This window comes from Eriocheir sinensis, unplaced genomic scaffold, assembly GCF_024679095.1.
Source record: "Eriocheir sinensis breed Jianghai 21 unplaced genomic scaffold, ASM2467909v1 Scaffold244, whole genome shotgun sequence".
NCBI classification, from domain to species: Eukaryota; Metazoa; Arthropoda; class Malacostraca; order Decapoda; family Varunidae; genus Eriocheir; species Eriocheir sinensis.
This window is the reverse complement of record NW_026111548.1, coordinates 222,501-285,000: the sequence shown is the minus strand read 5'-3', so window position 1 is coordinate 285,000 and position 62,500 is coordinate 222,501. Positions and strand designations below refer to the sequence as shown.

Here is a 62,500-nt window from a genome sequence, read left to right as displayed (position 1 = left end):
ACACACACACACACACCCAAACACACTCATTTCTCGTTTTTTTTTTATAGGAGCCGTGATCATCAGGGTTTTTTTTCTGTTGCCTTAGAGCTGCTTTCTTTCCTGTAAAACACACACACACACACACACACACACACACACACACACACACACACACACACACACACACACACACACACACACACACACACACACACACACACACACACACACACACACACACACACACACACACACACACACACACACACACACACACACACACACACACACACACACACAAAAAAATACATATTAATACACACAGAGTACATCGGAGAACTAGTCAAAATCGTAGTTCCTGATGGAATAATTTCATAAGTGTTAATTTAGGACTTTTGACAGCTTACATTTTTCCTTCTAAGTTCAGCAGCGGTCCATTAGTTCGTTAAGGGACAAGAGGATTATAAGAATAGTTTATAAGAATAGTTTGGTCTGCTGGTGATGATTTACAGCGGCAGTTCTGAATGCATATTGATTTCAGGTGATCGAGTGTCGTCTATTTACTCCTGATGTCTATTTCAGGTGATCGAGTGTCGTCCATTTTACTCCTGATGTCTATTTCAGGTGATCGAGTGTCGTCTATTTACTCCTGATGTCTATTTCAGGTGATCGAGTGTCGTCTATTTACTCCTGATGTCTATTTCAGGTGATCGAGTGTCGTCCATTTTACTCCTGATGTCTATTTCAGGTGATCGAGTGTCGTCCATTTTACTCCTGATGTCTATTTCAGGTGATCGAGTGTCGTCCATTTTACTCCTGATGTCTATTTCAGGTGATCGAGTGTCGTCCATTTTACTCCTGATGTCTATTTCAGGTGATCGAGTGTCGTCCATTTTACTCCTGATGTCTATTTCAGGTGATCGAGTGTCGTCCATTTACTCCTGATGTCTATTTCAGGTGATCGAGTGTCGTCCATTTTACTCCTGATGTCTATTTCAGGTGATCGAGTGTCGTCCATTTTACTCCTGATGTCTATTTCAGGTGATCGAGTGTCGTCCATTTTACTCCTGATGTCTATTTCAGGTGATCGAGTGTCGTCCATTTTACTCCTGATGTCTATTTCAGGTGATCGAGTGTCGTCCATTTTACTCCTGATGTCTATTTCAGGTGATCGAGTGTCGTCCATTTTACTCCTGATGTCTATTTCAGGTGATCGAGTGTCGTCCATTTTACTCCTGATGTCTATTTCAGGTGATCGAGTGTCGTCCATTTTACTCCTGATGTCTATTTCAGGTGATCGAGTGCACATGTCGTCCATTTTACTCCTTATGTCTGTTTTACGTGACTGGGTCGGAGGAATCTGTTCGCATTTGTGTCCTTCATAAATTATTCGCATGATACTTTGTTTACTTCACACTACATAACCCGCTGGCCAGTATTAGGAGTCACTATGTTAGACTTGATTTATGTTTTGTTTTGTTTGCTAGTTTTCGTCGATTTCTGTGTGCCGTGTTTCGTACCAGATTACACGTGTATGGTCAACTTGAATGACTTTGCGAGGGTTTTAGATGTATTCGACTTGAACTCTTTCAAGAGGAGAGTATCAAGGCACCTCCACCCGAAATTGACCTCTCTTTTGGCCACTCCTTATTTTTCTCTTTTATAGGAGCATCGATTAGCGGGCTTTTCTTTCTTCACTTTCTTTTTGTTGCGCTTGAGCTGCTTCCTTTACTGTAAAAATTCCTTTAATGTAAAAAAAAAAATAGTGAAGCTTTTAGCATATACGTATTTTAAATTTTATGGAAACTGTGGTCAATGAACTCTGTCTGTCTCTGTAGTGTGACTGTGTCCAGGAATCTGCTCACATTTATATCCTTCATAAATTAGGTACTTTAATACTTTACTTTGTTAATATGACACTACATAAGACCAGCGGACCAGTATTAAGAGTCACTTTGATACTATTTTCCAGTTGATGTCTGTGCAGCGTGACTGTGTTGGGAATCTGGTCGGATTGTGTACTTCATATATTAGGTATTTTGATACTTTATATACTTTGTTTATTTGGCACGACTCTAGACCAGTGAAACAGTATTAATAGTCACATTGATGCTTCTTAACTTGACATTATATAACACAAGATAAATCAGTGTGGGGATGGTGTGTGTGTGTGTGTGTGTGTGTGTGTGTGTGTGTGTGTGTGTGTGTGGGCATTCCTTCACCTCTATTCACACACCACCAAATCGTTCATCACATCGACAGCCTTAATTTCTGTCCGCCATTCAAAGCCATCGCGATACCTGAGCCGTCCAGTCGTCACGCGGACACCTGTAGCCCGGCTCCCACGCGACGCTGTTTACCAAGTCAACACTCCCCGGTCCTTCATCAACGGAACTGCGAAAGGTCAGGAACCCTCGCGATCCGTCCCTTGCCCGGCCAGAGCGAGGCTGTGAACGGATTGGATGAACGTTCCTGCCCATGAAAATACGCCTCTATACTACACTTGCTGCTGGGTATTTGCACTGTTTATAGATACGTTTTTTTAATAGCGTAGAACCAGACTGACAGACAGATAGTAAAAAGTGGGAAAGTATTAAGGAAAGGTCATGTCAGGTGAGTTAATGATAGGCTAGATTGGGTCAGGTCATGCTAGTTTAGGTTAGATTGATTTGGTTAGGATAGGTTTGGAGAAAGAGAGCCGGAGAAAGACAGAAGCAGAGAAGATAGACGGAGAAAAGACGTGATGGAAAAAAGACAGACGGAGAGAAGATACAATAAGAAGAGACAGACTAAGTAACGATGGACAGAAAACAAAAGTATCAAAGAAGAGGACGTTGCCATAGATATAGGCGGAGAAAGAGGCCGGAAGAAAGAGAGTTGAATTAGTTAGAAGATGGTGGTTAGGAGAAGCTGGTCGGCCGTGTGTTCTTCAGAAGGAAGGAGAACAAGGGGAAAGTATCAAAGACTCCCGCAAGACACCGCCCCCATAAAGAGAGACGGAGAGAGAGGCCGGAAAAAGAATGATCGAATTAGTTAGGAGAAGATGTTAAGTTTGTCGGCCGTGTATTATCGAAGAGTGTTTACTTTTAGGGCAAAGGAGACAAAACAAAAGAAGTAGTATCAAAGACGCCCGCAAGACGCTATTCCCATAAAGAGAGACGGAGAGAGAGGCCGGAAACAGAATGATCGAATTAGTTAGAAGTTCGTGGTTAGGGGAAGCTTGTCGGCCGTGTGTTTACTTTCCCCGAGTGTTTACTTTTAAGGGCAAAGGAGACAGAACATAGAGAAAGGAAAGTACCATAGACGCTCACATGACACTGCCCCATAATTATAGATAGAGGAAGAAAATAATAAGAAATAGACGGAGAGGAATCAGACGGAGAAGCGGACAAAAGAAAGTGAAAGGTAGGTGAAAGGAAATTATGAAGGACTCCCGCAAGACTCTGTTCCCATAAGGATAGACGGAGAAAGAGCGATCGAGTTAGAAGATCCTTGTGGTTAGAAGCTGATCGACCGCCTACGAGGAGACAGCTCAATTGAAACAAGCGTCAAAGACTCCCGCACGACGCCGCTACCATAAGTTGACGGAGAAAGAGGCCGAAAAAAGAGCGATCGAGCTAGCTGAATGGAAGTAAGTAAACTGAGATCAGAGTACCGTGAACTATAGGAGAATACCAAAGACTCCTACAAGACGCTGTTTTCATAAAGAGGCCGGAAAAAGATCGACTGAATTAGTTAAAAGAAGGTGATGGTTAGAAGCAGGTCAGCCGTGTATTCTTCAGAAGGAAACAGAAAAAGGGAACAGAAGTATATATCAGACTCCAACAAGACTCATACCCATACTAATAGTCGGAGAAGGAGGCGAGAAAAGAGCGACCGAGTTAGCTAAAGGGAAGGATGCAAACTGAGACCAGAGTACCGTGACGCGCAACCCTCAAGAAGTCCCGCTCTTTGATGTGACTTTCCCGGCTTCTGTAAAGACTCGCACAACAAAGTGAGAGAACAATTACACCTCGGAGTGAGCGTTGACTTCTCTTGGCAGCAGACGAGACAAAAAAGGAGAGGGAACGGGGAGGTTTCTGGGAAGGTTGAGGCATGGAGCAGGAAGGGCCAAGTGTAGCCTCCGATGGTGTATACTCAGGTCGGTGTTCTCAGACGCTGCCACTCCTCACGTCAACTGTTTCCAAAGGCCGAAAAGGAGGCTGATTGGGCTTTCATGAGTGGAAAAGAAGATTAGTCGGGTTTTCATGAGTGCTTTTCCACGGTCATGGTACAGAAGAAGGATCAAACTACCACCAGGGTCATAAAAGTACCCCAGGAAATGCCACACACACCTACGAAAGCCTTGTCAAATATGAGTGCTTAGGGACCGGAATGTTTAAGAATATGACCCTCAGACGCTTCCACCTCACATGTCAACTATTTCCAAAGGCCGAAGAGGAGATTAATCGGGCTTTCATGAGTGCTTTTCCACGGTCATGGTACAGAAGAAGGGTCAAACTACCACCAGGGTCATAAAAGTACCCCTGGAATGCCCCAAACTCCTAAGAAAGCCTTGTCAAGTATGTGTTCTTGGGGCCCGAATTGTTTAAGAACATGACCCTTACCCTCACTTTTCTTCCCTTGCTTGTGTGGGGTGGCGCTTCCTCCTCCTCCTCCTCCTCTTCTTCTTTTTCCTCCTCCTCCTTGCAAGACCGTGGAAGTTGCGAGGAGGATGGAGAAGGGAAGCATTATATTGGCGGAAGATTTCAAGGGATCGCTGAAGGAGGCTGTGCGGCTCTAAAGTTTACAGATGAGCTCCTGAGCTCGACACAGTGATGAGGGGCGGGAAGTGGCGAGCAGCAAGTGGCGGGCAGGGAGGCGGCGGGGAGGGAGGCATAGTCCTGAACTGTAGTAGTGTTGAAAGTCCGGCCCGGTGTAGGTCAGGTTAGGTTAGGTTATAGTTTGGTTAGGTTAAGTTTGATTGGGATAAGTTTGATTGGGTTACGTCAGGTTAGGTTAGACTGGGTAAGGTCTGGTTAGGTTAATCTACGATAGGTTTGATTGGAGTTAGGTTAGGTTAGTTAAAGTTAGGTTAGGTTACATGTTGGGTTAGGTCAAGTTAGGTTTGGTTGTAGTTAGGTTAGTTAAGGTTAGGATAAACTGGGTCAGTTGAGGTTGGGGTAGATTGGGTTAGTTTAGGTTAGGTTAGAATAAGTTAGGACAAGCTAGGTTAGATTAGTTAAGGTTAGGTTAGGTTAGCTGAGGTCAGCTTAGCTGGTTCAGGGTAGGGTAGATTGGGCTAGGTCAGGTTAGGTTAAATAAGGGTAGAACAGGACTTTTTGCCGGGAAATACAATGAAAATAATTCAGAGAGCATCATGTGATTAGGTCAGATTAGAGTGGGCCAAGTTAGGTCTTTACCTGTACATACTGCCGATAAATACATGATAATAGAATAAAATAAAATAGAATAAAATGGAATGGAATAATAGAATAAAATAGAATAGAATAAAATAATAAAATGAGAATAAGTAGAATAGAATTACGTTATTAGTCACCCAGGGCTCAGGGGCTCGAGGTGGTGCCAATCTTGCATACTCTTCGGAAATATGCGGCCGAGAGAGAGAGAGAGAGAGAGAGATGCCCAGCGGCATAGTAAAAAATACGAAACCAATTGTTCAAATTGTTCTAAAAGCACCAAAATTGGCACACATGTGGATTAATACATTCTGAACAATTTTGGATATGGAGGCATTCAAGATTCTCCCCGTAGCACATTTGGCGGCCATTTTTCAAAATGGCCGCTATTTACCATTAGCGTCATTGAATATGTACCATAATTTGTCTTTTTGTGGATGCTAAAGGTGATAAGTGTGGTAGAGGTGATAAGTATTGTACAATTACACATACTTCTGTGCTTACCAAATAAAATGGCGACCATTTTACAAGAAAATGAATTTTACTTTGCAGCGGCAGCGTTGGTGGCAGTGACGGCGGCTGCAGTAATAGTATAGTGTTGATAGTCATGGTGCTTGTAGTAGTAGCTTGTGGTAACATGGTGGTGTTTTGTGTCTTTGCAGGTGAGGCAGCAGCAGCACCACCTGACATCAGAGACGCGTTGTTCCAGACTGCAGGCATGGCAAAGAAGTTCCAACTGGTCGATACTTTTGAGCAACGTACTCCCACAACACCTCCTGAGACAAACTGGAAGCTGTGTCTTGTATGTCAAGAGGAGACAACAGAGTCACTTGTCTGCCCAGTACTGTCTAAACCAACCAAGTCCATTGAGGTGGCAATCAACCGGAACAAGCTACCACTGTTTGCGACCAAGAGAGGACCCAATATACCCAAAGGAAAAGAACAGGTCAAATCTCTGAAGAATGATGTTGCGCTCTTCGCACGATTATATATCGGCTGCCAGACCCGTGATGGGAATCTAGAAGAGTTCTTCAGGCATGAAAATCAGCAATGCCCTCCAGCTTTATCTGACGGAGGAAGACTGTACCTAGGGAGCAAGAGTGACTTGCTGGTGTGCCTTGAAGGCCATGCTGAGCCTCAGTCTGAAGCTCCTACTGTCACTGCTGTTGTCCTCGATGGAGCAGTAATCGTACAGATGTTGAAGCCGGGTACTGCCAACACGTTCGAGGAATATGCACAGCAAGTGTTCATCCCATACGTTGTACAACATTTCCAACATGTATCACGTCTTGACCTTGTGTGGGACAGCTACAGAGCAGATTACCTGAAGGCATCAACCAGAGAACAGCGTGGAAAGGGAGTACGTCGGCGTGTTGTCGACTCGGCAGTCATACCAGGAAATTGGCAAAGTTTCCTGCGAGTTGATAGCAACAAAGTGGAGCTCTTCAGCTACCTCTCCACCATGCTTGCAGAGTCCTTTCAAGAAGAAGGCAAGGAACTGGTGGTCACTGATGGGGAGCAGGTGATCTGTGTTCCACAGCAAGAGGACGTCAACTCACTCGCACCATGCAACCAAGAAGAGGCAGACACCCGCATGATGCTACATGTAGCACATGCTGCACAACATGGTCACCACCAGATACAGGTTCGAACAGTAGACAGTGACGTCGTGGTCCTAGCAGTGATGGTAGTCCAGAAACTACCAGCTGGAGACGAACTCTGGGTAGCCTTTGGGACAGGCAAGAACTACCGCTACATTGCAGCCCATGAAATAGCTTCCTCCCTTGGTCCAGAGAAGGCATGTGCTCTTCCAATGTTTCATGCCATCACAGGGTGTGATACTGTGTCAGCCTTTGTCGGACATGGGAAGAAATCTGCTTGGGCAACATGGAACACGCTGCCAGAACTCACTGATGCCCTGCTGAGTCTGGCAAATGCACCCACAAGCATCCAAGAGGATACAATGCATGTCATCGAGAGGTTTGTCATACTCCTGTATGACCGCACAAGCAAATGCAAGGACGTCAACAAGGCGAGAAAGCAGCTCTTTGCAAAGACGAACTCTATTCAGAACATCCCGCCAACCTACGCTTCTCTGGAGCAGCATGTGAAGAGATCTGCCCTTCAGGGTGGTCATGTCTGGGGCCAGGCATTGGTACCAACGCCCGTGCTCCCTCCACCAACAGACTGGGGCTGGCATCGGAGTGATGATGGGCCCTACACACCACTCTGGACCACACTCCCTGAGGCATCCAAGGCCTGCTATGAGCTGGTGTCTTGCGGATGCAAGAAAGGCTGCAGAAACCGCTGCAAGTGCAAGAACGCTTCACTGCAATGCACTGGTCTATGTTTCTGTGAAGGCGAATGCCAGTAGTTTGGGACAGAAAACTTGCTAGCCAACATTATGATCTGTAGACATTCATAATTCTGGTGACCAGATTTGAAAAGTTCGGAATCATAATCATAGTGTGGCAAAATCTACGTTATTGTATTACATGTATGTACTGCAGGATTACACAATAATGAAAGTTATTGTATAGGCAACTGTTTATTGTGTCCTCTTCTTGAAGCCACTTAGATTTGTTCATTTGTATTAGATCTATCCATAAATGTATAACTGTAAGTACTGTGCCCAGAGACTGGGCTTTTGGTCGACTATATAACTACAATCTGACCATACTGTAAACTCCCCGTACTCTGTGTATTATTTTGACTAGCATTCCATTGCAATTTTGCCAGCAATTTGAAATAAAAAAGCAACTTCAGCAATTAAAGTGTGTTCCTGAAATCAGGTACTGGTTATTAGAGGTATTATGTCATTGAGTATTGAAATCTTCATCAAATGTCCACTTTTTCCACAAAATGGCGGCCAGTTTGGGGGCCATTTTTGAGAAGATTCATCTAAATATCTGTTAAACACTTATTGATGTTAATTCTGATGTAAAAAAAGGAATTTTGGCCCATCTAGCACCATACTAACGACACATAATGAAGTCTATGTAATGACGCTAATGTTAAATGGCGGCCATTTTGAACAATGGCCGCCATATCTTCCAAAGGGCTAATCTTGAATGCCTCCATATCCAAAATTGTTTAGAATATATTAATCTACATGTGTGCCAATTTTGGTGCTTTTAGACCAATTTGAACAATTGGTCTGCTATGCCGCGTGACTGGACGGGATGATAGAGAGTGGACTAGCGCTGGCTTATACAAGATTTATGGACAGAATGGGAGAGTTTCCGTGTTAATAATAGTTCAGTGTGAAATAAAAGTTAAGAATATTTAGATGTATAGATGAAGATGGAATAGAGTGGATGAGTGCAATTTACAGACGGAATTGGATTGTTTCTGGGTGGAGAGTTCAATGTGGAAAAAAAAGGTAAGAATATGATGGTTGTGCATTACTGGAGTATTAAGACAGAGTAGGATAGTTTGCGTGATTATAAGTCGAAAACAGTTAAAAATAGGCAGGTGAAGATGAAATAGGCTGATCAAATTATGCGGTACTATTCTATTTACAAGCAGAATAGGATAGTGTGTGTAATTATTGAAAGAATGGGATATTTTCTGTAATTATTGCAAGTGGATAAAGAGGTAAAATTACTGAAGATGAAATACTGAGCGAGTTCTACCTGACGAGAGTTTACAGACAGAATGCTATAGTGTCCGTGTGTTGAGGTATTTGTGGAAGAAAAGTAAGAATATGAAAGTAAAGTGAGATAGAGGAGAGGATCTTCACATCAGTACAATTCATAGACGTAATGGGATAGTTTGTGTATTTAATAGGATGAAATAATGGGCGAAATTTGCATGATTATTAGAACTTACAGACGGAGTGGGAGAGTACCAAGACTGACCTTTCCACCCGAAGCTGACCTCTCCTCTGACCTCTCGTACATTTTTTTTAGCGGACTTTTTTGTTGCTGTTATTGTTTTTTCTTTTTTACCTTGAGCTGCCTCCCTTGCTGTATAAAAATAGAGATTGCGTATTTACAAGAAGAAAATAGATAAAATGCGTAGATAGATGTTGAAATAGAGTAAACGAGTTAGCATTACTAGAATTAAAAGACAAAATATGGTAGTGTATGTAATTGTAAAAAAAAAAGTAGAATATATTGGTGGAGACGGTATAGAGAGGATGAATTCTGCGGTATATCAGAGTAAACAGGTTAGCAGTACTAGAATTTAAAGACAAAATATGATAGTGTGTATAATTGTAAACGAAAATAGTAGAAATATATTGGTGGAGACAATGTAGAGAGGATGAATTTTTCACAATAGTCATTAGAGTAGACAAGTTAGCATTACTAGAATTTAAAGACAGAATAGGATAGCTTATGTCATTGTAAGTGAAAAGAAAGTTGAAATACATGGATGGAGATGTTACAGAAAAGATGAATTATTCTGCGTTCGTATAATTTTTAAAAGACCAACAGAATATGAAGTTTCCTCCATTCGTTCATTTTTCAGTTTTCACAGCGGGAGTAAAAGCTAAATGCCACGATAAGGTTGCGCATAAAGCAGTATATAAATGTGTATAGAGTTCGTATATGTTATAGAGGGCGATCAACTCTTCATTACTACACTATACACAGACAAACAATACATTTTTTCCTCCCCCCCGCCCGTTGTTTGTTGTTTTCGCCGCGGGGCCAAGCGATAAACGCCACAATAAGCCTCGTGGAATTACTGCTGTTCGATGCTTGCTAAACTTTTTTCGCTTTACGTCCTTCCTTCCTTCCGCTTGTTCAGTGTTGTGTGTGTGTGTGTGTGGAATAGGAAGGGCGGCATGTGCGTGGCTGGATAGATAGATAGATGGACTGATAGATAGACCGGTAGGTAGATAGATACATAGATAGATAGATAGATAGATAGATAGATGGATAGATAGACACATAGATAAATAGGAAGATAGAGAAATAGACAGACAGATAGATAGATTGGTAGGTAAAAAGATAGATAGATAGATGGATAGATAGATAAATTGATAGATAGATACACAGATACATAGATAGATATGAAGATAGATAAATAGACAGACAGATAGACTGATAGATAGGAAGGCAAAGAGATAGATAGATAGATAGATAGATAGATAGATAGATTGATTGATAGGTAAACATTGAAAATAGATAATTGATTGATTGACTCAGATCGATAGATCGATAGACACATTGACATATAAGTAGACAGATATTTAGTGAGCTAACCGTACATTTGGCATTCGGTTCACAGACACTGATCATCAAAAGAAATACAAGACAAAAAAAAAATAGAAAATTGATCAAAAAGAAAAAAAGGGAAGAGAAAAGAGAGACAAAAGGAAAATATGAAAAGAGAAACAAAAAGATGAGAAAAGTAGATGTGAGAAAAGGTGCCTGAAAACAGTAGAAAAGAGTATAGAGGTGAGCATGTAAAAACAGCAGGTGACTAGAACAGCAGCGAATGAAGGAAGGGAAGTAGTTGTTATCCCTTTGGATGCAGACCGCCTACCAGAAGACATCACCAAGCTGCAGGAGTGGAGCAATGAGTGGCTGCTACAATTCAATGAAGAAAAATGTAAAGCCATATACCTTGGGAGGGGAAACCCAGCATACCAATACCACATGGGAAACACTCCACTATCCACCACAGAGGTAGAGAAGGACCTTGGAGTGTATGTTACCAGGCTACCAGTGAAGGGATATCCAGCATACCAATACCACTTGGGAAACACTCCACTATCCACCACAGAGGTAGAGAAGGACCTTGGAGTGTATGTTACCAGGCTACCAGTGAAGGGATATCCAGCACACCAATACCACATGGGAAACACTCCACTATCCACCACAGAGACAGAGAAGGACATTGGAGTGTATGTTACCAGGCTACCAGTGAAGGGATATCCAGCACACCAATACCACATGGGAAACACTCCACTATCCACCACAGAGGCAGAGAAGGACCTTGGAGTGTATGTTACCAGGCTACCAGTGAAGGGATATCCAGCACACCAATACCACATGGGAAACACTCCACTATCCACCACAGAGGTAGAGAAAGACCTTGGAGTGTATGTTACCAGGCTACCAGTGAAGGGATATCCAGCACACCAATACCACATGGGAAACACTCCACTATCCACCACAGAGGCAGAGAAGGACCTTGGAGTGTATGTTACCAGGCTACCAGTGAAGGGATATCCAGCACACTAATACCACATGGAAACACTCCACTATCCACCACAGAGGTAGAGAAGGACCTTGTGTATGTTACCAGGCTACCAGTGAAGGGATATCCAGCACACCAATACCACATGGGAAACACTCCACTATCCACCACAGAGGCAGAGAAAGACCTTGGGTGTATGTTACCAGGCTACCAGTGAAGGGATATCCAGCACACCAATACCACATGGGAAACACTCCACTATCCACCACAGAGGCAGAGAAAGACCTTGGAGTGTATGTTACCAGGCTACCAGTGAAGGGATATCCAGCACACCAATACCACATGGGAAACACTCCACTATCCACCACAGAGGCAGAGAAAGACCTTGGAGTGTATGTTACCAGGCTACCAGTGAAGGGATATCCAGCACACCAATACCACATGAGAAACACTCCACTATCCACCACAGAGGCAGAGAAGGACCTTGGAGTGTATGTTACTAGGCTACTAGTGAAGGCCAAATCTGTGCCAATCGCAGCTGTCGGTTAAAATATAAAATATTCAAACAAATTCAAAAAACATTCGATTAAAACATAAAACCGGGAGAGGAAAAAAAAAACAAAAAAAAATGAAACAAATAAGATGTACTGAAAAAATACAGGCCTATAAAATAATAATGAAAATATACCACCAATAGAATACAAACAATAAAAACTAGGGTACGAAAATAATATTAGGGAAGGAATAGTCACCCTGAGAAGTCGTCACGTATTCCAGGAACGTTGGCGTGTAGGTGACCGCTTGCGTGCGTAGCTTATGAGTCTGAGGAGTGCGTAGGGCAGGCAACACACGGCTTGAGACTTTGGGCGCAGCATCTGGTTAGTCTCTGTGTGTTGTAGGCTGTACTGGCCATCGGCTCAAGGGTCAATGGATCGGAGATGAGCATTGAGGCCACGCCCAGCTAGTCTTTGTTTATTTTTTATCCACCATTAGCTTCAAAGTCAATGGATCGGAGATGAGCACTGAAGCCACGCCCAGCTAGTCTTTGTTTATTTTTTATCCACCATTAGCTTCAAAGTCAATGGATCGGAGATGAGCACTGAAGCCACGCGCAGCTAGTCTTTGTTTATTTTTTATCCACCATTAGCTTCAAAGTCAATGGATCGGAGATGAGCACTGAAGCCACGCCCAGCTAGTCTTTGTTTATTTTTTATCCACCATTAGCTTCAAAGTCAATGGATCGGAGATGAGCACTGAAGCCACGCCCAGCTAGTCTTTGTTTATTTTTTATCCACCATTAGCTTCAAAGTCAATGGATCGGAGATGAGCACTGAAGCCACGCGCAGCTAGTCTTTGTTTATTTTTTATCCACCATTAGCTTCAAAGTCAATGGATCGGAGATGAGCACTGAAGCCACGCGCAGCTAGTCTTTGTTTATTTTTTATCCACCATTAGCTTCAAAGTCAATGGATCGGAGATGAGCACTGAAGCCACGCCCAGCTAGTCTTTGTTTATTTTTTATCCACCATTAGCTTCAAAGTCAATGGATCGGAGATGAGCACTGAAGCCACGCGCAGCTAGTCTTTGTTTATTTTTTATCCACCATTAGCTTCAAAGTCAATGGATCGGAGATGAGCACTGAAGCCACGCGCAGCTAGTCTTTGTTTATTTTTTATCCACCATTAGCTTCAAAGTCAATGGATCGGAGATGAGCACTGAAGCCACGCGCAGCTAGTCTTTGCTTATTGTATTCCCACCATATGCTAAAGAGTCAATGGATCGGAGATGAGCACTGAGGCCACGCGCAGCTAGTCTTTGCTTATTGTATTCCCACCATATGCTAAAGAGTCAATGGATCGGAGATAAGCACTGAAGCCACGCGCAGCTAGTCTATGCATATTGTATTCCCATTAAGAGCTTAAGAGTCAATGGAACGGAGATGAGCACTAAGGCCAGGCGTAGCTATATCGTTGGCCTTCCTTTCGATCATAAACTCACTCTGTACACATTTATAAACATTGCTTTATGCCCTGTTATAGTTTTCCCCGCTATGAAAAAAAAAGGAGTAATGGAGGAAACTATATTATGTTCGTCTGTAAATTTTAGTGAAGCATAACTACGAGTATTATCTGTTCTACCTGAATACAAAGTGCTTTCATTTGCTCTACGGGCTTTCTGTTCCCTGTATTTCCATGTTTCCATGTTTGCCATGTGATCTTCAGGACGCCGGCACACCTCACGCTCTGATATTAATTAACAGGTGAAGGGTCTGTCATGCACGCTATATTAAACAGGTAACTACTCTTTATATAATGTTAGCTGTATTGCATGGTGTTACTCCTCGCTACGCCCCTTAATCCTCACCCTCTCTGATGAGTATTACAACATTAACCCAAATCCTCCCCTTCCTTATAACAACATATTGCTAGAGGGATAAATTCAGCTACGCTGTAGTGCGTGGTGTTACTCATCGCCATAACCCTTAATCCTTACCCTTCCTGATGAGTATTACAGCGTTTGCCTCTATTTTCGCCTTCCTTGTAGAGTATTAGTATTAACATCTACGTAAATACGCTTTATATGTTAGCTATAGGGCATGATGTTATTCCTCGCCACAGCCTTTAATCCTTATACCTTTCCTGATCATATTACAACATTAACCTATATTCTCCCCTTCCTCATAATTGCAGAACATCGGAATTAATATATCTCGTTGCTAGTCACGTACTATTACGTTTGCTGGTAGTGGCGCCTGCAGGGATAAACTCAAGCTCTCCATTTCCAAGTTACAGAAAACTGAAAGGAGTAATCCATTAACCTCTATCTTCCCCTCCCTCATAATTGCAGAACATCGGAATTAATATATCTCGTTGCTAGTCACGTACTATTACGTTTGCTGGTAGTGGCGCCTGCAGGGATAAACTCAAGCTCTCCGTTTCCATGATACAGAAAGTTGAAAGGATCCATCTGTGAGGTTTGCCATCAGCGCGAGGAACCAGGGACCATATTCTCAAACATTTCGGGGATCACACACCCACATTTCATAGGGCTTTCGTTACGGGTTTGGGCCATTTCCAGAGGTAGTTTAATGAACCTGGCAGTAGTTTGACCCTTCTTCTGTATTTTGAACATAACGAAACACTCATGAGAATCCGATTATCTCCTTTTTGGCCTTTGGAAATAGCTGACGTGAGAGGTGGAATACTGACCCTGGAGCACCGTGTTAAGCTGGCGTCGTTGCGGGCGCAGAGAGCGGTGCTGCGGCGCGACACACGGCGGTTCTCAGTTTTACTTCCAGCACCATTTTAAGGCGATCGTTGAGCGGAATACGCCATCATGAAACTCAGCGTATGCGGGTATAAAAGGAAGGAACGCGAGGGTCTCCGGTAGCGCTGCGAACAGTGTGGTGTGGAGAAACGGGCGGACTCAGGGCGTGTATGTGTGTGAGTGAGAGAGAGAGAGAGAGAGAGAGAGAAAGAGGAGGAAGGGAAAGGTGTAAGAATTTATTAAACGTGTAGACTCGTAGAGGAAGAAAGAAATGGTGTCTTAGAGGGACCACATCGCCTATAGTGTTTCTAAAAACCACGAACTACAGGGTACCTATGTATGAGTGTTTGAGAGAGAGGAGGAAGGAAAACCGAAAGATCTGTTTTAGTAGAGGAAGGAAGGAGTGGAGTCATGCATTGGCCACATAACCTATAACATGGTGTCTAAGAACCAAGGTGTTTATGTGTGTTTAAGAGAGAGAGGAATGAAGAGGCGTTAGATATGGTATGCATGTAGAGGAAGAAGTGAAGGGCATTGCAGGGGTCACATTACCTACAGTGTGGCGTCTAGAAACCAGGGACTCAAAGATATGTGAGAGAAAGAGAGGAAGACAGACAGACAGACAGACAGACAGACAGACAGACAGATAGGGAATTAGTTTATAAAGAGGAAAAAAACGGAAAAAAGGAGACGGGAGAAATTAGAGTAAAGAAAAAGGAGAGAGAGAGAGAGAGAGAGAGAGAGAGAGAGAGAGAGAGAGAGAGAGAGAGAGAGAGAGAGAGAGAGAGAGAGAGAGAGAGAGAGAGAGAGAGAGAGAGAGAGAGAGAGAGAGAGAGAGAGAGAGAGAGAGAGAGAGAGAGAGAGAGAGAGAGAGAGAGAGAGAGACTGTCTCTGTCTGTGTCTGTGTGTGTGTGTGTCAGCCCCGAAATGGTAGATAAATGGACCCGACCGAGTCTTCTTTCACCCTTCCTTTTTTTCTTTTGATTTCGTTCCTTCCTTCCCTCCTTCCCTTCCTCCTCCTCCTTCCCTTCCTCCTTCCCTTCCTCCTTCCCTTCTGCTTGTTCCTTTTCTTCCTCCTCCCTTCCCATCTTCCTTCTTCCTCCTCTTTCTCCTTTCTTCTCTTCATCTTTCCTTTCTCCTTCCTCCTCCTTCCCTTCCCTCTATTAAATTTATGTGTTGGTGTCTTTCTCGTTTTCTTGTAACTCCTCTTTCACACGCCCTCTCCCCTCCTTCCATGTTCCTCTCCTCTTTTATCGCCTTTTTCTTGCTCCTCCTCTTCGTTTCACTGTTTCTGGTCATCACCTCTCTCTGTTTTCCATCTTACGTCTCTCTCTTCTCCTCCTCCTCCGACTCCTCCTTCTCTTCTTTATTTATTTGTTTCTTTATCTCCTTCCTCTTTCTTACCTTACTCTGATTCTTCCTTCCCTTCCTTTCCTTTCCTTCTCTCTTTTTTTACTACTTCTTCTCTTTACTTTTATTCCTCCTTCCCTTGTTCTTGTTCTTTATCTTCATCATTCCTTACCATTCTAATTTCTTCGCTTACTCTTCCTCCTCCTTCCCTTCCTCCTTCCTATCTTCTCTGGTTGCTCTTTTTTCTCTTCCTTATCCTTCATCGCAGTCTGGCGAACCACTACATGTTGTGCAAGAGGAAAGAGACCTCGGGGTCACCATCAGCAGTGACTTGAAACAAACAAAACACTGCAAGTCCGCCTGTAAGAAAGCCAATACAATGCTTGGGTTCATATCGAGGAACTTCGAATACAAGACGCCGGGAGTTATGTTATCCTTGTATAATTCGCTGGTAAGGCCCCACCTGGAATACGCCGTGCAATTCTGGTCTCCTAATTACAGGAAAGACATTGAATTACTTGAGAGTACAGCGCCGCGCCACGAAGATGATACCATCACTGAGGACGAAGCCCTATGAAGAGCGACTCGAGCGACTCAACCTCTTCACGTTGGAAAAGAGACGACTGCGGGGAGACATGATACAAGTCTTTAAGTACCTGAACAAGCTCAGCAACGTTGATCACTCCAAACTCTTCACGCTACAAATTAACCTGAGAACAAGAAACAACGGAAAAACAATTCAAGCAAAGCGATGCAATACCGACATCGGCAGGAGTTATTTCTCGAATAGAGTTGTTCGCCACTGGAACAGCCTTCCTGCAGAAGTGGTTAGCGCAGAGACCATCAACTCCTTCAAGAAACGCATTGATCGCCACTTTGCTGCAACGGGAGTGAACTGAACGTTCCCAAGAGTAGGTACACAAGTGCTTTAAACCTACACTGCAAGCCACTCCTGTGGCAAACGGATTGATTAAATCACTGAAAGCAGGCAGCCTAGTAATTAGCCAACAGGCTTTCTGCTGCCTGCTAGTCCATGTTTCCATGTTTATCTCCCTCTTCCTTTCCTCTCCTTCTCTCACATTTCTTCCTCTTCCTCTCCTCCCTCTTCTTTTCCTCTCTTCCTCCTACCACAAGCCCACCATGGATGACTACCCAGGTTCAACGGGCGATTAATTTAAAGAAGAGAAAATACAACTTGCTCAAGGAAAACGGCACTGACGAGGCACGCGAACAGTATCATCAAAGCCTCAGAGCTTGCAGAACACTCATTCGCCAGCGTAAACGCGACTATGAAAAGCAAATTGCACGCGAAGCCAAGTCCAACCGAAAAAGTTCTTCAAGTTTATAAGAACAAAAAAGAAGAAAAAATGCAATATGGGTCCCTTATAAGATGAAATTTACGTGCTAACAAAGGACAGAAGACCAATTGTCGAAATCCTAAACATAAACTTCGCGTCTGTGTTCACGGTCGAGAATACCCAGTCCGTACCTGAGAGCCCTACCCCACCGATGGGAATCACTCCCTAGAAATTGGCACAATCGACGAACGGGATGTGAAGAAGTACCTAGACAAACTCGAGACAAACAAGTCCACCGGACCCGACGACTTGTCACCCAGGCTGCTCAAGGAACTCAAGCAGCAAATCCTCAAGCCACTCACCACCATCTACAATCTGTCACTACAACAAAACAAAGTCCCAAAAGACTGGAAACAAGCGAATGTAACTCCGATCAACAAAAAGGGAGACAAAAGTGTAGCCCTAAACTACAGACCAATCAGCCTGACCTCTGTGGCGGGAAAAATCCTCGAGAAGATCATCAGAGACAAACTCGTTAGGTTCCTTGAAGACAACAACATCATTTCCGATGCTCAGCACGGTTTCAGGAACAAGCGCTCTTGCTTAACCAATTTATTGGACTTCTTCCAAGGTATCTATGAAAACTGGGATAATCATATCCCCAGCGATGTTATATATCTAGACTTTCAGAAAGCCTTTGACAAAGTGCCACACGAAAGACTCCTCAAGAAACTTAAGTCGGCGGGATTAGGCGGCAATCTGGCAACGTGGATCAAGGACTGGCTCACTGGAAGAAAACAACGAGTTGTACTCAACGGACAGGCCTCCGAGTGGCTCCCGGTCACAAGTGGAGTGCCACAGGGGTCAGTGCTGGGACCCATACTTTTCATCATATATATCAACGACCTAGAACTAGGATTGAAATCCAATCTTTCAAAATTTGCCGACGACACAAAGGTGGGTGGGAAGGCCCTCACAACGGCAGACTGCGAAATTATCCAGAGAGACCTGGACCAGATCACTCGTTGGTCAGAAAAATGGCAGATGTCCTTCAACACTACCAAATGTAAAGTAATGCATATCGGATCCAGAAACAGCAACCACACATACCACATGGGTGGCGAACCACTACATGTTGTGCAAGAGGAAAGAGACCTCGGGGTCACCATCAGCAGTGACTTGAAACAAACAAAACACTGCAAGTCCGCCTGTAAGAAAGCCAATACAATGCTTGGGTTCATATCGAGGAACTTCGAATACAAGACGCCGGGAGTTATGTTATCCTTGTACAATTCGCTGGTAAGGCCCCACTTGGAATACGCCGTGCAATTCGGGTCTCATAATTACAGGAAAGACATTGAATTACTTGAGAGAGTACAGCGCCGCACCACGAAGACGATACCATCACAGAGGACGAAGCCCTATGAAGAGCGACTCGAGCGACTCAACCTTTTCACGTTGGAAAAGAGACGACTGCGGGGAGACATGATACAAGTCTTTAAGTACCTGAACAAGCTCAGCAACGTTGATCACTCCAAACTCTTCACGCTACAAACCAACCTGAGAACAAGAAACAACGGAAAAATAATTCAAGCAAAGCGATGCAATACCGACATCGGCAGGAGTTATTTCTCGAATAGAGTTGTTCGCCACTGGAACAGCCTTCCTGCAGAAGTGGTTAGCGCAGAGACCATCAACTCCTTCAAGAAACGCATTGATCGCCACTTTGCTGCATCGGGAGTGACCTGAACGTTCCCAAGAGTAGATACACAAGTGCTTTAATCCTTCCCTGCAAGCCACTCCTATGGCAAACGGATTGATTAAATCACTGAGCGCAGGCAGCCTAGTAATGAGCCAACAGGCTTTCTGCTGCCTGCTAGTCCATGTTTTCATGTTTCCATGTTTTACTCCTCTTCCATCTTCTTCCATCTGTCCACTTCACTCGTTCGGAAAAGTCTACAGTGTCTTTTCTCGTCTCGTTATGGATAAGTTTGCTTCTCTCTCGCTTGTCTATCTCTTATCTATCTCTATTTATCTATTTATCCTGCATTATTTCTTAGGTATTTGCACGTACTATTTTACCATCATATTAATCATCTGTATTCAATTTTATGTATTTGGTTTTATGTTGTATTGAGATTGTTATGTATTATGTATTTACTGCTGTGTGTGTTATCTTCATCTATTGGAAATTTATGTACGGTAAGGAAGGTCAGCAACGCACTAAGACCTTAACAAATATACAACACGGTAAGTATCCTATGCAGTGTAGACGAATGAGAAATAGATTCGTCCTCCAAGAAGCTCCACAGCTACATCCATTGTTATAGAAGGCGGCTGCTCGGGGGAAAGGAGGTTGGATTTAGATGTCAATGTGTAGGGAAACGTTAGAAGAGCGGCGATATTTTTCTTAGTTAATTTGGGATACGAAGACAAGTTTATTTTCTTTTTTTAGGTTAGGATAATTTGTTATACAGAGTTATCGGATTATTTAGCAGACTTCACTAATGAGGCTGTCGCGCCTAATTGCCGAACCCCAAGTAACAGACCCCCCGAGGTGCAGCAGGACTGCGTTAAGCCGGGAGGTGATTGCCGCGAGTGCTAGCCGTGACGACGTTGTTCGTTTCCTTTTCTCAGCGCCCGGAGACCTTTCAATCGCGCGCATTTCGCCACCCGGTGCAGACTGACTGCTTTAAGCCACGGGGCGTACCATATTATGAGTATGATTAGAAGCAAACATGCAGTACTCTGCCGCTGCCTTTATGGCAGGCCAGGGTCGAAAAGCTCATACTCGATTCTCTGTGGTGCGGATGCCGGTGGGTATCGTGATTCCGGCCCCGCACCCCTGCGTGGAGCTGTTGAGACCCGTGCCCTTCTGACTAAACATCGGCTATTCGGCGCGAGAAAGTCGTTCAGTTTGATACCTGATGCCCTCAGTACTCACCTGTCCGATGCGTCGTACCGCACTAAAGCCATGGCAAAATACCTTCCAAATGGAGATGTACGATTCCCTGTGTTAGGCGGCTCCACGCTCCCTGCCCCCTACTGGCTCAGTCTTTTTGTGTATGGGACATTGGGTGGAGGACAAGTGGCGCGTTTTAAAGGGGAGGTGGAGACCGCAGTAACTATAATTGTTGTGAGATTCTGATGGTGAACTAGGGGTCAAGGGACAGGGTCCAGCCTTATGAGACTAAATTGTGTCACTCGTAACACTTAGAGCTTACTTTAATTACTTATAAACCAGCGCAAACACACTGGATAAACTATCAGTTTAAACTAACATATAAACACGAAAATAAGTAGCACCGACACACCAAGAAAACATAGCAAGTGTTCCCACTAACATGGGGTAACATGTTACCTGCTCACTCGGTTTTAACAGCACGGAGCCTTGACTACAACTAGTGAGTATTTGCATTCCACCGTTGTTACCCCAGAGAATGACACACATACCATTTGTCCTTTTCCCTCTCTCCTCCTCCCGCACACTGCTGCACACAACATGCTGGCTTGGGTCCCGACGGCGGCCAGCCAGCCTACTATCAGACAGACTTGCTTTTACGCCTCTGTATGGGGCGATACCTCGTATAAGAGTCCTCATATATAATATTATAGTCAAAGTATATTGAACACTGAGAGCGGCTCTGCCCTCACCTGCATGGGCGATACCTCGTACAAGAGTGAGCTCGCTCCCTCGGCCTAGGGCGAGGGAGGACTGGCGCCACCATAAACACTTGCCTGCGCCCTGACGGGCTGGGGCCGACTACCATCCAAGCCCTTCAAGCAAGCCTACCAGCGCTAAAGGCGTAGACGTAAAAAAAAAAATCTCTTCCCAAAACGCTTTTGGTGTGTTGTCACGGAGTGCCAAACGTATTCTCAGGTTAGGCCTTCTTGAGACCTGAGATCTCCTTCATAGGCTTCCAATATCAATGCGTATAAAGTTACTGCTATTATAATTCCATTATAAATATTTGCCGATATATATATATATATATATATATATATATATATATATATATATATATATATATATATATATATATATATCTATATATATATATATATATATATATATATAATTACTGCAGAGCGGGGCTATGTGGGACACTTTTTCATGTTTTGGGGGTTACTAGGGTCTGAAATGAAAATCTTGTAACATTTGAAATGCTTTGTTTCATATGAAAAGACGTACAAAACTATGTACTTTCATATACATCTATTGAAAAATAATGCTTTTTCCATAATTCAACATAATTAAAAACATTTTCTACCACAGGCATTGGGGCAATGTGGGACATGCTAAATTAGGGCAATGTTTTTTGTTTTGTTTTAATGTATGTACCTATTGCGCCAGTAGGCTTGCTTGAGGGGCCTGGATGGTATTCGATCCCAGCCCGTCATGGCGCAGGCAAGTGTTTACAGTGGCGCCATCTTCTCTTGGCTCATGCTGCCCCCCGGAACTCGTTCTGGATTCTTGGACTGCTTCCTCTAGAGTCCGGGGTGGTGGGTGGTCTTCAGGACAGCATGTGGGTAGTTTTAAACCACTCGGAGGTGACTGAAAATTCCGAGGTGGTAGCGTGAGGATTCGAACTCTTGTCGTCCATCACGCGGTGAATGTGGGCCCAGCACGGTACCACTTGAGCCACCGCCTACCCAATGTTGATCAATCTTAAAGTGGTAGAGACACCTGCATTAAAAATGTCATCACCTATACTGCTAATAAATTTGACCTGTGGTGCCCTTCTTGACTTTGAGTGTTTCTTTACAACGGATTTACTTAATCCCCAGTTAGTAGCAGAGGGGTAGGGGTGTCCTGCCCGAGACAGTCGCTTGCCCCGGACGGTCCCTCCCCTACCTTCTCTGCTACTACCTGGGGATTAAGGAACTCCTTTGTAAGGAAACACTTAAAGTGAAAAAAAATGGTACCACAGGTCACATATACTAGCAGTATAGGGGATGACATTGTGGGATGCCAGATCAGTGGTAGTCCTGAGATATGCCTTTGCAGCAATGTGAAACGGTGAGTGCTTAAATAGGAAAGTTATTATTTTTTTTTATTAACCTTAGTTATGTGGAACACCCGCTGGGGCAATGTGGAACACCCTCTGGGGGTAATGCGGAGCGGCCATCTACACAACGCAAATGAACCTCATTCTAATTTTCCAGGGAAGGTAACAAACAAAACATAGCACAATCTTCAGCCGAGCGTTGTGGGTTGCCAGGTGTCTCAGAGCTACACTGTTGCCAACACAGTGAAACAACTCTCTCTCTCTCTCTCTCTCTCTCTCTCTCTCTCTCTCTCTCTCTCTAATGAGAGAGAGAGAGAGTTGTTTCGCTGGAATGGCAACAGTGTAGCTCTGTGACTACTGGTAACCCACAACGCTCGGCTGCAGACTGGGATCTGTTTGTTTGGTGCCTATCGCTGTAAAATTTGAAGGAGGTTCATTTGCATTGTGTAGATGGCCGTTCCACATTACCCCCAGAGGGTGTTCCACTTTGCCCCAGCGGGTGTTCCACATAGCCCCGGTTGATAAAAAAAAATAATAAATTTCCTATTTAAGCACTCACCGTGTCACACTGCTGCAAGTACATAAACTGGACTCACATTGGTATGTAGTTCAAAGCTGGATATTATAGAAATAAACTAAAGGATGTCATTAACCTTAGCAGTTTACTTTAAAAATAACTCCCTTAAAACATCAGAATTGGAAAAAAGTAAATAAATTTTAATGCATGTCACATTACCTATATTCTTTTCCACAATTGACATTAATGTTTAAGGATCCAATTGAACACTTATAAGGCATTCTAACCTGTCTTACCAACATATAGGACTATTTGGTCCGCATTACCCCCTAATGCCCCACATTGCCCCTGGCGTCCCACATAGCTCCGCTTTACGGTATATATATATATATATATATATATATATATATATATATATATATATATATATATATATATATATATATATATATATATATATATATATATATATATATATATATATATATATATATATATATATATATATATATATATATATATATATATATATATATATATATATATATATATATATATATATATATATATATATATATATATATATATATATATATATATACAGTCATCCCCCGCCGTTCACGGGTATTTCGTTCCCGGACTTCGGCGCGATGCGCGAAACCGCGAACGGCGGGACTATAACCCTATGGGAAAATATGCATTTGGGGAAGTCACCTCTGACGTCATATAAAACATGTAGTCCAAAAAGCAGCAAGTCGCAAACGTCAAAATTTAGTAGCACAGAAGACCCAAAAGTAGCCCAATTTGCGATAAGTAGCCCAATCTGGCAACACTGCAGTGTGGCGGCGCGTGAATTTTTTTTTTTAGGATAATGTTGCTATGAGAAAATCTCGACCAATAGCAGTCGTCCCTGAGTGAGCTGCTGGCCAATAGGAAAGCATGACGTCACAGTCTAACCGTGACGTCACTCAGGAGCAACCTAACGTCCATTGCCCCGCCTCCCTCCTCTCTCCCTTCCCCCCTCCTCTCTGCCTCCCTCCCTCCCTCCTCTCTGCCTTCCTCCCTCCCTCCTCTCTGCCTCCCTCCCTCCTCTCTGCCTTCCTATTTAGCGTCAATGCATCCGCGTATACGCGAAACTGGGGCCGCGTATAAGCGGGGGGGGTCACAATTAGTTGACCGCGAATACGCGAAACCGCGATGGGTGAGACCGCGAACGGCGGGGGGTGACTGTATATATATATATATATATATATATATATATATATATATATATATATATATATATATATATATATATAGATAGATAGATAGATAGATATATATATATATATATATATTTTACATGGGGGAAAATACCATTACGATTGTAGTACATTTCGGGCCATTACATTGAGAGTGTGAGTGATATTTCAGGTGGCTATTTTACTAAGTAACGTATAGAAGTGGGTGGGCTGGGAAGACAGTGTGTTACTGACTGACTGTAACTGTTTGTGTGTGGGAAGTGTAAGTGATATATCAAGGTGCCTGTTGTATGCACCGTTCATAGGTACAGAGACAAAATTAGCGTGTAAATAGCGACTGTTGGTTATATATAGTGTTAGGAAGAGAATAGATAAACAAAGGCGGAGAGTTTAGTACATAGAAACAAAATTAATGTTTAAATAGCGTCTGCTTGAAGAAAAGGTAAGTCCTGCACCATGGGAGGGGATATCCAGCACACCAATACCACATGGGAAACACTCCACTATCCACCATAGAGGCAGAGAAAGACCAGGGACTGTATGTTATCAGGCTACCAGTGAAGAGATATCCAGCACACCAATACCACATGGGAAACACTCCATTATCCACCACAGAGGCAGAGAAAGACCAGGAACTGTATGTTATCAGGCTACCAGTGAAGAGATATCCAGCACACCAATACCACATGGGAAACACTCCATTATCCACCACAGAGGCAGAGAAAGACCAGGGACTGTATGTTATCAGGCTACCAGTGAATGTGAAATCTGTGCCAATCGCAGCAGACGGGTTAAACCTTTATGGAGTATGTGGTGCTTTTCTTGAGGGCAAAGAGTCGTCTGTTTCCGTCTGTGGCTTTGGTCTTGGAGGAACCTGACTCGCCGCGCTCTTTGTAGCGGATCTTGCAGCTGGTGATGATCCCATTCTGGTGCTCGGCCAGCGGAGGCTCCCAGCAGATGATGAGGCTCTGAAGGGAAAGGTCGTGTGAGGGAAAAAAGTTATACGATAAATTATCAAAATACAATCTTAAAAAGTTTGAACACTGTGTGAGGCCATGAATGCTTCAACTTAGCCCCCTGACTGTGGATTTCCTACCAGAAGACCTCACCAAGCTACAGGAATGGAACACAAACCGGCTGCTACAATTCAGTGGAGAAAATGTAAAGTCCTGCAGCTTGGGAGGGATATCCTGCACCAATGCCACATTGATACACTACACTATCCACCACAGAGCCAGGGAAAGACATGGGAGTAAATGTTTTCAGGCTACCAGTGAAGGCCAAATCCGTGCCAATCGCAGCAGACGGGTCAAATATAATGAATGTGCAAGGGTTAAAAATACTGAAACAATGAATGTGCAACTTGTAGAGATGATGTGAAGGAAACGAACAGAGCAGAAAGCTATTTAAAAGCGAGTTTCACAATGTATCTTTGCCTTGGAAGCCTTCCACAACTCACCCTTGAGCTGGCAGCCTCAACGCTCACATTCTGAGGCTCCTTTGAGGGCACGTCTGAGAAGGTTCTGGCAGTGAACACCTGGGTGGCGTCTCCCCCGCCATTACTGTTGACGGCGGTGAGCCACACGCTGTGCTCAGTGAACTGGTCCAGGCCTTGGAGGTCATGTGACGTACCAGTGACCTTTACTTCGTGTTCTTCTGCTGACCCAACCTGAGGAGAAAACTACAAGGGAGACAATGGTTAAGATACACACTGGGACTTGTACAAACACACAGCTATGGTCACCCTCTACTCAAAGGAAGGTCACTAATGACACACAAGGATATGGGGAGACTTTTGTTAGGCAACAGAGACTCCACATTTAGCACACAGTTCTATAAGGCCGTCCACACCTGCGTATAGAACATGGTGTATCCCGTGATGGGCGTTTTGGCCAGTACGGGCGGCGACCAAGTGGCCTCCAGACTGGTGGGTGAGGTGGAGACAACTTTCAGACTCTGAGGCGGAGGGCAGGTCCAGGTCCGGCTTGGTGAACACCCGCACCTCGTATGGAGGCGCCCACCAGGCCGCCGGAGGTGTGGCCGCCACCCGCACCATGTAGTTACTCCTGGACTTAGGTCGCTGATCTGGGTCTTGTATTCATCCTGTCCCTCGCTGGAGGAGCTGCACTCACGTTCTGGACGCGTTCTCTGCAGTGAAGGGAGGAAAGTGATGTGAATTACTTACTTTTGATGAAATGTTGTATATGTACTCACTAAAATGTTATTATTTCTTTATAATCACTGGAATGGCAGTTGGATAACTCTGTATTTGCTAAATACATCTTAACAGTAGTAGTATTGTGTTGAATTTTTTATGCAATAAATATTCCCAGGTTGTGTCCTTTGGTTCTGACCTGAGTGATCCTTCCTGCTTGTAGAGGACTGAGTATCCCAGGAATAATTATTGTGAACAGCATAAAGACTAGTAGGCACAGTGACTGTCAAGGCCCACACCAAGAGAAGGCAAATGATGTAAACAAGCTGTGTCAACAATGAGCAGACATTCTAAGTATTGAAAACAAGGAGTAGTAGTAGTAGTGGTGTGCCTGAGCTGCCCCACTTACTGTGTCTGTGACCTGCCTTGTGCGTGGGTGGTGGCATGCTGCTCCTCCCTGAAGGTGAGCCCAGACAACTTATTATCAAAATACCACAACAAAATAGTCATTCTCGGGTAAATCACATTTTAGTGAGTCAGTAACTCTCAGCACCGGCTTTGATATCTCCAAACTTCAGGACAATCAAATATGAACACATTACTGGAGACGTGTGCTTTGCCCACAGTGTAATCTATGCATTTTATTCAGTCTTCAAGGAATAATAAACACAACAAAGGGTTATGCTTACAGCCATGCTAAGAAAATCACATGCATCAACATCAATAACTTGGGTAATGTACACTTTTTAAAACTGCAGCGTCTGTACCAGCGGCTGCAGCTGCCCGCCAGAAACATTGGAATACATTCAGTAACCTTGTAAATGTTTGCGTCTGGGCTTATTAGCAACCTGGAATTATCTGGACTAGTCACTGCCTGTGTCCAATGCAGACAACACTACATCAGTACTCATGAATGCAAACAAAGGGCTACAGTGTGAACAGTGTCTGCCCCGCACGGCACCGCTGCTTACTTGACTCAAGGACACACAGCTGGGCGTCCCCGGCGAGCTGCGCCACACACTGGTACATCCCGGAGTACTCCTGGCGCACCAGGCCAAGGATCTGCAGGTTGTTGCCGCTCACACTCTACAGGGAGGCTTGGCATTACACACACCTAACACAACACAGCTGTGTTTTGTGTAGCTATTGACAGCATTATATTTATCTCCCTGCATAGAGCCTTATATCCCTTATCTACTGAAATCCCTTATGTATCTACTTAGAACCTTGTATCCCTTTTCCTTTACTTATCTCTTTAGAACCTTATGCATGGAACCTTATGGATTCTAATGTATCTCTTTACATACCTTATGCATCCATTTAGAGCAGTGGTTCTTAACCTTTTTACTTCCCCGCCCCTTCCAGGAAGTAGTCCTTCCCTCCACGCCCCCTTGCATCTAGCAATAAAATTTCCTTACAGATGTTAAAGAAACTGGCAAGCCCTAAGTAGACTACAGGAAACTGAAGTAATGGCGATACTTTTGCATTTGTTCATAAACTTCTCAATATTAGCCCACGCTCTTGGTAAGAGAATAGCAAATATAATTAGAGAAATTCCTAGTTTTCCCCTAGGGCTCGCACCCCCCCTGGAAATTACTGTGCTCCCCCTCAGAGGGGTGCACCCCCCAGGTTAAGAACCACTGATTTAGGGCCTTACATTCCTTTCCCCTTATGTATGTATGTATGTATGTATGTATCCACCAATCTATCTATCTTATGAATCTACATATCTCTGTCCTTTTAAACCTGTAACAGCGATAAATTTCCACACCGCCACAGAAGTCCGGCTCACCTGAAGGTATTCCGTCTCCACCAGCAGCTCGCCGTTCTTGAGCCAGTGGAGCGAGGGCTCTGGCTGGCCGTACACGCTGCACTCCAGCTCCACGTTCTCCTTCTCATAGGCGAGAGCGTTGGCCGGCTGCCTCAGAAACCTCGGAGCAACTGTCACACAATTTTCAAGCTTTAGTAACTGAGAGAAACATGATGACTGAAGAACACTAAGATTTTTACTATGCCAAACTTTATACTCAAACCGCAAAAATATTGCTAGTCTTTGTTATTCCATTTTCAACATTTTACCACTCTAGTAACTGAGAGGAACTTAATGATTGAAAAACACTTTAGATTTTTACAATGGCAAAATTTATCCACACAAATCACAAAAAATATGCAGTCTTTGTTATATCACTGAAAACACTTTAGTACTGAGACAAACATCTAACCTAACCTAACTTAACGATAACTGGCAAATGCTAACCTTTCACAATGCCAAACTTTATATACTCAAACCACAAAGATATGAATAGTCTTTCTTATACCATTTTCAATACTAGTAACGGAGACAAACATATGATCATCATTTCCTGGATGCCTGCTCCTAGGAGCTCCCAGCAGGGGATGGCCATGGCAGAAGAGCTTCCATCTTTCTCTATCCAGACACTCCCTCCTTGCCTGCTCAAAGTTTCTCAAAGATTTTCCCCCCCTCTCCCCAACATACTCTTGCACCCTATCCCTCCATTTCACTGGAGGTCGTCCTCTAGAATTCCCTCCCTCTATCTCACTCACATATACCCTTCTGGTCATCATACTCTCCTCCATTCGCTCCATGTGGCCAAACCACTTTAAAGTCTGTCGCTTCACTTCTTCCACCACTCCACACTTCTTCCCTTCACCCCTGTGACACATTCCAAAACGCTCGTACACACTTTCATTACTCATTCCATCCATTCTACTCACACCACAAGCACTCCTCAAATAACTCATTTCCACTGCCTGCACTCTAGACCTCTGACTTTCATTCCAGGCCCACGTTTCACTTGCATATGTGAGGGTTGGTACTATTATTGTATTTCTCAAATCCCTCTTTACCTCCATGCTCACACTTCTGCCATTCATGATTCGTCCCAAAGACCCTACCACCCTTCTTCCCTGCAATGCCCTTATTCTTGTCTCTCCCTCCGTACCACCATGCTTACACATAACTGATCCAAGGTACTTAAACTCATTGACCTCCTCCATTTCTTCACCATTCAAAATTATTTTGCATTCTTTTTCACATTAAATTCTCACTCTATATGGGCATACAAAATCTACAACCTCACTTCTATTTCGCTCACAAACCATCACTTCACTTCTGTTGACATTTACTTTCAGCTTTCTCCTGTTACAGACACTATCAAAAACACTGACCAAATTTTGTAGGTCACTTTCATTTTCTGCAATGAGCACCGTGTCATCAGCAAACAGTATCGAATTCAGTACCCACTTCCTTCCCTCATCGAACAGTCTTACTCCATCTTCTCCAACTTTGCCCTTCATTTCTCTAATGACACCATCCATATAAATATTGAATAACCCTGGTGACATGACGCACCCTTGTCTTAAGCCCACTTTTATCTCAAAATGTTCACTTGTTTCTCCAGTAATTTTGACACATGCAGATGCATCATCATATAGAGAGACTGTATTAGCTCTAGCTTTTTCCATATTCATGAAGGCAGCGTATAGTTTCTTTCCTTTTACTATTATTTTTTCTACTTCCATCCTGAAGGCAAATATCTGATCCACACATCCCCTTCCCTTCCTGAAGCCTCCTTGTTCTTCACTGATTTTCTCTTCTGTAAGTCTTTGCACCCTCTCTATTATGATTTTTCCATATACCTTTCCGGGTATACTCAGGAGACTTATACCTCTATAGCTCCCACATTCCCCTCTCCTGCCCTTCCCCTTGTAAACTGGGACAGTGATGGCTTTCGTCCAGTCTGCTGCCCCCCCCCATGCTACTTCACATATCTTGACCATCCATTTCACGACTTCATCTCCTATGACAAACATATAATTCACAATCACTAAGATTTTTACCATGCCAAACTTTATTCACAAAGCACAAGAGTTAACCAGCATCTTCATTCTTTCATCCCTTTCACTGGTAAACTCTGGAACAGCCATCATGTGTCTGTATTTCCTCCTGCCTATGACCTCTACACCCAATATTAACCTCTCATTTTTTTCTTTATAGGAGCAGTGCTTTATTGTTTTCATTGTTTTTTTGCCTTTGAACGCTTTCATTGCTGTAAAAAAATATATATGTCATAGTTTTGTCTCACCTTGGACCTGTATGTGGGCCACGGCGTCGAGCGAGTCCTCCCTGTTCTCCGCCCGGCACCTGTACGTCCCCTCGTCCTCCTCCTGCAGGCCATGGATGTGCAGGCTGCTGCTGCTGGTGCCGCGGAACAGTGTGTCCAGGTCCCTGAGGAAAGGCAGAAAGGTACGGTAAGCAAGTGAGTTTTGTATCTAATTGCTGTTTGTCACAATTTTTCTTTTTTTACAGTAGAGGAAGCAGCTCAAGGGAAAAAATAAATACCAACAAAAACAGTCCATTACAATAAGCCTGCTGCAACACTTACCTTATATACAGCAATAACTGCAACACACACACACACACACACACACTAAAAAAAAAAGTAATGGGTATATATTTATTTGATTCTGAAATCTCTCCCTCAGTCACTGTTATCCAAGCTCTCAAGACACATCAAAATACCCCTCTCAGTCATCATCATCATTTCATCGACGCCTGCTCCTAGGAGCTCCCAGCAGGGGATGGCGACGGCAGAAGAGCTTCCACCTTTCTCTATCCAGACACTCCCTCCTTGCCTGCTCAAAGTTTCTCAAAGATCTTTCCCCCCTCTTCCTAACGTACTCTTGCACCCTATCCCTCCATTTCACAGGAGGTCGTCCTCCAGCATTCCCTCCCTCTATCTCACTCACATACACCCTTCTGGTCATCTTACTCTCCTCCATTCGCTCCATGTGGCCAAACCACTTTAAGGTCTGTCGCTTCACTTCTTCCACCACTCCACACTTCTTCCCTTCACCCCTGTGACACATTCCAAAACGCTCGTACACACTTTCATTACTCATTCCATCCAATCTACTCATACCACAAGCACTCCTCAAATAACTCATTTCCACTGCCTGCACTCTAGATCTCTGACTTTCATTCCAGGCCCACGTTTCATATGTGAGGGTTGGTACTATTATTGTATCTCTCAAATCCCTCTTTACCTCCATGCTCACACTTCTGCCATTCATGATTCGTCCCAAAGACCCTACCACCCTTCTTCCTTGCAATGCCCTTTCTCTTATCTCTCCCTCCGTACCACCATGCTTGCACATAACTGATCCAAGGTACTTAAACTCATTGACCTTCACCATTTAATGCGGAAGATTACTTTACAGTTGATCGATCAAAATAGAACAAGAAGAAATCACAATTTGAAGATAAGTGGTAAAAGATTCTCGTCACACGAAGCTAAACACTTCTTCTTCAATCGAGTTGTTAAGGTTGGAACTCTCTACCCTGTGATGTCGTTGATAGTACAACAGTTATGGCCTTCAATAATAGATTAGACAAGTGTTTTGAATCCAACCAGCAACTAAGATATTACTCATTGTCGTAATAACGTTAAGTTATTTCGAATACTGGTGTCCTTGTCCGCTTTTATCGCCCGGTTAGTGGTAGCAGTAATGGTAGTTCTTTCCTCTTTCCTACATAATTTCCATGCAGTTTTTCCATGCTGCATGGTTCTTTTTCCTTTCCTGCCAGGTTTGGCTGGAGGGATGGGGGGGGAAGAGCCTTCGCCTTTGCTGTCCTTCATCTTCCACCTTTGATTAGATAGTTAGTGTAGCTTGTCACAAACAGCCTCGTCAGGACCAGCAGGTCTGCTGTTGTTTGTTCTTCCTTTGTGTCTTTGTGTTCTTCAAAATTCAAAATTATTTTGCATTCTTTTTCACATTCAATTCCACTCTATATGGGCATACAAAATCTACAACCTCACTTTTCAGAAACCATCACTTTACTTTTGTTGACATTTACTTTCAGCTTTCTCTTGCTCTTGTTACAGACACTGTCAAAAACAGTGACCAAGTTTTGTAGGTCACTTTCATTTTCTGCAATGAGCACCGTGTCAACAGCAAACAGTACTGAATTCAGTACCCACTTCCTTCCCTCAATCAGTCAGCCTCTGAAATGATGAAGGCTGAGCACCAGGCAGGGAAGAGAACATTCCAGCAAACTATAATGTAAAAAATGTAAAGCCAATAAAATATTCCTGTGGATTGATGAACAACTCATGATTGTATAGAGCCTGTGGCAGCCAGCAACATAAAACATTTTCTTGTCATGAAAGTGAGCATAAATACTCACTTTAAGGCAGTTCACACAGCTACAAAGAATAAAATACAAAATGAACAACATACATCACAAGACAAAGCCCTGCTGAGAGTGTTGGCCACACAGTGTTAGGCCTTGGCACAAGTATGAGAGAGTATTAACATGCACAAGGTGTCTTAACCATCCTCTTCCCCGCCGCCTGTGAGGAGAGAAACCAAGCATGAGTCTTGTCAGCCGGGCAGGGAATTGGTCAATGCTATTTGTCATGCCATACATTGCTTGTGGGAATATTTACAGGTTCATCACATGCAGCAAAACCATTCTTCCTTGTTGTTACTAAGGCAAACAGCTGATGTTGAGTTTTATTGTAATGCCTTGAAAACTAAGGACACCTTCCCTGTACAAGATACTACAGAGATACTTAGTAGCATAACCACTTTTTAATGTATATGAAACTAGTCCAGAATTCTCCATTTCCTGCCTCTTGAGCCACGAGGCTGGGGGAGTAAGGCTCAGCACTGCCCACAGACTGGCTGACCAGCTCCAGGGCTCTCTCCAGGGCCAAGTCCTGGCCAGAGTGGGCACCATGGGCAGCCTCCCCTAACCTGAGTCTCCTCTACACCCACCACTGAATGGGTATCACGTATCAACGGGGGCTGTGCCCTTCCTCCCCAGGGGGGGCTCTAAACTCTATGCAGAGATCTGTCACTTATGAGCTTCATGCCTTCTCGGGGAAGGTAGTGACGGACAATCCTGAGTCTATTGTGTGATGAGATCATGGTGAATTACACACACACACACACACACACACACACACATTTCTAACTAACAGGGAAATGAGGACAATAATCAAGGACAAGGTTTCCAACTGGTGCCCAGTGAGGAGTGGGGTCCCACAAGGTTCAGTGCTGGCGCCAATAATGTTTGCTGTTTATATAAATGATATGGTGGAGGGAGTGACCAGCTATGTGAGTTTGTTTGCAGATGATGCAAAGCTGTTGAGACGAGTCAATGATGTGAAGGACTGTGAGGCATTGCAGAGGGACCTGGACAAAATATGGGAGTGGAGTGGTACATGGCAGATGGAATTCAACCTTGGGAAATGTAAAAAAATGGAGTTTGGTAGGAGTGGTAGAAGATGTGAATACAATTATAAGATGGGAGGTGAGATAATATGCAGAGGAATGGAAGAAAAAGATTTGGGAGTGACTGTCTCAGAGAACATGTCACCGGACAAACACATCAACAGGATAACATAAGGACAGCATTTGTGTATTTTGGACGAGGAGATGATGAAGAAAATAATAGTTACAATGATAAAGCCAAGGTTGGAGTATGCAGCAGTGGTCTGGTCTCCTCATGAAAAGAAGAACATAAGAAAGCTGGAAAGAGTGCAGAGAGTGGCAACTAAGGTAGTACCGGAACATAGGGATCGGACTTACGAGGAGAGACTCAATAGCATGGGGCTCACAACCCTGGAGAGAAGAAGAGAGAGAGAGAGGAGACCTGATAGCGGTGTACAGGGTGGCGAGTGGGGTGGAGAATCTGGACAGAGAGGACCTGTGTGTGTGGAGCGAGAGAGAAACGAGAGAACATGGAGAGTTGAGGGCGACCACGTGTAGGCGAGATGTGAAAAAGTTTAGCTTCCCAAACAGAAGCATTGAGCTGTGGAATGGACTGGAGGAGGAGGTGATTTGTGCAAGAAGCATTCATGATTTTAAGAAAAAGTTGGATAAGAGGATATGGAGACAGGACAGCATGAGGGTAGCTCTTTTCCTGTGTCACAACTAGGTAAATATACACACACACACACACACACACACACACACACACACACACACACACACACACACACACAGAGACACACCCACACCCACACGGCCCGGTAGCTCAGGGGTAGAGCGTCTGGCTCACAACCAGAAGGACCGCGGCTCAATTCCCCGGCCGGGTGAAGATAAGTTGGGTTTATCTTCTTTCACGTGTAGCCCCTGTTCACCCAGCAGTGAGTAGGTACGCGACGTCAGGCAAGGAGTTGTGACCTCGTTGTCGCGGTGTGTTGTGTGTGAGTGGTCTCAGTCCTACCCAAAGATCAGTACTATGAGCTCTGTGTTCCTCCGTAGGGGAACAGCTGGCTGTCTCGAGAGAGACCCGCAGCAGACCAAGAGGTGAATTACACACACACACACACACACACACACACACACACAGACAGACAGACACACCCACATCCACACCCACACACATGTAAGAAACAATAAAGACTGTAATTCTGCAAGAAGACCTAAACAAGATTTGGAAGTGGAGTATGGAATGGGAGATGAAATTCAATGTGAAAAAAATGTCATGTTATGGAAATGGGAAAAAGAGAAGGAAGACCAAAATGGACATATAAAATGGGAGATGGTGAAACATTAAAGAAAGTACACGAAGAGAGAGATCTGGGAGTAACAATGCAAGATAACAAACAGCCAGAGAGTCATGTTAATCAGATATTCGGTGATACGTATAACATGGTGAGAAATATAGGAACAGCATTCCACTACATGGATAGGATGAGAAAGTTAATTACCACCATGACCAGACCAAAGTTGGAATTGCAGAGGCAGTGTGGTCTCCTCATAAGAAGAAACACAAAGAAACTAGAAAGAATACAAAAATGGTTCCAGAGCTGGAGGGATTGACACATGAGGAAAGACTAAAGGAAATGGACCAACCAACACTAGAACAAAGAAGAGAAAGGGGAGACCTAATACAAACCTACAAATTATTGAACAAAATGTAAGAAGTAGACAACGAGGAGTTACTACTAAAAGAGGAAATTACCGCCAGGAACACAAGAGGACAGCAAAAAATTGAGGAAAGGAAGATGCTTGAGAGACACAAAGAAATATATCTTCCTGCAAAGAAATATAGAGCTTTGGAACAGACTAAGTGAGGATGTAGTATTGGCGAGGAGTGTGCTAAGGAAAAGTTGGATAAATGTAGATATGGAGACGGGACCACACCAGCGTAAAGCCCTGGCCTGTAAAACTACAACTAGGTAAACACACACACACACACACACACACACACACACACACACACACACACACACACACACATATGATATCCTTCTGTGATCTTCCTGTGTTAGTCTTCCCTAAGCTGTCCTTCCTTTCCCTTCACTCTCTCTCTCCCTCGCCTTCCATCCTGAACAAACCCTTGCAGCCCTTCATGCTCCCTCTTACTCTTTGTCTAGGAGTGGCCCATCATCTGTAGTCTTGGCCACCCTGCCCTTGGCCATGGCTGGCACCGTGGGCAGCAGCATCTTGGTGGTCAGCTCACGGCCACAGACCTTGCCCACGACCTGACCTATGGAAAAAAGAATGGAGGTGATTTCCAGCAAATACCACTGATAAATAAATGGCCAGGAAGGGGCAAGTTTAATACCTGTGGACACTACGCTGCTTTAATAGCAACATCTCACAAAAAAAAAAAATCTCTCTCTCTCTCTCACACACAAAACTAGGTAAATACACACACACACACACACACACACACACACACACACACACACATCCTGCCTCGCCGCCCCAAGAAACATCAGATTACCTCAGGCCGTTGTGTCAAGAACAGGAGTGAGTCCTTTGCTCTCCAGTACTGAACAAACATCACATCATGAAGCCAAACACCAGATTCTCATCAAGTGTGCGTCTAGTGGTGGGTGGCAAGTGACCACGACCCACCTCAGGTGAGGCTGCCCATCATGAGTGAGGCCCCGGCCAATGCTCTCCTCAACAATGAGCAAAGCTGAAATGTCAGGGGAAATTCTCAACAATACTGGCAGCATGGAGCATCACCAGGGCTCAAGGCAGCTCTCCCTTAGTTTCCGAGACATGAAAATAAAGAGAGCTGAGAAGAAGGGCTCAGTTCTGGATGACAAGTTTTCCCTACTCTTCCAGGCACAGTTCAGTGTTGGTGAGGTGGTGTTCCAAGTGTGTCACTGCCTGCAGTGTTCATGGCAGCCAGGAGCCTCATGCTTGGCCCACAGTCTGCTGGGATGATGCATTTGCCAAGCAAGGGCGCACACACTGCCTCAGAAGGTTCCATGGCCACAGGTTTTGGATGTGTTTGATGCCAAATTCCAATCTGCCACAGGAAGAGGCTTGACAGAAGACAACCTAAAGTTCTTAGCTGGAAAGGCATTCAGGAGTCCTCAAGTACAAGATTTCACTAACATGTCATGGTCATGGTTCTGCAAGGAGCCTCTGTCAGGACGGAACTTAACTTTTTGGAGTGGTTCTTTGAAGGTCACCAAGGAGCACAGCCTTAGAGCTTTGGGCTTTGTGGGACACCCGCAGGCTGAGGAAATGATACAAAACTCCAAGCCTAGGGCTCCTGCACTTCTCTGACCCAGAAGTTGGGGGAGGCAATATGGCATGGAAGACACCACTAAAGACTGTGTTCAGAGGCAGGTATTCCTGCTTCAGCCTTGTACCAGTAACTCCTTTGTCCGCTGGGTGAGGTGGTAAGGTACAGTCTGGGGCATGTGCTCTAGCAGACCTTCAATTCGTCCTGTACCTGAACCTAAAGAGCAGCAAGTACTACACCACAGCCAACAATGGGTGTGTCAAGCCTCGTCTAATTCTTAACATCCCAGCAGCAGGGCACGTCAGGGGAATCCTAGCCCAGTGCTCCACAAGCAATGTATCCAAGGCATGATGCCGTAGATCCACCTCCTGTGAGCACCAAGCCATCTCATTGTGCTCGGTATTATAAGACACTTTGGCTTCTCACATCGGCTATTTCTGAAGGTCAAAGAGGGGGTCAATCAGGTTATAATGAGTGTTTTTTAAGGTTCATGCTACAGAAGAAGGATCAAACTAGGTACCACCGGGCTCATAAAACCACCCCTGGAAATGCTCACAACTCCTAGGAAAGCCTTGCCAAATATGTGAACTTGGTTAACAAAATGTTTTAATATAGGAGTGACAATGTGTCTCCACAACACCCCCACAACAACCCTGCTGATTGTCCTGACACCCTGGAAAGCCTGCCAGACACAGACTTCTCAGCCTCCGTGTGGTCCTCAGTGCTTGGCAGCGTGACAGACAGGGACTGACTGGAAAAGTGGACACTTGTCCGTGGTGGAAAATATTATTTGCATGCTGTTCACAACTAATGGATGTTAAGAGACAGTACAGAAATCTTCTCATATTTGTCTGTCATAAACCTAGTAAATGTTTATCAGTGTTTGTAGGAGTTCCTTTTGGGTGTTGTATTGGCTAATATGAATACAAGTGTGCCGATGGAGGCTCATAAGTGCTGCAATCCCATTTTTTAATAATAATAATAATAATAATAATAATAATAATAATAATAATAATAATAATAATAATAATAATAATAATAATAATAATAATAATTAACAAAATTCTGTGGGCCAGGTTTAACACTTTGCTCTTGTTTAGGAAGAAATTAAGTATGATTTGCAGTACCTGAAAGGATCACTTGACCTTTGGCCTCAACCCATGGAGCTAGTCTGCTATCAGGAACACTCAACTGAGACTTTCCATTCATCCACTTACACACACACACACACACACACACACACACACACACACACACACACACTCTCTCTCTCTCTCTCTGCGGCTCAGTCACCCACCTTTCCCACGGCCCGGCCTCCCAGCACAGAGAAGGTCACCCCCACGGCCTTGCTCATCAGGGTCTTGATCCTCACCACGCGGGACACCTTGGCGCCATTCAGGTAACACTTGACCTGCGGGATGCCACTGCCGGCAGCCACGGGCTGTGAGGCGGAGGGGAGGAGGGAAGGAGTGTCAGTGAGGGCCGCAGAATGGTCCCCAAAATAGTGGCTTCAGAGCTAGTGACGTTTTCTTACTTTTTGATATCGCTGGGCACATGAGAGCAACAGCATCACACAGCATTGACTCAAAGCCTGTGTACTGCTGCAAGGGATGAAGGAATGAAGAAGCTGCTTACTCTTGCATAAGGGACTTGGACAGCATAGGGAAGAGCTAAAGTAGAAAGAGTTTGTAGGATGGGTCAGGCCAGGCTGGGTTAGGTTAGAAAGGGGGTGAAAGAATGAAGAAGCCAGTTAACTCTTGCATAAGGGATTTGGACAGCATAGGGAAGAGCTAGAGTAGAAAAAGAGTTTGTAGGATGGGTCAGGCCAGGCTAGCTTAGGTGTGGGGGGGGCTGGGTTAGGTTAGGAAGGGGGTGAGAGTGAGGAAGCTGGTCAACTCTTGCATAAGGGATTTGGACAGCATAGGGATGAGGTAGAGTAGAAAAAAAGTTTGCAGGATGGGTCAGGCTAGGCTGGGTTAGGTGTGGGGGGCTGAGTTAGGTTAGGAAGAGGAGGGGACAGTGGGATTGGTTGGTTTAATAAGGGCAGGAAAGAATGAAGAAGCTGGTTAACTCTTGCATACGGGATTTGGACAGCACAGGGATGAGTTAGTGTAAAACAGAGAAATACAGACACACAAACCCTCACATAAAACTCAAAAGATCAACACAAGACTTAACTCAACTTGTGTCTACTCCAACAAGGCATATCCGGACACACTCACCTCCACATAAGAGCCGAGGAAGGCAGCCACAAGCGCCGGGCCAATGTTCAGCGCGACAAACAGCGGGTAGGGGAGAGTTAGCGCCTCCTGCTGCACCCCGCAGTCACTGTCTGAGGCCCGGCTAAGAAAAGTTGGTAGGAAACTTAAGACAGTATTCATTTGTTAATCATTTACTAGCATCATAATTCTTTTCATCACTCCCCACTCCCTGTCCTAACCTACCCAAAGATGCCACACCTGACCCAGCCTGGCTTGACCCAGTCTTCAAACTTTTGCTCTACTCAAGCTCATCCCGATGCTGTCCAAATCCCTTATTTTATTTTATTTATTTTTTTACAGCTAAGGAGACAGTTCAAAGATAAGTGCAGAAATTCAAAGAGAAATTCAAAGATAAGTAAAAGAAATTCAAAGATAAGTATAAATTGCCGTAGAAATTCAAAGATAAGTAAAAATTGCCGTAGAAATTCAAAGATAAGTAAAAATTGCCGTAGAAATTCAAAGATAAGTAAAAATTGCCGTAGAAATTCAAAGATAAGTAAAAATTGCCGTAGAAATTCAAAGATAAGTAAAAATTGCCATAGAAATTCAAAGATAAGTAAAAATTGCCGTAGAAATTCAAAGATAAGTAAAAATTGCCGTAGAAATTCAAGAAGTAAAAATGGAAAGACTGAGTGGCGGGAATGTGATAATTGAAGATCCTTAAGACATGACTGAGCAAAACAAAAAGTTCCAGCAAGTTTTTACAATAGAATCAAATTTCAAGTTACTGCACCACCACAACCGCACTGATGATTTTTCAGTACCGCGCCACCTCTAGCAAACAGTTAAACGAGCCTGTTTGCAGATGATGCAAAATTGCTAAGACATATTAGAAACAGTAAAGACTGTGATATTCTCTAAGATGACCTGAACAAGATTTGGAAATGAAGTATTGAATGGGAGATAAAATTCAATGTGAAGAAATGTCATGTAATGGAAATGGGGAAGAGTGAAGGGAGACCAAAATGGACATATAAAATAGGAAATGGAGAAATATTAACCCGGCAGCTTCGGCGGACCCCATTTGGGGCTCGACTCAAAACCCCTAATTCCAGCTAATTGTTGGTGGTGGCGGCATAGTGCAACCCACCATGCATGGTCATTGTGGTGGGTGAGTGATCTTGAGGTGAGCTTATTTGTCATAGGTTGTGTTGTAAGGTCATGGCAGACTGAATTAGCTACCCATACAGTAATCACTTGTTAAACTCTCTAAAATAGACAACAAGCGACTCTCAGCTAGATGCCGCACGTCACGACTGCTTGTTTTGTAACAAACACTGCCCATAACAATGGAGTAAAAGTAAATATTTTTAACGGCTTTATGGTCATGAGAGGAGTACTCTGATGTATGTTCCATGCTCTTTTTTTAGTCTCAAAATGCAGTGTAATGTTGCCGTTTCTCGGCCACCTCTCGGCTTTCCCATAGCCGAAGAACACGGGCTAAAGAGAGTTCAAGAAGAGAGAGATCTGGGAGTGACAATACAAGATAATCAACAGCCTGAGAGTCATGTAAATCGGATATTCAGTGATACGTATAATATGGTGAGAAATATAGGATTAGCATTCCACTACATGGATAAGGATATGAAGAAAAAGTTAGTAACCAATATGATTAGGACAAAATTGGAATATGCAGAGGCAGTGTGGTCTCCCATAAGAAACACAAAAAAACTAGAAAGAATACAAAGAATGGCAACAAATATGGTTCCAGGGCAGGAGAGATTGACATATAAGGAAAGACTAAAGGAAATGGACCTACCAACACTAGACCAAAGAGGAAAGGGGAGACCTAACACTAATTTATAAATTATTGAGCAAAATGGAAGAAGTAGATAATGAGGAGTTACTACTAAAAGAAGGAATAAACACCAGGAACACAAGAGGACACAGTAAAAAATTTAGGAGGAAGATGCTTGGGAGACATAAAGAAAAATAGCTTACCGCAAAGAAATATAGAGGTTCGGAAAAGACTAAGTGAGGATGTAGTATCTGCAAAGAGTGTGCAAAGCTTTAAGGATAAGTTAGACAAATACAGATACGGAGACGGGACCACACGAGCGTAGGCCCAGGCCCTGTAAAGCCACAACTAGGTAAATACACATAATAACAGCCAATGTCTCCCCTAACACCAAAGGTTGGAATGAGGCAAGATGTAACACTATGCTGGAAGACACAATACAGGCACTGACAGATGAAATAAAAAATAATAAAAAGGTATTATTAACAGGAGACTTAAATTGCAGAGAAATGAAATGGGAAAATTAGACAACAGAGGGTGGTGGAAATACCTGGGGAAGTAAACTATTGAGGCTGGCAACAGATAACCTGGTGACGCAGTGGGTGCAAGGAGAAACAAGGCTGAGAGGGGATCACCAACCATCAAGACTTGACCTAATTTTCACAAAAAACGTGGAGTTGGATGAAGGAGTCACTCACGAGTGCCCCTTAGGAAAGAGTGACCATGAACTATTGACGACGAAAACTTTGGAAGGATGTGAATATTGAGATGAGGCTTATAAGGAAAAACTATGCTCAGGCAGATTACGTTGGACTCAAGACTTTCTTCACTGGGGTAGACTGGACTGATATGAAGAGGAGTACTGATATTCAAGAGAAATATGACTTTTTTATGAATATTTACAACAGAGGAACAGAGATATATGTTCCATACTACACAGTAAAAACTAAAGGAGAGAAAACATGGTTTGGATGGAGGTGTGGAACAGCAAGAAGAAATATCAATAAGGCAAGGAGGAATTTAAAGAAAAGACCAAATAAGAACAATAGGGACAAATATAAAAAGCAAGAAATGATTACGTGAAAATAAGGAGAGAGGAGGAAGCTAAATTTGAAAGAAGAATAGTTTTTATATGTAAAGAAGAACCAAAAATGTTTTATAAATTAGTAAACGGGAAGTTGAAAAGAAATGAAGGAGTGGAAAGGATAAAAGAAAAAAATGTATTCTACGAAACAGACAAAGAAATTGCAGAAATATTAAATAAAAAATTCATAAAGTGTTTACGAAAGAAACCGACTTTGACTGGGGCTCGGAAATTGCAATGAAGGGAAATTAAATCTTGTAAAGGTTGAGAAAGGGGAACTGTTGCAGCTGATGAAAACCTTAGAGGGAAGGAAAGCTACGGGACTGGATGACATCTCCGGTCAAGTGCTAAAAGAGTGTAGAAATGAATTACTGGAGCCACTTCATGACATAATTACATGCTCTATGAATACAGGAAAAGTGCCCTTAGAGTGGAAGAGAGCAAACATTGTACCAATTTATAAAAGTGGAGATAAAACTGAACCACTAAATTATAGGCCAGTCTCTTTGACAAGTGTAATGTGCAAGATTTGTGAAAGTATAATAAAAAACAATGGGCTGATCATTTAGAAAAGGAAAACATGATAAATGAGGGACAGTTTGGATTTAGAAAAGGGAAATCGTGTGTCACCAACTTACTGTGTTTCTACTCAGGAGCAACAGACAGGGTGCAAGAAAGAGAAGGGTGGGCTGATTGTGTGTATCTCAATTTGAAAAAAGATTTTGACAAGGTTATGCACAAAAGGTTAACCTGGAAACTACAGCAGTGGGGAGGAATGGGCGGAAAGGTTAAAGAGTGGATGAAGGATTACTTAACGGGAAGAGAAATGAGGACGGTGATTAGAGAAGAGAAATCAAATTGGAGGAGAGTAGAGAGTGGAGTTCCTCAAGGCTCAGTTCTGGCACCAATAATGTTCATGATATATATAAATGATATGCCCATGGCTATAAAAAGTTGTATGAGCCTTTTTGCAGACGATGCAAAGTTAATGAGAAAAGTGAGGACGGAGGAAGACTGTGAGGAGCTGCAAAAAGACTTGGATAGGGTGTACAGATGGAGCCAGTTATGGGAGGTGGAATTTAATGCAAACAAATGCCATGTTATGGAAATGGGGAAAAGTAAAAAAAGACTGAGGAAAACATACAGGATGGGAGGAGACAACTTAAAGGTGGTACATGAAGAAAAGGATTTGGGAGTAACGATGCAAGACACACTATCCCCAGAAAAGCACATAAACAAGCTGTTTGGAAAAACCTACAAGATGCAAAATATAACAGGAGCTGCCTTGTATAGGCCAACTGGCCTCTTGCAGACTCCTTACATTCTCAAGTTCATTCCATTTTACAGACAAATAAATGATATAGAATTGCAACTAAAATGGTCCCAGAACTCTGGAATATGACGCATGAAGACAGACTGAGGGAGATGGACTTGACGACACTGGAACAAAGAAGGGAGAGAGGAGATCTGATCACACTGTATAAGTTGGTAAATAAGTTTGATGAGGTGGATAGGGATGATCTCTTCTCTACTGCCAGAACGCAGGGGCTGAGAGGACATGGAAAGAAACTTCATAAAGGAACCTGTTTGAGTGACTTGAAAAAGTAGGTATAGTTTTCCACATAGAAGTGTTAACACATGGAACAGCTTGCAGGAAGAGGTGGTGGAGGCGAGCAGTGTCCACCAAATGAAGGAAAGGCTGGATGAATGTAGATATGGAGAGAGGACTACTAGAGCTTAGCTCGGGCCACCTAGACTACAAATAGCTAAATACACACACAGACACACACATATAAAATGAGAGATGGTGAAATATTAAAGAAAGTAAATGAAGAGAGAGACCTGGGAGTAATAATGCAAGTTTATATGGAACCAGGAAGTCATATAAATCGGATCTTCGGTGATACATATAACATGGTGAGAAATATAGGCATAGCATTCCACTACATGGACAAAGAAATGATGAAAAAATTAATAACTACTATGATCAGACCTAAACTAGAATACGCGGAAACAGTGTGGTCTCCACATATGAAGAAACACATAGTAAAACTAGAAAGAATACAGAGGATGGCAACAAAAATGGTTCCAGAACTGGAGGGACTGACATATGAAGAAAGACTAAAGGAAATGGACTTGCCAACACTGGAAGAAGAGAAAGAGGAGACCTAATACAAATATATAGGCTATTGAGTAAAATGGAAGAAGTAGATAACGAGAAATTGCTACTAAGAGAGGAACCTTCCAGCAGGAACACTAGAGGACATAGTAAAAAGTTGAGGAAGGGAAGATGCTCAAGAGACATAAAGAAATATAGCTTCCCACAAAGAAATATAGAGGTTTGGAACAGATTAAGTGAAGAAATAGTATCGGCGAAGAGTGTGCAAAGTTTCAAGGAAAAGTTGGATAATTATATATATGGAGACGGGACCACACGAGCATAAGCCCAGGCCCTGTAAAACTACAACTAGGTAAATACAACTAGGTAAATACACACACACACACGCACACACACACACAGGGCAAAACATTGTTCCTTATCACAGTTTACTGTATGCTGGGGTCACACATTTTGGCAGAAGTCCTTGACCTTACCCTCCTTGACCTTGCCTGCTGCTGCTGCTGATCTCAGGGAGAGAGAGATTTACACAGATATTCAAACCACAAACACACACCTAATGGTTCACACTGGGCGGTCTGCCCTTAAACCTGCCCTGAGTGAAATTATATTAATCAAATGGCACCAAGACTTTGCATTTCTACTTTAGTGATACTGAGGTGAAGGAAGTGTTGCTCAAGCTTGTTTTTAAGGGGAAAAGAGAGAGAGAGAGAGAGAGAGAGAGAGAGAGAGAGAGAGAGAGAGAGAGAGAGAGAGAGAGAGAGAGAGAGAGAGAGAGAGAGAGAGAGAGAGAGAGAGAGAGAGAGAAAAAATAGAACAATGACCCAGAAAAATATGCAATTGAAATTGAAATGACCCACGATGACCCAGAGAGATGCAAGGTCAGGCCACAGAAAAAGAGCAACTTTGGAGAACAACAATGACCCAGAGAGATGCAAGGGTCAGGCCACAGAAAAGAGAGCAATTTTGGAGCACTACAATGACCCAGTGAGATGCAAGGGTCAGGCCACAGAAAAGAGCAAGTTTGGAGCACTACAATGACCCAGAGAGATGCAAGGGTCAGGCCACAGAAAAAGAGCAAGTTTGGAGCACTACAATGACCCAGAGAGATGCAAGGGTCAGGCCACAGAAAAAGAGCAAGTTTGGAGCACTACAATGACCCAGAGAGATGCAAGGGTCAGGCCACAGAAAAAGAGCAAGTTTGGAGCACTACAATGACCCAGAGAGATGCAAGGGTCAGGCCACAGAAAAAGAGCAAGTTTGGAGCACTACAATGACCCAGAGAAATGCAGGGGTCAGGCCACAGAAAAAGAGCAAGTTTGGAGCACTACAATGACCCAGAGAGATGCAGGGGTCAGGCCACAGAAAAAGAGCAAGTTTGGAGCACTACAATGACCCAGAGAGATGCAAGGGTCAGGCCACAGAAAAAGAGCAAGTTTGGAGCACTACAATGACCCAGAGAGATGCAGGGGTCAGGCCACAGAAAAAGAGCAAGTTTGGAGCACTACAATGACCCAGAGAGATGCAAGGGTCAGGCCACAGAAAAAGAGCAAGTTTGGAGCACTACAATGACCCAGAGGGATGCAGGGGTCAGGCCACAGAAAAAGAGCAAGTTTGGAGCACTACAATGACCCAGAGAGATGCAAGGGTCAGGCCACTCACCAGCACAGTGGACATCCTCTGGTCCGCCCAGGAGGGTGTGCCGGAGGGCCAGGAGCACCTCATCCCCTGGTCTATGGTGCTGGTGATGAGGGGACCAGCTCACTCCACGCCCAGGCCAGGGAGACACTGCTCAGCTTCTTCACACAGCTGGGGACACAGGGCACAGAGTTATAATGATAATACTTTCCTATAGGTTCATGGTACACCAGAAGGGTCACACTGCCATCTTTCTTTATTTCTGTTTAGGTATTTCAATTGTTTATTTTCCAGAGAGAAGGAAAACAAAACTTATCCAGGTTAGGTAACATTAGTTTTGTGAACCTTCCCACCATGGCAGTGTTATGAGTTACAGGAGGCAGGAAAGCTGTGTTACTGATGCCAAGATTCTGAGTTTAAAGAGACAGAGAGAGAAAAAGTATCCAGGTTGGGTCAAGTTAGTTTTGTGAACCTTCCCACCATGGCAGTGTTATGAGTTACATGAGGCAGGAAAGCTGTGTTACTGACACCAAGATTCTGAGTTTAAAGAGACACAGAGAGAAAATGTATCCAGGTAAGGTTACGTTAGTTTTGTGAACCTTCCCATCATGGCAGTTACATGAGGCAGGGAGGCTTGCAAGGCTGTTTTACTGACGCACAACTTCTCAGAGATTCAGGAGAGAGAGAGAACGAAACTATCCAGGTTAGGTTAGGTTAGTTTTGTTGTGGCTTTCTGAGGTGGCTGAACTATGCTACACATTTATATACCTGGACTGACTTTTCTTTTTCCTTTTTTTCTTTATGATTATTTTGGGGCAATCACTGTTTCAAGGGAGAAAACAAAACTATCAAGGTTACTTTAGGTTAGTTAATAACAGTAGTAGTAGTAGGAGTAGTAGCAACAGTTACCAAAGACTAGAACCTTATATTCTTTCCTTCAATAATGATAATAATGATAACAATAATAATGATATTAATAATAATAATAATAATAATAATAATAATAATAATAATAATAATAATAATGATAATGATGATGATAATAATAATAATAATGATAATAATAAATGGCATGGCACTTATGACATAACTAAGATTTAACTCATTAGCAATTATTTATTTATCAATTATTATTGTCATTTATTTACCATTACTTTATTAAGTTAGTTTTGTGTGCCTTCTCACATCGTGGTGATATTTTGAGGCAGCAGAACTAAACTATACATTTACCACATTTGCTTTTCTTTCTTCTTTATTACTTTATATTTAGTGTAAGTAAGAACAAAAGGTGCCAACAGAGAGACAGGGGAGCCACCAGGAACAAAATAGCATTGCCTGCATCAGGAGACACAGTGCTATCAATGTAACCAGTCTGTCCGCCTTGCCTTCCTGCCTAAACACACCGCCGGGCCGCATATTCCTGAAGTCTCTGCAGGTATGTGGTTCCTGAGTGAAGACACTCGGCTGTAACTTGGAAACTAACCACGGGCCATTCTGGAAAATACTTTCATTGTGATTCCCGCTCAACATTACCTGTAATACTTCCTACCTAACCTTACATAGCCTAACCGCCAAGTGGCCACAGACTACCCATATGCTTTTCAGAAGGCCACCCATCAATCCAGACTCAAGAAGAAACCGCCCAGTGAATCAAGAGTGAGTTCCGGGGGGCAGCATGAGCCAAGCATAACTGGCGCCACTATAAAAATTGCCTGCGCCATGACAGGCTTGAGCCAACCACCATCCAGGCCCATGAAGAAAGCCTACCGGCGCTACAGGCGGAGATGTAAAAACTTGCTTACTGATTATACTCAGCGCTCACCAAGATCACAAGTGGACAAACCAGAACAAAACCAGGCAAATTAATGTTTTTTGCCGCTGTGCGTGTGTTCCCCCAGTGAGCGTTGGACGCCAGCGACTTATTATCCAAAATCTCTAGAATCACACCCAAGCTTATTGAGGTAAAAAGTGGACAAACCAGAACAAAACCAGGCATATTAATGTTTTCTGCTGTGTATTGCCCCATGCATGGTGGACACCAGAGCCACTCATTTCTGCAGGAGGCATTTTTCACAACACCGGCCCGCGTAGTGGGCCACCCCCGCCCTGCACTGTGTATTCCCGCCACCCCTCACTGCCTGCCTAGTATATTTAAACTAACCAAGCCTAACTTTACGTAACCTAGCAAACAGGGGGACTTTGCTCCCTCTCAACCCCCTTCTATTTCTAGGAAGTCCTTTGTTAATGCACTGCATTCAGGCACTAAAAATAATCCATGCTGTAAGCATTAACTTGGCCAGAGGTGGCTGTGCACGCTTTCCTAAATATTTTGCAGTCAGTCTTATTGATTGAATGCTGTTTCAATCATCTGTTTATATATTAAACCTTTTTTTCACTTCCTTCCTTCTCTCTTCATGTAACTTAGTATTGAGCTGTTCATCCTTCCATAGGTGTACCTCAGGACCCCTGGGTAAGGAACACACTGTGGTAACCCAATGTGACAGAGATGAGCACCAAGGCAATGAGTAGCTATGCTCTAGACCCCAAACTTCACCTGTCACAAGCTTACCTCTTGAGTCTTTAATTTGACAGAGATGAGCACTGAGGCAAGGTGTCCCGGAGCGATGGGTGCCTGTACCCCGCACCCCCATAGGCCCCCCAGGGTAACGGAGCTACGCCCTGGAGCAACGAGGAACTGGGGAAGGCACACTGTGGTAACTCCGATGTAACGCCCGCCCAGTTACAACGCAGGATGTGACAAAGATGAGCTCTGAGGCGACGCGCACCTATAGTAGTAGTAGCAGCTATAGCATAAGCCCTAAATTTAAGGTCTGCAGGAGGAGGGAAGAGAGAGGAAGAGGAGGAGGAGTAGGAGGAAGGAAGAGAGTAACAGAAAATTTTACCTTACCCTCAACCAGCACCCATATTTATAAGTCTACCGCTCCACTAGACCGCCCAACTATAAGCTTACCGACGCCCCAAGGTCTCTCCCATAGGCCTACTTACTTTTATAGGCGGGCGAGGTCAGGAACGTGAAATAAACGTAGATCTTTTTGAACGCCGCCCACACGTGCACCTCGCCGCGGCAAAACGTAAACAAACCGAGTCGACGCGTTCTAGCGGCTCCTTTTTTTCTTTTCCTTTGTCTCTTCCTCTTTTCTTTCTTTCTCTTTGCCTTTTCTCTTCCTCTTTTGTCTCCTTATCCTCCTTTCTCTTTCTTTTTTTTCATCCTTTTTCTTCTTTTCCTCCGTTCGTATCTCTCTCCTCGTTCTAGCGGTTTCCTTTTTCCTTTTTCTTTTGTCTCTTCCTCTTTTCTTTCTTCCTCTTTGCCTTTTCTCTTCCTCTTTTGTCTCCTTATCTTCCTTGCTCTTTCTTTTTTCATCCCTTTTCTTCTTTTCCTCCGTTCGTATCTTTCTCTGCGTTCTAGCGGTTCTATTTTTTTCTCTTTCTTCCTTTCTCTCTTTTCTCTTTCTCCTCCTTTCTTTCTGCCTTTCTTCTTCCTTCCTTTCTCTTCTTTTCCTCCGTTCCTATCCCTCTCCTCGTTCTAGCGGTTCATTTTTATATGTATTTTTTTCTCTTAATTATCTTTTATTATGACTTTTAAGGTTGAATTAATGAATATCAAGTTAGTTTAAATATAAAGATAATATAATCAGCCCTTAATTATGGCATCGTTTTTCTCTTTTCTCTCTGTCTTTTCCGTTTCTCTTTCCTCTCCTTCTCTCTCTATATTTCGCTTCCTTCCTTTCTTATCCTTTCTCTCCTCTTTAATTCTTCCCTTCGTATCTTTTCTCTTCTTCCTTTCTCTCTTCTTTTATCTCCTCCATTCTGTTTCCTTTTCTTCCTTCCTTTCTCTCCCTTTCTCTTTTTAGAAAAATATTTTTAGAAAAAGAAGTTTAAGAAGTAGTGTAATTTTGTTGATCTCAAAATGTTCCTCCATCATTTGGCTCTTTAGGCTGCTAATATGACGCTCGTAGCTATTTCCAGTTTTCGGATGTAGGCGATGAGAGACAAGTCTCTAAATCGTGCGAACCATCCCCACCCGCGGCGATGGTTCGGCCAGGGAGGTGGGACGGTACCAAGGAGACTATGTATAGTCTCTTTGGACGGTACGGACACACATAATACTCGCCATAATATTAATATAACTTAAGCTTGATTGGCTAATAAACAAGATTATATCTTCTACAAAACATTTGTATAAGGACAAAAGTATCCTCTCAATATTTAGAGGGAAAAAAATAAAAGAGAGCTACAAGGAATCTCAAAAATTTTGATATTATGTCTTCCTTCTCTTTTCACAAGCATAATATCGGAATATAAATCAACCAAATTAACCTTTTTATAATCGTTGCAACACCTATCATGTTTAAATTGATATAAATGTAATAAAAATCATGAAAAAATCCACCGTCCGAATCATCACGACTCTAAAAAGCAAATGTGTGGTCACACTCCTTTTCCAGCACGAGGCTTCACGGGTGATATACGGCAACACCTTCGCCGGGCATCGCTGCGTCACCGAAATAATTTACATCTCGCTAATTGGCACGTTTTTGAAGCGAGAGCTTACGATACACCCTGACAATATTACATACGAGATGCAAAAAATCATAAAATAGGACTTGCATCGAAAATAACAGCTCTGAGGGCGTGGCTGTCCCTTTGTGGGCCAAGGCAACAAAGTTTTGCACATTCACACAAAATCTCGCGGCACTCAGTCCCATACACTTTACAATAAGTGCTATGGCCGGACCATCCCACTGTCCGAATCATCACCGCTCTCCCCTACTAATTAAATAGGCTACACTAGAGGGGGGGAGAGGGAGGGAGGTGGTTTGGGAAAGCTAAAAATAGTGACAAAAGTGTGTGTGTGTTCATGACATTGGCTAGAGCGTAACGGTTTGTCGGGACGAGAGAGAGAGAGAGAGAGAGAGAGAGAGAGAGAGAGAGGAAGGGAAGAAAATGAAACGAAAATGAAGGGTTAGGAAGGGAATGGTAGGGAAAGGTTGAGAAAGGAAGGATTGTGAAGAGAAGGGTATGAATGGGTTGAGAGAGGAAGTAAGGAATGGGATGAGAAGGGAAGGGATGGGAAGGGAAGGGAAGGGAAGCAATGGAAAGGGAAGCTATTTATGGGTTGGGATAGGTTGAGAAGGGAAGGGAAGGGAAGGGACGTGAGGGGTAGGGAACGGATGGGTAGGGTAGGGAAGGGGAGTGATGAGAAGGGGAGGAACGGGAAAGGCAGGGAAGGGAGAGGAAGGGAAGGGAAGGGAAGAAAAGCGTCGGGAAGGGAAAGGTAGGGAAGGGTTAGGAAGGCAAGGGTATAGGGTTGGGAAGGGAACAGATGGGATGGTAAAGGAAAGGGAAGGAAGGATACTTTCCTTCCTTTCCTTCCTTCCTTTACCATTCCATCTGTTCCCTTGCCTTCCCAACCCTTCCCTTTCCTTCCTACCCTTCCATTCCTTTCCTTACCCTTTTTTCCGATACTTACCCTTCCCATCCCTTTCCTTCCCTCCATCCCTTCCCTTCCATACTCTCCTCTTCCCTATCCTACCCCTCCCTTCCATTCCTTTTTCCTTTCCTAACTCTTTTTTTCCGATTGGTTGGGAAGGGAAGGGAACCGATAGGATGGTAAAGGAAGGAAGGGAAAGGAAAGGGAAGGGAAGAGAAGGGATGGGAAGGAAAAGGATCGGAAAAAAGGGTAAGGAAAGGAGAGGAATGGAAGGGAGGGGTAGGGAAGAGAAGGGAAGGGTTGGGAAGGGGAGAGTATGGCAGGGAAGGGATGGAGGGAAAGGAAGAGGGAAGGGGGAGAAGGGTGGGTATCCGTCTATCTGTCTGTCTGTTTAGTTTCTCAAGAAACGTATTTTACTGTATTTTATTATTCTTTTATATCTCTTAACATTTTTGCTTCTATTTTTCTACTTCTATTCCTAATCATATTTTCTCTTGCTATCTTTTTCTTATTTTTTTCCTCTCATCATTTTTATTATATTTTTTTCAATCCTGTTCTGTATATATCCTTTTACTGTCATCTTTTTCTCATTCCGTTTATTATCATTTTGTCTCTCTATCTTTATCTCTATCTATCTATCTCCTCAAGTCTGTACTTTTTTCTTCTTCTTCCTTTTGTTTTCTCTCCTTTTCTTCCTCTCTTTTCATTCTAGTTTTCTTTTCCCTCTCCTCTCCTCCTCCTTCTCTCTCTTGCTCCTTTCTCTTCTTTTCCCTTCTTTCTCTTCTCTTCCTTTTCTCCCTCTTCCTCTTCCTTCATTTTTTTGTTCTTCTTCTCCTCCTCCTCCTCCTCTTCTCTCCTCCTCCTCCTTTCCTTCTCATTCCTCATGCCTTCCGTCTCCTCTTCATCCTCCTCCTTTTCCTACTCCTTCATTTTCTTCTACTATTTCTTCTCTTCTCCCTCTTTCTCATGCCTTCCTCCTCCTCCTCCTCCTCTTCTCTCCTCCTCCTCCTCCTCTTTCGCTCCTGGGTACGCGGACGCCTTTCCCGGAGGCGCCTCCTCCTGACCTTGGAGGTGTGCCCTTCTTAACCCCAACACAGCTGTCCGTTGCTTTCTCTCTCTCTCTCTCTCTCTCTCTCTCTCTCTCTCTCTCTCTCTCTCTCTCTCTCTCTCTCTCTCTTCCAGTTCTTCCTTTCCCTTTCTCGTTATTTATATATTTATTTATCTCCAGTCTCTTCCTTCATCTCTCTCTCTCTCTTGATTGATTGATTGATAGTTTATTGTTGCAAGTAAAACAACAAAGGAGAAAGGAGGAGCATGCCATCCCAACCCCCAGGCAGTACAGAGTGTGATTATACAACTAAGGATACATGTGTAAGTAGCACCAGGAAACTAAAAAGATACTATGGTAGGGGACAAGTGTTAAAAATATAAAGGCCTTGATTTAGTCAAGGGAGCAAACATAAGGGACTGTACATATGGACTACAATCTAGGGGCAAATGCAGGATACTTACTAAGCACAGCTGAAGGAACATTATTGTTAATGAGCCAGCCCGCCAGCCCAGGCAGGTCCCAGTGGCCCTGTGGGCGGTAGGCACTAATAGCAGAACATTGCAGGACATAGTGTTTGAGCGTGTGACCCCCTGGCCTGACACACAAGCGGCAAGGTACAGGGTCAGCCCCACTGACCTCCCAGTAATATCTATAGCCCAGCCTCAGCCGCATCACCACCAGATCATAGGATGCACTCAGCCTACCATAAGTGTGGGTGCGGATACTTGATACCTGGGCATAGTGAATGCTGGAGGGACTGCCATCCTGACACCTCAAGGCACTCTTTATTCCAGTTCTTCCTTTCCCTCTCTCGTTATTTATATATTTATTTCCTGTTTCATCTCTCTCTCTCTCTCTCTCTCTCTCTCTCTCTCTCTCTCTCTCTCTCTCTCTCTCTCTCTCTCTCTCTCTCTCTCTCTCTCTCTCTCTCTCTCTCTCTCTCTCTCTCTCTCTCTCTCTCTCTCTCTCTCTCTCTCTCTCTCTCTCTCTCTCTCTCTCTCTCTCTCTCTCTCTCTCTCTCTCTCTCTCTCTCTCTCTCTCTCTCTCTCTCTCTCTCTCTCTCTCTCTCTCTCTCTCTCTCTCTCTCTCTCTCTCTCTCTCTCTCTCTCTCTCTCTCTCTCTCTCTCTCTCTCTCTCTCTCTCTCTCTCTCTCTCTCTCTCTCTCTCTCTCGTATAATTTACTTATATATTTTATTCTCCCTTCTTGCTTTCCTTGTTCTTGTTTTCCTTCACGAAGAGAGTTAAGTGTTTACCTCGACCATTTTAAGAGAAATGTCTTCACTTTCTTACCATTGGGATTCGATCTGTTCACGTTGGCCATGTATGTTTTCTCGTCTTTTCCCTTGACGAATCTTAATAACAATAACAATAACAGTAAAAATAATGATAATAACAGTGGTAATAATATTTGCCGTAGTGAGGTGAAAGAAAGCTTGAAAAGTCACAGCATATATATTTTTTACGTTTTCCTCCTTGTACTTTTATGATCCTGATGAATATAAGAATTTTGGGGCAAAGGAGGAGGAGGAGGAGGAGGAGGAGGAAAAGAAGATAAAGGAGGAGGAGAAAAAAGATGAACAGAGAAGAAGACGAATGAGAAGGAGAAAGAGAAAAAAAATGAAGAACAGCGAAGATGATGATGAAGAAGAAGAAGGAGAGAAGGAGGAGGAGGAGGAGGAAAAGATAAAAGAGAAGGAGAAAAGAAAGATGAACAGAGAAGAAGACGAATGAGAAAGAGAAGGAGAAAAAAATGAAGAACAGCGAAGAAGAAGGAGATGAAGAAGAAGAAGAAGAAAGAGAAGGAGGAGGAGGAGGAGGAGGAGGAGGAAAAGAAGATAAAGGAGGAGGAGAAAAAAGATGAACAGCGAAGAAGACGAATGAGAAAGAGAAGGAGAAAAAAAGATGAAAAACAGCGAAGAAGATGAAGAAGAAGAAGAAGGAGAAGGAGGAGGATGAGGAGGAGGAGAAGGAGGAGGAAAATAAGATAAAAGAGGAGGAAAAAAAATGAACAGCGAAGAAGAAGAATGAGGAGGAGAAAATAGTAAGTAGAAGCAAGAATTATAGTAACAGTAGGAAAAAGGAGAAGGAGGAGAGAGAATTAGAAGAAGAAGAAGAAGAAGAAGAACCTTCGACTCGGCTCGGCTCGGCTCGGCAGTTCCCGGCTTGGCGTCCCGTTGCTCGTGACGGTGTGATCCCGCGAATCATTTTTGTTCATTTTACTGTAAATACGCGGTGCCAGCGAGCCATGGCGCCACAGCAAGTATAACAAGTGCCAGAGATTACTTGGGTGCCATTCCTTTTCCGCGGGAAGGCTTAGAAAAGGAGGTAAAGGCGTATTGTGGGGAGGAAGGGAAGATGGCGGGGGAAGGGAAGATCTTAACCCGATGTGCCAACGTTATTTTTCGTGTTTTCGTGCGATTTACGTGTATCCCAAAGTGCCGAGTGCGAGGAAAGGAAAGCAAAGGTGCCAGTGATCTCATAGTGGCAATCCTAGCGTGTGGAAAAGCATATAAAAGGCTGGAAATAAGAGAAAAGTGAAGGGGGGAATGGCGGGAGTGAGTGTTAATGGTGGATTTTTCAATTTACCTCGAATTACGTGTTTGCCGGAGCGTGACGGTGCAGGGAAGGTGCCGGTGACCAAGTGGTGCTGGACGTGGTGATGGAGAGAGTTAGGAAAGTAAAAGAGAAGAAGGTGAGAAAATGCCTTGAAATTTGTGTGCGCGTGTGTGCGTGCGTGCGTAGGTGTGTCTTCGCGGCTATATAATTATATAGGGTAAGATTGATCAAGTCCATGTTATCACCAAGTTTGTTATCGCAAGAACAGGAAGAACAAAGAGATAAAGAATTATAGCATCTACGTCAAGGCTTGGGTGAGTGCTGTTATTGTCATTATTATTATTATTATTATTATTATTATTATTATTATTATTATTATTATTATTATTATTATTATTATTATTACTACCCTCTCCCCTCCCACGCCCCTTTGATACACCTCTCCCCTCTCACGCCCCACCCACACATCTCTCTCTCTCCTCCTCACCCACACCCTCACCCTCACACTCCCCTCTCCAATCACCCGCCCCACACACACATCTCTCCCCTCTCACTCACCTTTGATACACCTCTCCCCTCACACGCCCCACCCACACATCTCTCCCCTCTCACGCCTCTTTGATACACCTCTCCCTCTCACGCCCCACCCACATCTCCCTCTCACGCCCCACCACACATCTCTCCCCTCCCACGCCCCTTTGATACACCTCTCCCCTCTCACGCCCCACCCACACACCTCTCCCCTCTCACGCCCCTTTGATACACCTCTCCCCTCTCACGCCCCACCCACAAATCTCTCCCCTCTCACGCCCCACCCACACATCTCTCCCTTCTCACGCCCCTTTGATACATCTCTCCCTGTCACGCCCCACCCACATCTCTCCCCTCTCCGCCCCACCCACCTCTCCCTCTCACGCCCCACCCACACCTCTCCCTCTCGCTCCACCCCACCTCTCCCCTCTCACGCCACCCCACACCTCTCCCCCCACACACCTCTCCCTTCTCACGCCCCACCCACATCTCTCCCTCCCACGCCCCTTTGATACACCTCTCCCTCTCACGCCCCACCCACACCTCTCCACTCTCACGCCACCCACATCTCTCCCCTCTCACCCCACCCACACACCTCCCCTTTCACGCCCCACCCACATCTCCCCTCTCACCCCACACACCTCTCATCTCTCACGCCCCTTTAATACCTCTCCCCTCTCACATCACCCACACCTCTCCCCTCTCACGACCCTTTGATACACCTCTCTCCTCTCACGCCCCACCCACACCTCCCCTCTCACGCCCCTTTGATACACCTCTCCCTCTTACGTCCCACCCACACACCTCCCTCTCACGCCCCAAACACATCTCTCCCCTCTCACGACCCACACACCTCTCCCCTCTCACGCCCCAAACACCTCTCCCTCTCACGACCCACCCACACCTCTCCCTCTCACGCCCCAAACACCTCTCCCCTCTCAACCCACCACACCTCTCTCCCTCTCACGCCCCAAACACACATCTCCCCTCTCACGACCCACCTCTCCCCTCTCACTCCCCTTTTATTCACCTATCCCTTTTCCAGCCCCACCCACCTCTCTCCCTCTCACGCCCCTTTGATACCTCTCCCTCTGACGGCCCTCACCCACACTTCTCCTCTCTCACACCCCTTTGATACACCTCTCCCCTCTCACGTCCCACCCACACCTCTCTCTCCTCTCCGCCAACCCACATCTCTCCCCTCTCACGCCCCTTTGATACACCTCCCCTCTCACGCCCCACCCACACCTCTCCCCTATCATGCCCCCACCCACCTCTCCTTCTCACGCCACCCACACACCTCTCCTCTCTCTCACCCCACACCTCTCCCCTCACGCGCCACCCACACCTCTCCCCTCTCACGCGCCACCCACCTCTCCCCTCTCACCCCAACCACACCTCTCCCCTCTCAAGCCCCTCACAGACACCTCTCCCCTCTCACGCCCCACCCACACATCTCTCCCCTCCTACGCCCCTTTGATACCTCTCCCTCTCATGCCCCACCCACACCTCTCCCCTCTCACGCCCCACCCATCTCTCCCCTCTCACGCCCCACCCACACCTCTCCGCTCTCACACCCCACCCACACATCTCTCCCCTCTCACGCCCCACCCACACCTCTCCCCTCTCACGCCCCTTTGATACCCCTCTCCCCTCTCACGCCCCACCCACACACCTCTCCCCTCTCACGCCCCATTGATACCTCTCTTCTCTCACCCCACCCACACCTCTCCCTTCTCACGCCCCTTTGATACACCTCTCCCTCTCACGTCCCACCCACACCTCCCCTCTCGCCCCACCCACATCTCTCCCATCTGACGCCCCTTTCATACACCTCTCCCCTCTCACGCCCCACCCACCTCTCCGCTCTCACGCCCCTTCGAGACATCTCTCCCCTCTCACGCCCCACCTCTCCCCTCTCACGTCCCACCCACACCTCTCCCCTCTCATGCCCCACCCATACATCTCTCCCCTCTCACGCCCCATTGATACACCTCTCCCCTCTCACGCCCCACCCACACACCTCTCCCCTCACGCCCCTTTGATATACCTCTCCCCTCTCACGCCCCACCCACACACCTCTCCCGTCTCACGCCCCTTTGATACACCTCTCCCCTCTAACACCCCACCCACACATCTCTCACCTCTCACGCCCCTTTGATACACCTCTCCCCTCTCACGCCCCACCCACACACCTCTCCCCTCTCACGCTCCACCCACACATCTCTCCCCTCTCACGCCCCTTTGATACACCTTTCCCCTCTCACGCCCCACCCACACACCTTTCCTCTCTCACGCCTCACCCACACACCTCTCCCCTCTCACGCCCCACTCACACACCTCTCCCCTCTCACGCCCCACTCACACACCTCTCCCCTCTCACGCCCCACCCGCACACCTCTCCCCTCCCAAGCTCCTTTGATACACCTCTTCCCTCTCACGCCCCAGCCACACACCTCTCCCCTCTCACGCCCCACCCACACACCTCTCCCCTGTCACGCCCCACTCACACACCTCTCCCCTCTCACGCCCCACCCACACACCTCTCCCCTCCCACGCTCCTTTGATACACCTCTCCCCTCTCACGCCCCACCCACACATCTCTCCCGTCTCAGGCCCTCACACACCTCTCCCCTCTCACGCCCCACCCTCACACCTCTCCCCTCCCACGCTCCTTTGATACACCTCTCCCCTCTCACGCCCCACCCACACACCTCTCTCCTCTCACGCCCCACCCACACATCTCTCCCCTCTCACGCCCCTTTGATACACCTCTTCCCTCTCACGCCCCACCCACACACCTCTCCCCTCTCACGCCCCACCCACACACCTCTCCCCTCTCACGCCCCACCCACACATCTCTCCCCTCTCACACCCCACCCACACCTCCCCTCTCACGCCCCTTTGATACACCTCTCCCCTCTCACGCCCCACCCACACACCTCTCCCGTCTCAGGCCCCACCCACACACCTCTCCCCTCTCACGCCCCTTTGATACACCTCTCCCCTCTCACGCCCCTCCCACACATCTCTCCCGTCTCAGGCCCCACCAACACACCTCTCCCCACTCACGCCACTTTGATAGCATACACCTCTCCCCTCTAACGCCCCACCCACACATCTCTCCCGTCTCAGGCCCCACCAACTCACCTCTCCCCTCTCACGCCCCTTTGATACACCTCTCCCCTCTCACGCCCCAACCACACATCTCTCCCTTCTCACGCCCCTTTGATACACCTCTCCCCTCTCACGCCCCACCCACACACCTCTCCCCTCTCACGGTCCTTTGATGCACCTCTCCCCTCTCACGCCCCAAACAAACACCTCTCCCCTCTCACGCCCCAAACAAACACCTCTCCCCTCTCACGCCCCACCCACATCTCTCCCTCTCACGCCCCTTGATACCTCCCTCTCACGTCCCACCCAAACACCTCTCTCCTCTCACGCCCCACCCACACATCTCTCCCCTCTCACGCCCCTTTGATACACCTCTCCCCTCTCACGCCCCACCCAAACACCTCTCCCCTATCACACCCCTTTGATACACCTCTCCCCTCTCACGCCCCACCCACCTCTCCTTCTCACGCCCCACCCACACCTCTCCCCTCACGCTCCACCCACCTCTCCCCTCTCACGCCTCCCACACCTCTCCTCTCACGCCCCAACCACACGCCTCTTCCTTTTCACGCCCCACACACCTCTCCCCTCTCACGCATCACCCACACATCTCTCCCCTCCCACGCCCCTTTGATACACCTCTCCCCTCTCACGCCCCACCCACACACCTCTCCCCTCTCACGCCCCACCCACACATCTCTCCCCTCTCACGCCCCACCCACACACCTCTCCCCTTTCACGCCCCATCCACACATCTCTCCCCTCTCACACCCCACCCACACACCTCTCATCTCTCACGCCCCTTTGATACACCTCTCCCCTCTCACGCCCCACCCACACACCTCTCCCCTCTCACGCCCCTTTGATACACCTCTCTCCTCTCACGCCCCACCCACACACCTCTCCCCTCTCACGCCCCTTTGATACACCTCTCCCCTCTCACGTCCCACCCACACACCTCTCCCCTCTCACGCCCCAAACACACATCTCTCTGATTGGCTGGGTGGAGGGAGGGTGATGTTAGCTACGGGAGCTGATTGGCTGGGTGGAGGGAGGGTGATGTTAGCTACGGGAGCTGATTGGCTGGGTTGAAGGAGGGTGATGTTAGCTGATTGGCTGGGTGGAGGGAAAGAGATGTTAGCTACGGGAGCTGATTGGCTGGGTTGAAGGAGGGTGATGTTAGCTGATTGGCTGGGTGGAGGGAAAGAGATGTTAGCTACGGGAGCTGATTGGCTGGGTTGAAGGAGGGTGATGTTAGCTGATTGGCTGGGTGGAGGGAAAGAGATGTTAGCTACGGGAGCTGATTGGCTGGGTGGAGGGAGGGTGATGTTAGCTACGGGAGCTGATTGGCTGGGTGGAGGGAGGGTGATGTTAGCTACGGGAGCTGATTGGCTGGGTGGAGGGAGGGTGATGTTAGCTACGGGAGCTGATTGGCTGGGTGGAGGGAAAGAGATGTTAGCTACGGGAGTTGATTGGCTGGGTGGAGGGAGGGTGATGTTAGCTGATTGGCTGGGTGGAGGGAGGGTGATGTTAGCTACGGGAGCTGATTGGCTGGGTGGAGGGAGGGTGATGTTAGCTACGGGAGCTGATTGGCTGGGTGGAAGGAGGGTGATGTTAGCTGATTGGCTGGGTGGAGGGAGGGTGATGTTAGCTACGGGAGTTGATTGGCTGGGTGGAAGGAGGGTGATGTTAGCTGATTGGCTGGGTGGAGGGAGGGTGATGTGCTACAGGAGTTGATTGGCTGGGTGGAGGGAGGTGATGTTAGCTACAGGAGCTGATTGGCTGGGTGGAGGAGGGTGATGTTAGCTGATTGGCTGGGTGGAGGAAGAGATGTTGCTACAGGAGTTGATTGGCTGGGTGGAAGGAGGGTGATGTTAGCTGATTGGCTGGGTGGAGGAAAGAGATGTTAGCTACGGGAGTTGATTGGCTGGGTGGAAGGAGGGTGATGTTAGCTGATTGGCTGGGTGGAGGGAAAGAGATGTTAGCTACGGGAGTTGATTGGCTGGGTGGAAGGAGGGTGATGTTAGCTGATTGGCTGGGTGGAGGGAAAGAGATGTTTGCTACGGGAGCTGATTGGCTGGGTTGAAGGAGGGTGATGTTAGCTGATTGGCTGGGTGGAGAAGAGATGTTAGCTACGGGAGCTGATTGGCTGGGTGTAATCTTCGCCTCGGTTCGCCTGTTTGAAAAGCCTGTCGTTGAAGTTGCTGGGGACTGTTTTGTGACCCTAGTGATGGCTGTACACGCCTTCAGCATCATGAATGGTAAAGTCACCCGTGACAATTTGGCCAAGCTTCTCCGCGGCCTTGGGAAATAGTCATAATGGCAGCCCGATACGTTTAAAATAATGGCGCTTTGGGGTAAGTGAGCATTTTCTCCCTTCAGTAATTGTTTACTCCCACCATCTTAAGTACTGTGCGAAATATATGAGTAATACGACTGGTATTTGTCCCGAGGTTACGGCCGTGACGTCACCGGCGGAAGAGATCAATGGAAGGAAGGAGAAAAAATGAAGCTGGAAGTGGAAGGAGAGAAGAAGTGGAGGGAAGAAACTGAAAGGGAAGGTGGTAAAGGAAAGTGTAAATGCGAGGAGGAAGAGAAAGAAAGGGAAGGAAAAAAGGAAGCTGTTAGTGGAGGAAGAGAAAGATAGAAAATATTGGGAAAGTTACGGAAAAATGTGTGATTGGAGGGAGAAAAAAAAGTGTAGGGACGAGAGAGAAAGTGGACGATAGAGAAAGTTAAATGCTGGATAATAAAAGAGGCGGGACAAGGGGACTGAGGAGAAGGAACGGCAATAATGGAGAGAGGGATGAAAGCTGAGAGTGGAGGAAAAGGAAAAGGGAGGAAGAAACTAGGAAAAGAAGACACTGGGGGGAAAAAGGAAGGAAAGGAGAGAAAAAGTAAGAAAGAAAGGGAGAAGGGAAGTGTGAGGCGAGCATAGAAGGAATGAAGGAAGGAAGGAAGGAAATAAGAGTTTAAGGGAGCGAGGAAGGAAGTAAGGGAGAGAGACAATAAGGAAGTAGGGAGGTGAAAGAGGAAGGTATTAAAAAGTAGGACTGAAAAAGGAAAGTAGCAAGAAGTGATGGAGAGAAGGAGGAGGAAGGAGAGGGGAGGAGGGATGGAGGAAAAGGGGGGGGGGGGACGGAGGAAAAGGAGGAGAGAAAACATCAAACGGGAAGGAAGGGAAGACAAGCGAGGTGTGAGGATAGGAAAAGGAAGAAGGGAGGAAAAAAGGTATCTCTAAGATAATTCTCTCTCTCTCTCTCTCTCTCTCTCTCTCTCTCTCTCTCTCTCTCTCTCTCTCTCTCTCTCTCTCTCTCTCTCTCTCTCTCTCTCTCTCTCTCTCTCTCTCACACACACACACACACACACACACACACACACACACACGCTTGGAAAATAAGGTAAAAGCTTTAGTATCAGACCAAAATTCACGTTTCAATATCATCTAGTAGCTATCTTCACCTGCTTATTATTATTATTATTATTATTATTATTATTATTATTATTATTATTATTATTATTATTATTATTATTATTATTCATCTTTTTCTTCTTCTTCTTCTTCTTCTTCTTCTTCTTCTTCTTCTTCTTCTTCTTCTTCTTCTTCTTCTTTTTCTGCTTCTCCCTCTTCTTCTTCTTCTTCCTCTTCTCCTCCTTCTTCTTCTTCTTCTTCTTCTTCTTCTTCTTCTTCCTCATCTTCTTCTTCTACTTCTTCATCTTCTTCTTCTTCTTCTTCTTCTTCTTCTTTTTATTATTATTATTATTATTATTATTATTATTATTATTATTATTATTATTATTATTATTATTATTATTATTATTATTATTATTATTATTATTATTATTATTATAATTATTATTATCATCACGGACACACGCAAGCACGCACGTACGCACGCACGCACGAACGCCCACACACACACACACACACACACACACACACACACACACACACACACACGCGCGCGCTAGGAAAACAAGGTAAAAAGCTTTGGTGTCAGAACAAAATTCACATTTCAAAAAAATCCTATCATCTAGTAGCTATCTTCTTCTTCTT

At 45.0% G+C, this 62,500-nt stretch overlaps 1 protein-coding gene, 1 long non-coding RNA gene and 1 pseudogene across 2 annotated transcripts; 1 reads left to right on the top strand and 2 right to left on the bottom strand.

Moving 5' to 3' along the window:
- Positions 1 to 25,014: 25,014 nt before the first annotated feature.
- On the bottom strand, positions 25,015 to 25,749 carry LOC126991134 (uncharacterized). Its single transcript, XR_007745180.1, has 2 exons — positions 25,676 to 25,749; positions 25,015 to 25,184 (listed from the first exon to the last, which is right to left on the bottom strand). It is a non-coding gene; the product is annotated as an uncharacterized LOC126991134 (long non-coding RNA).
- Positions 25,750 to 27,298: 1,549 nt separating this feature from the next.
- LOC126991130 (neogenin-like) lies at positions 27,299 to 39,241 on the bottom strand. The gene is made up of 6 exons (XM_050849880.1): positions 39,119 to 39,241; positions 38,194 to 38,337; positions 35,774 to 35,897; positions 30,478 to 30,620; positions 28,164 to 28,312; positions 27,299 to 27,457 (listed from the first exon to the last, which is right to left on the bottom strand). The coding sequence occupies exons 3-6, from the start codon at positions 35,851 to 35,853 to the stop codon at positions 27,299 to 27,301; spliced, it is 531 nt and encodes a 176-aa protein (XP_050705837.1). The 5' UTR covers positions 35,854 to 35,897; positions 38,194 to 38,337; positions 39,119 to 39,241.
- LOC126991129 (signal transducer and activator of transcription 5B-like) lies at positions 36,147 to 36,937 on the top strand (annotated as a pseudogene).
- Positions 39,242 to 62,500: the final 23,259 nt, after the last annotated feature.

Excerpts from the sequence above, each read along its gene's own strand:
- LOC126991130 (XM_050849880.1), bottom strand. The coding sequence starts at position 35,853 with ATGCTGCTGCCCACGGTGCCAGCCATGGCCAAGGGCAGGGTGGCCAAG. Across the intron at positions 28,313-30,477 it reads GGCCCACATACAGGTCCAAG|TTGCTCCGAGGTTTCTGAGG; the intron begins GTGAGACAAAAC and ends ATTGTGTGACAG. Across the intron at positions 27,458-28,163 it reads TGGAGACGGAATACCTTCAG|AGTGTGAGCGGCAACAACCT; the intron begins GTGAGCCGGACT and ends GCCTCCCTGTAG.